At 44.8% G+C, this 72,089-nt stretch overlaps 1 protein-coding gene across 2 annotated transcripts; it reads left to right on the forward strand.

The window, feature by feature from the left end:
- The first annotated feature begins 23,766 nt into the window (after positions 1 to 23,766).
- On the forward strand, positions 23,767 to 45,798 carry LOC123444072 (homeobox-DDT domain protein RLT2-like). Of its 2 annotated transcripts, none has more exons than XM_045120680.1 (18): positions 23,767 to 24,715; positions 24,824 to 25,339; positions 26,958 to 27,034; positions 28,028 to 28,534; positions 28,629 to 28,721; positions 28,805 to 28,969; positions 29,076 to 29,298; positions 32,215 to 32,315; positions 32,974 to 33,060; positions 34,343 to 34,477; positions 34,573 to 34,728; positions 34,814 to 35,020; positions 35,106 to 35,816; positions 35,891 to 36,433; positions 37,295 to 37,918; positions 38,005 to 38,109; positions 44,178 to 44,429; positions 44,627 to 45,798. In XM_045120680.1, the coding sequence occupies exons 1-18, from the start codon at positions 24,523 to 24,525 to the stop codon at positions 45,461 to 45,463; spliced, it is 5,532 nt and encodes a 1,843-aa protein (XP_044976615.1). In that variant the 5' UTR covers positions 23,767 to 24,522; the 3' UTR covers positions 45,464 to 45,798. The 2 variants fall into 2 exon arrangements, with proteins under 2 accessions (XP_044976615.1, XP_044976614.1); XM_045120679.1 differs by having other exon boundaries at positions 23,769 to 24,715; positions 44,624 to 45,798.
- Positions 45,799 to 72,089: the final 26,291 nt, after the last annotated feature.

Raw genomic sequence — 72,089 nt, forward strand, 5'->3', positions numbered from 1 at the left:
CCCTTTGAGCCTGGGTGAAGCTTTCCGCACGATGACATGGCCTCTCCAGCATCCCGGGCATCCACTGGGTTTTCCAGGGAGCCGATCAACCGTCCTTCACCCAGTGTTGCATTGCGTCCGAGGTCTTGAAAATCTTGTCTTAGTCCGGTCTTGATTAATATATCAACCTCGCATTCACTCGGGGCATACACTCAACCGATAACCCGTCTACTTAAGCATAGCAAATATAACATTGTCGTCCCGGGGCCAAGTGTCGGGGTTGTTGTGTTCCTACCACATGATACTACAACTAGAATTAAAGTTTCCAAGTACCTAGGCAGCATGCAAATTGGGCAAAGAAGGTGATCTACTATGCATTGAAAACATAGGTAAAAATAACATGATCAAAGATGACTTGCCTTGATGATAATTGTCCTGCTCGAGCGTCTCTAAGTAACACGCTTCACACTCCGGATGATCTACCGATACAAACACAAAGCACACCATAAGCAATTCAATCATGCCACAAGTAAAAATAACATCACATGCAAAGATTTGCAAAAGACTACGCAAAAGAATTTATCACGCGCCGGTAAGGCAGAAACTTGTTTCTGTTGAAAACACCAGTAAAAATACTTTAAAAATTCTGAAAATTCTACCATAGTAAGATTTCATCACTAGAAAACAGTATCAAAAAGAATCAACTCAATATCATTTTTCAAACTCCTGGAATAGGCAAAACAGTGTTTAAACTAAATCTGCTCTAACTTATATTTAGAACTTTCAAACACAGACAAATTATATGTTTTTAAAAACTACAGGAAATTTGTGAGCTACTGGAGAAAGAATCAATGTCATTGGACGTAGGGATAAAAAGTTGTGATCAAAACAACATTGAAAGTTTCTGTTTTCGAAATCTGGACAGAAAATTACTAAACTGCTAGTGCTAATGAGGTTACACGTGGCAAGATGCTACTGGTTGTGGTGGCTGTTTGTTATGTGGCTTCGAGCAAACGGCCTAAGGCTAGCAAGGTCGCCAGTTAATTCATAAGTGGCTAAAAGAACCTAATGGTTTTCTGGAATAAACCGAAGGGGTACTAGTGTTCTAATCCTAGCCATTGCATGGGATTGCATGGGACCTAATGGCTAGGAGGGGTTGCATGCAAATAGAGAGAGAGAGGGAGTTAGCTACCTGTTGCTGGAGGGTGTTGCACCGTGGAAGGAGAGTTGGCCGGAAGGAGGGAGTAGCTCCGGCGGTGGAGACGTCGGGCGGCGGGGAAGTGGTTCCTCCTCCGCGGGGAAGAGGCGGCGGTGGAGAGAGAGCTCGGGGAGGGCTCCTCCTCCTGGCGAGGCCGAGGTGCAGCAGCTTTTCGGGCTGCTGCCGCTGCTCGCGGCGGCGGCTAGGGCGACGGCGGGGTGAGGTAGCGGCGGCGGGGTGAAGTGGCGGCGGCTAGGGTTGGGGAGGGGTGGCGGTGGGGAGGGGTTTATATAGGCCTAGGGGAGGTGGCAGCTATGGAAGGGGAGGGAGAATAAAAGAAAGAAATCACGGTTCCTGTAGGGAAGGAAAGAGAGGGAGGAGAAAGAAGGAAGGAGGAGAGTGCACGGGAGGGAAAGAAATCAAGGGAGAAGAGAGGAAGCTGGGAGGAAGCTGCGGTCTTGAAGAAAAAGGAAAGAGAGGGAGAGCTCGCGTGGGGAGAGAAGGGAGAGAGAATTAAGGAAGGAGAGGGAGAAGAAAGAAATACTTGGGGGAGAGAGAGGAGATTAGGACGTGGGGGAGAGAAGGTTGCATGCCTTGGGTGGATGCATGTACGTGCATGCATGCATGCAGGGTATTGCATGCCTCGGTGCAAGGCTCGGTTAGAGCCTCTTTGGCTCGGCCTGGCAGTTTCTTTTTTTTCTTTTTTTTTGAAAAAAACAAACAAACAGCAGCAACAAAAAAAACAGAAAAAATATATTTTCCTAGCTAACAAATACTAGAAAAAAAAAGTAGGTACTATTATACATATATGCACTAGAATACTTAGGAAAAACAAAATAACATATACAACTAATATATATATAATATATATAGGAAACCCTAGTTCCACCTAATGCAACTTTTAAAAATAGTTTTATGCACTAGGTCACACAACACGATTGAAAAAACAACTCAACTAAAATAATTCGGAGTTTAGAAAAATTTGCAAAAACCAAAATGGTGACTTTAACTCACAGGGGAGAAGTCATATTATCTCCACTCCGATAAATTGCCCGCAGCCACATAACGATAAAAATTTTCAGAAGAACGCAATGATGCATAAAATATGAGATGCAAATGAATGATCTATTAACATCCGAATTTAAGAAAATTGGGATGTTACACCGGGTGACTTGTTCATCCCTTGCATGTTATAGTTCAACACAAAGCTCTTATAGCTTGGTGGCAGTGATTGAAGAATTTTGTCAGTGATAGCTTCTTGCGGGAGTTCAATCCCTAGCTCAGCTAGACGGTTTGAGTATCGATACATTTTGAGCACATGTTCACTGACACACGAATTCTCCTCCATCTTGCAAGCATAGAATTTAGCGGAGGTCTCATACCTCTCGGTCCAGGCGTTCTTCTGAAATATAAACTTCAACTCCTGGAACATCTCACATGCTCCATGACGCTCAAAGCGACATTGAAGTCCCGACTCTAAGCCATACAAGATTGCACATTGAACTACTGAGTAGTCCTCCTTACGTGTTAACCACGCGTTCTTAACATCTTGGTCAGCCGTAGCGGGTGGTTCATCTCCTAGCGCAGCATTAAGGACGTAATCCTTCTTCCCAGCTTGCAGGAGCATCTTAAGATTATGAGCCCAGTCTACAAAGTTGCTTCCATCATCTTTCAACTTAGCTTTCTCTAGGAACGTATTAAAATTCAGGGTTGCTACTGCATGAGCCATTGATCTACAACACAAATATTGCAAAGTGGACTTAGACTATGTTCAAGATAATTAGAGTTTAACTAATCAAATTACTTGATAAACTCCCACTCAAAAAGTAAATCTCTATAGTCATTTGAGTCGTACATGATCCAAATTCACTAACTCAAGTCCGATCATCACATGAGTTGAGAATAGTTTTAGATGTAAGCATCCCTATGCTAATCATATCAACTATATGATTCATGCTCGACCTTTCGGTCTCATGTGTTCCGAGGCCATGTCTGCACATGCTAGGCTCGCCAAGTTTAACCCGAGTGTTCCGCGTGTGCAACTGTTTTGCACCCATTATATGTGAACGTTGAGTCTATCACACCCGATCATCATGTGGTGTATCGAAACGACGAACTGTCTCAACGGTGCACAGTCGAGGAGAACACAATTTCGTCTTCAAATTTCAGTGAGAGATCACCTTATAATTCTACCGTCGTTCTAAGAAAAATAAGGTGCATAAAAGGATTAGCATCACATGCAATTCATAAGTGACATGATATGGCCATCATCTTGTGCTTCTTGATCTCCATCACATAAGCACCGACATGATCTTCTTGTCACCGGCGCCACACCATGATCTCCATCAATGTGTCGCCGTCGAGGTTGTCGTGCTATCTATGATATTACTGCCAAAGCTACGACCTAGCAATATAGTAAACGCATTTGCAAACACAAATGTTAGTTTAAAGACAACCCTATGGCTCCTGCCGGTTGTCGTAGCATCGACGTGCAAGTCAATATTAACTATTACAACATGATCATCTCATACATCCAATATATCACATCACGTCATTGGCCATATCATATCACAAGCATACCCTGCAAAAACAAGTTAGACATCCTCTAATAAGTTGTTGCATGTTTTACGTGGCTGCTATAGGTATCTAGTATGATCGCATCTTAATTACGCAAAAACCACAACGGAGATGTGCAAATTGCTATTTAACCTCTCTCCAAGGACCGCCTCGGTCAAAACCAATTCCACTAAAGTTGAAGAAAACGACACCCGCCAGTCATCTTTATGCAACGAGGTTGCATGTCAGTCGATGAAACCAGTCTCTCGTAAGCGTACGAGTTATGTCGGTCCGGGCCGCTTCAATCCAACAATACCGCCGAATCGAGAAAAGACTAAGGAGGGCAGAAAATCAAACATTAACATCCACAAAACCTTTTGTGTTCTACTCGAGATAACATCTAGGCATGAACCTAGCTCATGATGCCACTGTTGGGGAACGTTGCATGGGAAACAAAAAATTTCCTACGCACACAAAGACCTATCATGGTGATGTCCATCTACGAGAGGAGATTAGATCTATGTACCCTTGTAGATCGCTAAGCGGGAAGCGTTAAGAAACGCGGTTGATGTAGTGGTACAGCTTCGTGATTCAAATCACAGTCGTCCCACGATCCGTTCCGATCTAGCGCCGAACGGACGGCACCTCCGCGTTCAACACACGTACAACTCGATGACGATCTCGGCCTTCTTGGTCTAGCAAGCAAGATGGAGAAGTAGATGAGTTCTCCGGCAGCGTGATGGCGCTCCGGTGGTGGTGATGATCTACTCCTGCAGGGCTCCGCCCGAGCTCCGCAGAAATCCGATCTAGAGGTAAAACTATGTGGAATAGGCTTGAGTTGCACGTGGCAAAGTTGTTTCTCAAAAAGCCCTAAACCACCAATATATATAAGAGGAGGGGAGGGGCTAGCCTTGTGGCACAAGAGCCCCAAGGGTGTGCCGGCCGAAGGGTGGAGGAGGACTCCTCCTCCAATTCGGTTTGGGAAGGAGGAGTCCTCCACTTCCTTCCCACCTTCCTCTTTCCTTTTTTTCTTTCCTTTGGTATTTTTGCTTGCGGCACCATAGCCCTCTTGGGCTGACTCCACCAGCCCACTAAGGACTTTGTGCGCCACCCTAAGGCCATGGGCTCACTCCCGGGTGGGTGGGCCCCTCCCGGTAAACACACTGAACCCATTCGTCACTCCCGATACACTGCCGGAATTACCCGAAACTTTACGTGACCAAATGAAACCATCCTATATACCAATATTAGTTTTTGGACCATTCTGGAAACCCTCGTGACGTCCGTGATATCATCCGGGACTTCGAACAACATTCGTTAACCACACATATAACTCAACTATACTAAAACATCATCGAACCTTAAGTGTGCATACCATGTGGGTTCGAGAACTATGTAGACATGACCCGAGACACTCCTCTATCAATATCCAATAGCGGGATCTGGATGCCCATATTGGATCCCACATATTCTCCGAATATCTTATCGGTTGAACCTCAGTGCCAAGGATTCATATAATCCCGTATGTCATTCCCTTTGTCATTCGGTATGTTACTTGCCCGAGATTCGATCGTCATTATCTGCATACCTATTTCAATCTCGTTACCGGCAAGTCTCTTTACTCGTTCTGTAATACAAGATCTTGTGACTTACACTTAGTCACGTTGCTTGCAAGGCTTGTTTGTGATGCTGTATTACCGAGTGGCCCCCGAGATACCTATCCGTCACACGAAGTGACAAATCCTAGTCTTGATCCATACTAACTCAACGAACACCTTCGGAGATACCCGTAGAGCACCTTTATAGTCACCCAGTTACGTTGCGACGTTTGATACACACAAGGTATTCCTCTGGTGCGAGTGAGTTATATGATCTCATGGTCATAGGAATAAATACTTGACACGCAGAAAACAATAGCAACAAAATGACACGATCAATATGATACTTTCATAGTTTGGGTCTAGTCCATCACATGATTCTCCTAATGATGTGACCCAGTTATCAAGTGACAACACTTGCACATAGTCAGAAAACCTTGACTATCCTTGATCAACTTGCTAGACAACTAGAGGCTTGCTAGGGACATCGTTTTGTCTATGTATCCACACATGTATCTATGTTTTCATTCAATACAATTGTAGCATGGATAATAAACGATTATCTTTGAAATAGGAAATATAATAATAACTTTTTTATCATTGCCTCTGGGGCATATTTGCAACAATGACGGCGGTGAAGTTGTTGGTGTAGATCGCCTTCACGATGATGGGCCCGATGGCGTTCCGGTGCCATCGGGAGAGAGGGGGAGAGATCCCCCCTCCTTCTTCTTCCTTGGCCTTCCCCTAGATCTGAGGAGGGTTTCCCCTCTGGTCCTTGGCCTCCATGGCGGCGGAGGGGCGAGAGCCCCTCTGAGATTGGATCTCTCTCTCTGTTTCTTTATGTTTCTATGTTTTTCTGCCTTCCAGATTATGGCGTTTCACTGTTTCTTATATTCCCGGAGATTCGTAACTCCGATTGGGCTGAAATTTTAACATGATTCTATCCGGATACTAGCTTTCTTGCGGCGAAAGAAGGGTACCAATTGCCGTACGGGGTGGCCACAAGACAACCTAGCGTGCCCTACCCCCCAGACCGCGCCGCTCTGGCTTGTGGGCCCCTCGGGGCACCGCCTTGTGTTGATTCCACTTCCCAAAATTCACATATATTCCAAAATTAATAATCCTCGTAAGTTTTTATCCTGTTTGGACTTTGTTTGATATGGATTTTTTGCGAAACAAAAAACATGCAACAAATAGGAACTGACACTGGGCACTGGATCAATATGTTAATCCAAAAAATAGTATAAAAAGTTGCCAAAAGTATATGAAAGTTGTCGAATATTGGCATGAAACAATAAAAAATTATAGATACGACGGAGACGTATCACAAGGCTATATTAACCCATTAGATGGGGTTATGACTTGAGTAGCCTTCCTTGGTGTTCAAGCTCATAAAATCCTCCTTTTCTCCTTCGTAGAGGTGGGATAATATGTGAGCCAATGGTGTTGGGATGGCATGACCCTCCCGCTTATACCAAGTGGCATCACTTGAACCATTGTATTCACACATGGGATCAGACCTTTGTTGAAGGGAATGAACACATCGGTTTATGGCCGCGACCATTACATCAATTATGGTAAGTTTAAAATGTGCCATCAGTTTTACCTTGGCGACCAACTGCTTCACCTACGAGCTGTCCTCTTGATCAGGGCTCCTCGAGCACTAGTTGAACCACTTCTTAGTAGGAGTAGTTGAAAATTCGGATAGACCCCTCCGGACAGGATCAAATAAGGGAACATCTTCAATATAGAACCATTCTGAGGTCCACTCTTCGGAGGCTGTCCTCGGGGTTACCCAGTCCCCGCTATACGCCATACTTCGGCTCCGCCTACTTTGCAAATAGTCCCTCCGTGAGTTCCTGGGACAAGGAAAAAAATATTCCTTCACAGATCACAATGGGCCTCGCAACCGAGAAACATCTCGGAGAGAGCGACAAAGTCCGAAATATGGAGGTTGGATCCAGGGGTAAGGTGGTGGAGTTGAATCCCATAAAATTCCAATAAACCGCGCAAAAAGGGATGGATGGGGAAGCCTAGACCTCGTAAGAAGAATGGGACGAATCATACCCTCTCCTCCGTATGGGGTGTTGGGAATTTCTCTACGAAAGCCCCGCCATTAGCGGAGGTTAACCCGGAACAGGAGGGCGTTGATACGTCTCCAACGTATCTATAACTTTTGATGGTTCCATGCTATTATCTTGTCAACTTTGGATATTTTATATGCATGAATATGCTATTTTATATCTTTTTTGGGACTAACCTATTAACTCAGTGCAAAGTGCCAGTTCCTGTTTTTTTCCGTGTTTTTGACCTTTTCAAAAAAGAATATTAAAAGGAGTCCAAACGGAATAAAACTTGCGGGATAATTTTTTCCATAACAGAAGATACGCACGGGACTTGAGAACCAAGGCAGGAGACCTCGGGGGAGGTCACAAGCCCCCTAGCCGCGACCTCGGGGGCGCCTGGCAAGCTTGTGGGCCCCACGTGCCTCCTTTGCCCTACCTCTTTCGCCTATAAATTCTCTAAAATCCTGAAACCAAAGAAGAGAGCCACGAAAATACTTTTTCGCTGCCGCAAGCTTCTGTCTCCGCAAGATCCCATCTGGGGACCGTTCTGGTGCCCTGTCGGAGGGGGATTCGGACACGGAGGGCTTCTTCATCAACACCATTGCCTCTCCAATGATGCGTGAGTAGTTCACCACAGACCTTCCGGTCCATAGCTAGTAGCTAGATGGCTTCTTCTCTCTCTTGGATCTTCAATACAAAGTTCTCCATGATCTTCATGGAGATCTATCCGATGTAACTTTGTTTTGTGGTGTGTTTGTCGAGATCCGATGAATTGTGGATTTATGATCAGATTATCTATGAATATTATTTGAATCTCCTCTGATCTCTTATATGCATGATTTCATATCCTTGTAATTCTCTTCGAGTTATGGGTTTCGTTTGGCCAACTTGATCTATAATTCTTGCAATAGGAGAAGTGCTTGGTTTTGGGTTCATACCGTGCGGTGTCCTCACCCAGTGACAGAAAGGGTAGCGAGGCACGCATCGTGTTGTTGCCATCAATGGTAAAAAGATGGGTTTTATATCATATTGCATGAATTTATCCCTCTACATCATGTCATCTTGCTTAAGGCGTTACTCCGTTTGTTATGAACTCAATACACTAGATGCATGCTAGATAGCGGTCGGTGTGTGGAGTAATAGTAGTAGATGCAGACAGTATCGGTCTACTTATCTCAGACGTGATGCGTATATGTATGATCATTGCCTTAGATATCGTCATGACTTTGCGCGGTTCTATCAATTGCTCGACAGTAATTCGTTCACCCACTGTAATACTTGCTATCATGAGAGAAGCCTCTAGTGAACACTATGGCCCCCGGGGTCTACTTCACATCATATATTCAGATCTACAAAAATACCAAAAATACTTTGTTACACTTTTCACCTTCAGATCTCACCTTGCAAATAATCGTGAAGGGATTGACAACCCCTTTATAGCGTTGGGTGCAAGTTTGTTTGTTTTTGCACAGGTACATTGGTGCCTCATCTTGATACTCCTACTGGATTGATACTTTGGTTCTCAAACTGAGGAAAATACTTATCGCTGCTTTGCTGCATCACCCTTTCCTCTTCAAGGGAAAAACCAACGCAAGCTCACGAGGTAGCAGGCGCTAGATCTAAGCAGGGCAAATACCCCCGCACTTCAAGTTTGCGCAGACGAAGGCGCGAGACAGAACAACTGGCCCAATCGCGTGGAAGAGGGCCATGAGGACACGAGGAGGAGCCTGGAGAACTCGCATGTCTTTTTCTCTGTGGTGTTCTTCTCGATGTTTGAAGGGATGGGAAGCGTTGCTGGGAGCACAAATGATTTATATGATAAACAAATTATCTTGTTCAACATAAGGGAGTTTATTTTGGGAAAGTTATTGTAACCACCTATCTCTTATTGACGTGCGGGGATTGAGGGGGTGGTTAGCCGTGTCGAAGAAATATTCATTTTTGTGGACCCAAAGATGTTTCGTCAAATAACGAATGCGGAACAAGCCGGACTAGAGTCAACCGATCATAAGGAGGAGAAGAACTCACCTCGCAAGCTAAAAATTGTGGATGCGGGAGAATGATGAGCCAAGACTGCGACATTGGAGGCCAGTTCGGGGGCTACTGAGGGAGTCCGGGACTAAGGGGTCCTCGGGTCCCTTACCTTTTTCCATGGGCCGGACTCGTGGGTCGTTCTGTCATCATAGGTTATATCGAATTCAAGATGGACTCTTCCGAAGACTTGGCGTGAAATCCAAGGCCACGTAGTGATCGTCATATACCTTCCTTGATGTAACCGGCGTTGTGTAACCCTAACACCCCCGATATCTATATAAATCAGGGTGTCATAGTTCATAGGCTAGATTAAGCTCATTACTATTAGGGTTTTAGACCTCAACATCCGATCTCGAGGTAGATCAACTATGTACTCTGTGCAACCCCATCAATATAACAAGAGCATGACTTAGGGTTTTACCTCCATCAAGAGGGCCCGAACCTGGGTAAAACATCGTCTCCCTTGTCCGTTGTTACCCATTGATCCAAGATCCACAATTCGGATCCCCTACTCAAGATCTGCCGGTTTTGACACCGACACCTCCTACTTCGTGTTGTGGAGTTGAACCAAGAAGTTTGTAAGGGCAAGGAGATCACCTGTTTCGTGAAGATCTACCCCGAGTGAGGCTAGTCCTTCGTGGATGTAAGCCATTATGGAATAGACAGTGTTGCTTCTCTGTGGACCCTTCATGGGTTGAGCCTTCCATGGACTCGCGCGGCCGTTACCCTCCATGGGTTGAAATCTCCATCAACGTGGGCGTACGATAGCACCACCTATCAGAACCACGCCAAAAATTGCCATGTCAACCTTTGCGTTTGATCTTCCTATCCCTACCCTTTATTTACATGTGCATGCCATTACTTTCCGATGATATACTCTTAGACTTGCATGTCTATGGTGTGCTTGACTTACAATAATTGCTAAAACTCACCCACAACTAAAATTGGGAAAAAGCTAAGTTTTTTATTTGGTCAAGTAGTTTAATCCCCCCTTTAGACATACTTCAGATCCTATAGATGGGTACGAGGCACATAAATGTTACACCATAGCAGTAACCCAACCTTTGTGATGGGAGATCCGTGAATTAGGACCTGGAAACAACAAGCTATTGTTTAACCAAGGAGAGTAACAAATGGCCGCCTCTAGGTGAATATGCAAAACTCTCAAAGTTGTAAGGCAGGTTGGCAACATGGCTTAATGTGGTTATATTGACTATTATAGCAAAGATGTTGTCCTATAGAGCAGTCTTGAAAGAATGCACCTATACGAACTCCAATTGTAAATGTTATAGTCTATGAGACTTGGACGATCTCTAGTAAGCTCACGAAGAAACCAGTGATTACTACATATATGCTCCAACGAGAGGGTAGCCTACTCGCAACCACCTACTAATTAAAACTCTAAATGAAATCCGTTCACACAAAACTACCAATTCAAGGCATAGTCCTTTGCTAAGTTGTATGGATGTAGTTTGAAGTTCTATGCAGTAGTTCAACTTATCAGTCTCTGTTGAAACACCGGGATATTAAACAAGTGGTGAGAAAAGAAAATCTCTAAATGAGCATTAGAGACCCCGTGGGGATTGTTAGAATAAATGGGCTTGGCCGAGTAACAAATTCTGAAATCTTAAACGAGCGTGTGAATAAAATGGCAAGCGTTGGTGCTAAAGTTTAGTCATACCGCTAGTTGAGGAAGCGTTGGATCTTTTTATACAGTGGGTTCTCTCCACCACTCTAAGTGATGTGTTAAGAAGAGAAAGAAAACACCACACACGCGTGCTCGCTCGTCTCGCCTAGCCGGGGCTAGGGCGACGCTTACGTGCAACATGCGCGTGAATGGTCCGCCGAAATCCAGTTTGTTGCCTTGTAGGGGCGAAACTTCCTTTTGTCGTTTTTTAATGTCTTGACAGAGAAGTTAATTTGTTTCCTTGTCCGGTAAGTTTGACTTGGAAACGGAGTCGTTTTGAGATCGTGATCGCGACACGTACCGCACATGGTCCTTCTATATATACCGCTTATGGTTTTGCCTCATCTCGCAACTTATGTCGTCATCATAGTCTACTCCATCCCAAACGTAGGCGCATCGGCATGCGGGAAAAGCAGGTCACTAGAACCGTTCGTCCTTGCAATCCTTCATCGGGAGAGGACAAATTAGGTTTTTGGGAAGCGCTTTGCGTGACTATTCAAGGTCTTCCTTTCAAAAAAGGTGGTGCGACTTATCGCCGTCAACAACAAATTATTGACGATATCATTATTAACACCGTCGCTCCTACAACAATTAGCTAAAGATGTTCTTAACATGACAATTTTTTGGTTCTAACCTAAAAGCGTGACAAAATATAGATCTGACCTCAGATTCAAAAAAATTCAAATCTAACCTCTTTGGCTGACGCCAACATCCGTGGCGTTTGGGTTGCATGGGAGATGCCAGGAACCCTGACATTTGGGTTGGGCCTGCTCAATCCTCCACCGTTGTTGCCCCGCTGACGTGGTAAAGGGCCAGACGTCAGGCACCCTGACGCCTCGTATCCATGCCCAAACGCCACACACCGTGGCGGCTGGCCGAGTTAAGTCAGCCAGCCGCGCGGGCCTGCCCCACCCGGTGCATCTTTGTTCCTCTCAGCCCTCGGACCTCACCTCCCCTGGTCTACTCCCTCCTCCACCAAAGTGTGTGGATCCAAGCCCCCAATCATCCTTGAGGTAATCTCCCCCAATCCCTCTAATTTTTTTTGCTTTAACATCTTATTTTCGGAGTATTTGTGAAGAACGGGTGATGTTAGATAAGTAGATTATTTCTTAGTTTTAGGGATTTATTTGTAGTTGTTGGATTATATAGGTTTGTTCAATATGTTGGTGTACTATTTTGGCCTTTGGGGCATTTTGTTGAATATGTCAGTATATGATGTGTTGTGGATTTTGTTTAATAATTTAGTGTTGATATGATGTGGGCATAATGGATTGATTTTAGGCAACCAAAATTTGTCGTTGATGTGCTTAATTCATTATTGTTGTTTTTAGATGGGGAGACTTGCTAATGTTCATTATATGGATAAGGAGGCATTTTTTGAATAACAATGCCGATGGGGATGAGGAAGCCATTGTTTTTGATACAAGCCCTAGCTATGATGAGCTTGTTGCAAAAGTGAGACATGTCTTAAAGTGGATGGACCTCAATGATGGTGTTAAGTTAATAGGAAGGTATGATGCTGGAGTTGGAGTCAAATCTCGCTTGAAAAGTACGCCTATCACCTCTGACTTGCATTGGGACGTGTACAAGGAACAAGTTGACAAATCAGATGACAAGTCAATTGAATTGTTTGCCACGAAGGTTGAACCACCTCGGGCTGAAGTTGACTTGAACTGGCTTGTCTCTTCCCCAATGACCGAGAGGACAAGTGTGTCTTTTGTTGAGCAAAGGATTATGATTGATGCCTCCAATGCTTATATCCAACCACCAACTAGAAAATAAAGTGATGTTGAATTGCATGCCCCTAATGCTTGTAGCCCGCCACCAACCAGCCAAGCAAATGAAGTTGATGTGATTGCTAGTGAGGAGTAATTCAAAAGGATGGTGATGTTGATGTTGATGGTGATTTCGATGATGTAGAGGATGCGTACATAGCACAAAAGGAGATGGACCGTGAGTTACCTTTTAGGCGTCTATATGGGTATGACTCAAATGACGAAGGTCCTTGGGAAGAATTGGACGAGGGTGGATTCATGAAGGAGGAAAACCAAATTCACTTTGAGTTGACCGGCTTGGAAAAAAGAACTCATTTATTTCGAGATCCCAGCCTTGCCCATTAAGCCGTAGTTGATGGTTACATGAGGAAGACGAAGATTGAGCCAACACCTTGCCATGATCCAAGGGAACCAATGGATGAGGATGAGGACGAGAATGCTTATTTGAAGAAAGGAGTGAAGTTCCCAACTTTGGCTGCCATGAAGGTTTGGTTGTCTGACTATGCCGTTCGGAACCAGAGGCCATTTTATGTTGAGCACTCCGACATAAATTTGCGGTTCACCGTGAAGTGTGAGAAAGCAGATGAAGGATGCCCATGGAAGGTTCGTGCAAGAGAGTTAGAAGAAACTATAGAATGGGTGTTAATAAGTTGTGTTCCCACTCATTTTTGCAGACGACCAAAGAAACGTGATCGTAAGACACACCGTCAGCTCACGTCTGAGTACCTGGGATACAAATTTATGAGAGACATAGCTGTTGATCCCACTATCAAAGTGAGGTTTCTCATGAGGACGGCGAAAAAACTATATGGTTATGCACCGAAGTATGGGAAGGCATGGAGGGCCAAGGCAAATGCTATTAAGACGATGTATGGTGGTTACGAAGAAGCATACAACCGTCTCCCCAAATTGTTGGAAGCGGTTGCACATAGGAACCCGGTCATGTATCATGTCGTCGATGATGACCACGTAGTGTTCCATCGTGCTTTCTAGTGTTTTTTTAGTGTAAGACAGTAGGATAAAATCCTATTGCATGTATATATAAAGCCAATAGTTACACATGTACATGATGGGAGGGGGGTGTGAGGTGGGCAGGGTGGAGTTACATATTATGTGGTATCAGCCAGGGTTGCCACAATGTTGTCTATGGTTTGCACCTTGCTAGTAGGCACACGGTGTCTAAGATTGGAGAAGTCTAATACAAATCTACGTCGCCAGGACCCCAGAGATGGAGTTATTTGCTCAAAGCACTTGTTATTTCTTTCCTTCCATAGACTCCAGGCCGCTACTAGAAAAATATCCATGAACATGCCCCTGGGGTGTTCTGTCCTCTGATGTTGCAACTTCTCTAGCCTATGTCGTTGTTCTGACCATTTGATGTTTAGCATATCCCAACAGCGTTGGCTAAAGTTGCATTCGAAGAAGAGATGTTCATGTTGGAAATATGCCCTAGAGGCAATAATAAATTAGTTATTATTATATTTCTTAGTTCATGATAATCGTTTATTATCCATGCTATAATTGTATTGATTGGAAACACAATACTTGTGTGGATACATAGACAAAACACTATCCCTAGTAAGCCTCTAGTTGACTAGCTCGTTGATCAAAGGTGGTCAAGGTTTCCTGACCATAGGCAAGTGTTGTCACTTGATAACGGGATCACATCATTAGGAGAATCATGTGATGGACTAGACCCAAACTAATAGACGTAGCATGTTGATCGTGTCATTTTGTTGCTACTGTTTTCTGCGTGTCAAGTATTTGTTCCTATGACCATGAGATCATATAACTCACGGACACCGGAGGAATGCTTTGTGTGTATCAAACGTCGCAACGTAACTGGGTGACTATAAAGTTGCTCTACAGGTATCTCCGAAGGTGTTCGTTGAGTTAGTATAGATCGAGACTGGGATTTGTCACTCCGTGTGACGGAGAGGTATCTCGGGGCCCACTCGGTAATACAACATCACACACAAGCCTTGCAAGCAATGTAACTTAATGTAAGTTGCGGGATCTTATATTACGGAACGAGTAAAGAGACTTGCCGATAAACGAGATTGAAATAGGTATGCGGATACTAACGATCGAATCTCGGGCAAGTAACATACCGAAGGACAAAGGGAATGACATACGGGGTTATATGAATCCTTGGCACTGAGGTTCAAACGATAAGATCTTCGTAGAATATGTAGGATCCAATATGGGCATCCAGGTCCCGCTATTGGATATTGACCGAGGAGTCTCTCGGGTCATGTCTACATAGTTCTCGAACCCGCAGGGTCTGCACACTTAAGGTTCGACGTTGTTTTATGCGTATTTGAGTTATATGGTTGGTTACCGAATGTTGTTCGGAGTCCCGGATGAGATCACGGACGTCACGAGGGTTTCCGGAATGGTCCGGAAACGAAGATTGATATATAGGATGACCTCATTTGGTTACCGGAAGGTTTTCGTGCATTACCGGAAAAGTTTCGGGCTCATCGGTAGTGTACCGGGAGTGCCGGGAGGGGTGCCGGGGACCATCGGGAGGGGTGTCACGCCCCAAGGGGTCTCATGGGCTATGGGAAGAGATAAACCAGCCCCTAGTGGGCTGGAATAAGTTCCCACTAAGGCCCATAAGGTTTGAGAAGGAAAAAACACAAGGTGGAAAGAGTTTTCCAAGTGGGAAGGTGGAATCCTACTCCAAGTAGGATTGGAGTAGGACTCCTCCACCTCCAATTTCGGCCAACCCTTGAGGGTTTGAGGCTGCCTCTTCCCTCCCCTCCCTCCTATATATACTGAGGTATTAGGGCTGATTTGAGACAACTTTTGCCACGGCAGTCCGACCACATACCTCCACGGTTTTTCCTCTAGATCGCGTTTCTGCGGAGCTCGGGCGAAGCCCTGCTGAGACAAGGTCATCACCAACCTCCGGAGCGCCGTCACGCTGCCGGAGAACTTTTCTACCTCTCCGTCTCTCTTGCTGGATCAAGAAGGCCGAGATCATCGTCGAGCTGTACGTGTGCTGAATGCGGAGGTGCCGTCCGTTTGGCACTAGATCGTGGGACGGATCGCGGGACGGTTCGCGGGATTGTTCGCGGGGCGGATCGAGGGACGTGAGGACGTTCCACTACATCAACCACATTCACTAACGCTTCTGCTGTACGATCTACAAGGGTACGTAGATCACTCATCCCCTCTCGTAGATGGACATCACCATGATAGGTCTTCGTGCGCGTAGGAAAATTTTTGTTTCCCATGCGACGTTCCCCAACAGTGGCATCATGAGCTAGGTTCATGCGTAGATGTCTTCTCGAGTAGAACACAAAAGTTTTTGTGGGCGGTGATGTGCGCTTTGCTGCCCTCCTTAGTCTTTTCTTGATTCCGCGGTATTGTTGGATTGAAGCGGCTTGGACCGACATTACTCGTACGCTTACGAGAGACTGGTTTCATCGTTACGAGTACCCCCCTTTGCTCAAAGATGACTGGCAAGTGTCGGTTTCTCCAACTTTAGTTGAATCGGATTTGACCGAGGAGGTCCTTGGATGAGGTTAAATAGCAACTCATATATCTCCGTTGTGGTGTTTGCGTAAGTAAGATGCGATCCTACTAGATACCCTTGGTCACCACGTAAAACATGCAACAACAAAATTAGAGGACGTCTAACTTGTTTTTGCAGGGTATGCTTGTGATGTGATATGACCAACGATGTGATGTGATATATTGGATGTATGAGATGATCATGTTGTAATAGAAATATCGACTTGCACGTCAATGGTACGGCAACCGGCAGACCATAGGGTTGTCTTTATACTAACATTTGTGCTTGCAGATGCGTTTACTATTTTGCTAGGATGTAGCTTTAGTAGTAATAGCATGAGTAGCACGACAACCCCGATGGCAACACATTGATGGATGATCATGGTGTGGCGCCGGTGAAAAGAAGATCGTGCCAGGTGCTTTGGTGATGGAGATCAAGAAGCACGTGATGATGGCCATATCATGTCACTTATGAATTGCATGTGATGTTAATCCTTTTATGCACCTTATTTTGCTTAGAACGACGATAGCATTATGAGGTGATCTCTCACTAAAATTTCAAGACGAAATTGTGTTCTCCCCGACTGTGCACCGTTGCTACAGTTCGTCGTTTCGAGACACCACGTGATGATCGGGTGTGATAGACTCAACGTTCACATACAACGGGTGCAAAACAGTTGTGCACGCGGAACACTCGGGTTAAGCTTGACGAGCCTAGCATGTGCAGACATGGCCTCGGAACACATGAGACCGAAAGGTCGAGCATGAATCGTATAGTTGATATGATTAGCATAGAGATGGTTACCACTGAAACTATTCTCGACTCACGTGATGATCGGACTTGAGATAGTGGATTTGGATCATGTACCACTCAAATGACTAGAGAGATGTACTTTTTGAGTGGGAGTTCTTAAGTAATATGATTAATTGAACTAAATTGTCATGAACATAGTCTAATGGTCTTTACGAATTACGATGTAGCTTGCGCTATAGCTCTACTGTTTTTATATGTTCCTAGAGAAAATTTAGTTGAAAGTTGATAGTAGCAAACTTTGCAGACTAAGTCTGTAAAACCGAGGATTGTCCTCGTTGCTGCACAGAAGGCTTATGTCCTTAATGCACCACTCGGTGTGCTGCACCTCGAGCGTCGTCTGTGGATGCTGTGAACATCCGACATACACGTTTCTGATGACTACACGATAGTTCAGTACAAAAATACTTAATGGCTTAGATGCAAGGCACCGAAAACGTTGTAAAACGTCACGGAACATAAGTGATGTTCTGAAGAGATGAAATTGTGATTTCATGCTTGTGCCCTTGTTAAAGAGGTACGAGACCTCCGACAAGATTCTTTGTCCACAAAGTAAAGGAGAAAGGCTCAATCGTTGAGCATGTGCTCAGATTGTCTGAGTACGACAATCGCTTGAATCAAGTGGGAGTTAATCTTCCAGATGAGATAGTGATAGTTCTCCAAAGTCACTGCCACCAAGTTGTGAGAGCTTCGTGATGAACTATAACATATCAAGGATACACACAATGATCCTTGAGCGATTCGCGATGTTTGACACTGCGAAAGTAGAAATCAAGAAGGAGCATCAATAGTTGATGGTTTGTAAAACCACTAAGTTTCAAGAAAGGCAAGGGCTAGAAGGGATACTTCGTGAAACGGCAAAACAGTTGCTGCACTAATGAAGAGACCCAAGATTAAACCCAAACCCGAGACTAAGTGCTTCTGTAATGAGGGGAACAATCACTGAGGCGGAGCAACTCAAGATACTTGGTAGATAAGAAGGCTGGCAAAAGTCGAAAGAAGTGTATTTGATATACATGATGTTGATGTGTACTTTACTAGTACTCCTAGTAGCACGAGGGTATTGGATACCGGTTCGGTTGCTAAGTGATTAGTGACGCGAAATGAAAGCTACGGCATAAACGGAGACTAGCTAAAGGCGAGGTGACGATACGTGTTGGAAGTGTTTCCAAGATTGATATGATCAAACGTCGCACGCTCCCTCTACCATCGGGATTGGTGTTAAACCTAAATAATTGTTATTTGGTGCTTGCGTTAAGCATGAACATGATTGGATCGTGTTTATTGCAATACGATTATTCATTTAAAGAGAATAATGGTTACTCTATTTTCTTGAATAATCACCTTCAATGGTTTATTGAATCTCAATCGTAGTGTTACACATGTTCATGATATTGGTGCCAAAAGATACGAGTTGATGATGATAGTACCACTTACTTGTGGCATTGCCGCTTGAGTCATGTTAGTATAAATTGCATGAAGAGGCTCCATGCTGATGTATCTTTGTACTCACCTGATTTCGAATCACTAGTGACATGCGAATCATACCACATGAGCAAGGCCTTGTTTTCATTGAGATGAAATAAGATAGTAACTTGTTGGAAGTGATACATTTTGATGTATGCAGTCCAATGGGTGCTGAGGCACGCAGTGGATATCATTATGTTCTTACTTCACTGACGATTTGAGTAGATACAGGAGTATTTACTTAATGAATCACAAGTCTAAAATTTTGAAAAGTTCAATTCCGTTTCAGAGTGAAGTTCGTCGTAACAAGAGGATAAACTGTCTACGATATGATCATGGAAATGAATATCTGAGTTACGAGTTTTGGTACACAGTTAAGACAACGTGGAAATTGTTTCGCAGTTCATGCCACCTGGAACATCATAGTGTGATGATGTGTCTGAACGTCATAGCCACGCACTATTTGGTATGGTGCATACTATGATGTCTCTTATCGAATTACCACTATCGTTTATGGGTTATGCATTAGAGACAACCGCACTCACTTTAAATAGGGCACCGCGTATTTCCGTTGAGATGACACAGTATAGACTGAGGTTTAGAGAAATTTAAACTGTCGTTTCTTGAAAGTTTGGGGTTTCGACACTTATGTGAAAAAGTTTCAGTCTGATAAACTCGAACCCAAAGCGGATAAATGCATCTTCATAGGATATCCAAAACAGTTGGGTACATCTCCTATCTCAGATCCGAAAGCAAAGTGTTTGTTTCTAGAAACGGATCCTTTCTCGAGGAAAGGTTTCTCTCGAAAGAATTGAGTGGGAGGGTAGTAGAACTTTATGAGGTTATTGAACCATCACTTCAACCAGTGTGTAGCAGGGCGCAGGAAGTTGTTCATGTGGCGCCTACACCAATTGAAGTGGAAGCTGATGATGATGATCATTGAGCTTCAAATCAAGTTACTACAAACCTCGTAGGTCGACAAGGTCGCGTACTGCTGCAGAGTAGTACGATAACCCTGTCTTGGAGGTCATGTTGTTGAGCAACAGTGAACCTACGAGTTATGGAGAAAGCGATGGTGGGCCCAGATTCTGACAAATGGCTGGAAGCCATGAAATCCGAGAGAGGATCCATGTGTGAAAACAAAGTGTAGACTTTGGTAGAACTACTTGATGGTCATAGGACTATTGAGTAAAAATGGATCTTTAAAAGAAGACAGACGATGATGGTGATAAGTCACTATTAAGAAAAGCTCGACTTGTCGCAAAGATGTTTTCGATAAGATCAAACAGTTGACTATGATGAGACTTTCTCACTCGTAGCGATGCTAAAAGTCTGTTAGAATTATGTTAGTTGTTGATGCATTATTTATGAAATATTGCACGTAGGTTCACTGTTGCTCTCGCCGTGCCCATCCTTGTTCTATAGGTGTTAAACATGAGGGTCTCCTTGCTGGCATGTGTCTCAACCACGAACCCTTCATCAGTTTTGAGCGTGGCCACATAGTTCCGCAGATATCGTTTAGTTGCCACCGTTTGAAAAAACTTGGTATTTTCATCTCCAAACTTGATCCATCTGATCGAGCATCTCTTGCGCCAGTAGTCTTTTTTGGTATTGTAGCAACCTGAGAAGGTGATTTTTGAGGATGCGCCGGAAGTTTCGTTCTGGTGTGGTGAGAGTACGTCGGTCTTCGAGGGCATCTAACTCCAGTAATGCCTTGTTGGTGTTGATGGTTGCTACCTTTAGGCAGGAGATACTGCTGCTCCATCTTTTTAGCGCAAAGCGTACTGCTTTAAGTTTCTGACAGATCATCGCCGCTGCATTGCTATTCCTACCATGTTTGATGGGTTTATTCCATGCTTGTGAAACCGTGTCCATAAACCCTGGGTGGGCAATCCAGTATGTTTCAAAGCGGAAGATTTTGTTGCGTGGAATGTTGGATTGGATTTCTACCGAACAGGGAATATGATATGATACAGGCCGTGCCAAGGGACGAACCAAAGTGTTGGGAAAGGAGGTGGTCCAATTCAGAGAGGTAAAAGAACCAGTCGAGCTGTTCAAGAAGGGGGTTTTGCTGCATATTCGACCATGTATATGCTCGGCCTTTGATTGGGATCTCCGTTAACATCTGCTCACTGATGAGTTCGTTAAACGTAAACATGTCTTGAATGTCCCCTCCGGGTAGATTGCGGTTTGTTGGGGCCCTAATGTAGTTGAAATCCCCTAAAATCAACCAGTCCTCGGTCGCCACAATATCAAGATCAAAGAGCCAAGTGGTGAAACGAACCCGTTGTTCTCCTTGGCAGGGGCCATATATGTTCAAGAGCTTCCAGGTATGCATTGTTTGCGTTGATGAGAACTGGACCCCTAGCGCGAAATCCTCTTCTACAAACGTAGCTCCTACGAACATAGAGTTGTTCCAAATCGTGACTAGCCCACCATAGGCCCCTCGGGAAGGAATATATGCAAATTTGTCAAATTGTTTGGGACACAATGTATGTAAGGCATTTTCATCAAACGAGGGCATTTTCATTTCTTGTAAATAAATGATAGAGCAGTTGCTGTCACGAATAGCATTCGATAGGGCTAGATGTTTTTTGGGCGAATTAAGACCACGAATGTTCCAACATAAGACATTCCAACTATGCAAAAGCACCATAAAGATTAAAGAGGTGGTAGATCAGGCACAAGTTCAAGCTTGGCCATCTGCAGGGCCTGGATCTTCTCGAAGGAGCTCCTTAGCTACAAGCTCTGCTTCAGGTATGGCACATAGCTGTGTCCCAATGGCTTGCATGGTGTTGATGCCAGTAGGAGGGGGAACCGCAAGTGTCAGGGCAAGGTCATCTTCCTGCAGTGCAATATTAGGAATGTGTGGAAGCATTTAAGCATTGTCGTCCGGTCTTGTCTGTAGATGGCACCTTCTTGACCGACAAATACAATGGCACACTAATGGTAGCAATGGCCCACTCGTCGAACGACAATGTGCTGCCAGTTGCATTTGCTTTGGTGCCTTTGAGCACCAAGACAACCGGGAGTGGTTCATGGGTCATGTGAGGCACAAGGTGATTGTTGATAGGGAGGTATGCATCATATCGGATCGGCACCATGGCATACTCAAGGTAGTGGACATTGTTATTCCAGGCTTTCCAAAGCTTCACCACAAATGGTGCATGAGGCATTTCGTGGCCAACTTTTACCGAGCATGTAAGAGCAAGGAGTTCAGTAAAGACCTTACCCATGTATGTGTGGCCTTCACTACCCTAGATTTTGATGCTCGGTACAACAAACCGTTTGCATCGGTGGATGTCGGGGGAAAGAATTCTTAACCAGGAATTTCAGCGAGAAGCACAAGTGGGCACGTGCTCATGATGATGGAGGAAGGCGGTATGGCGACATGAAGAGAAACTTGGTTGAATGTTTCAACAACGTGCTCAAGGGTGCCCGTTCATTACCGGTGACAACAATAGTGGAGTATACCTTCTTCAAGCTTATTGAGTACTTTCAGAGTCATTCGGAAGAGACTGCTGACGAGCAACTTGGTTGAATGTTTCAACAACGTGCTCAAGGGTGCCCGTTCATTACCGGTGACAACAATGTGTGGAGCATGACAAATGAAAGATAAATGTACATATAGCTCTTAACTGACGATACAAGTATGCTAGTACTATTGAACCCCAGCTATACTGAGTATCCGAGTCCTGAGTACGACAAACACACATGAAAAACACGAATAATTGATAAATCAAACTTCTTACCTTCCGATTCTCAATGACACGAGCACGGTGCTCTCTGTCGACCTCTTCGATTAAACCGTCATACCAAGGGCCATCATCATCCACCATCCTACCAAATAATAAGAAGCATCCAATTTCATCATCTCTTTTGCAAAAAAATAAAATACCAACAATATGTCCATCTATATCATCATCTAACATATTAAAAAAATGCCAACATTACGTCCATATAAGTCATCATCCAACATTTTAAACAACATATTGAAAAAATGACAACAATACGTCCATCTATATCTGTCAAAATCTACAACTACACAACAATATCATCTAACATACTGAAATACACAATAAAATAAAATGACCCAAAGGCCAAAATAAAATCTGCCTAACATATTGAACTACACAATTTTTTTATGTAACATCTAATCCGATCCCTAAAACTAAGACAAAATCATCTCATCCGATCCCACATAAAATCTACCTAACATATTAAACTATATCATCTAACAACTACAAAACAATCCCTAAAACTAAGACAAAATCAACTAATCTAACATAACCTAATATACAAAAATGCTATAAAAATAAGATGTTAAAATTAAAAAGAATTGGATGGTTTGGGAAAGATTACCTCAATGAAGCTTGGGGGATCCGATCTATTAGTTTTGATGAAGGAAGGAGTAGATCAAGGAGGGAGGGTGAGGAGGAAGAGGGGGGGGGGAGCGGAACGAGAGAGCAGGACGAGAGGAGGAAGAATGGCCGGGTGGGGCGGGCCCGCAGGCAACTCAGTTAACAGGGTCAGGCGCCAAGGTCCGTGGCGTCTGGTCGCGAGACCCAAACGCCGTAGTCCATGGCGTGTGGCCTTCGCCACGTCAGCCGATCAACGAAGAGGGGGGGGGATGGAGCGGGCCCGTGCCAGACGTCAGGGTGCATGTCGTTTCCCGTGCAACCCAAACGTCACGGGTATTGACGTCACGTAAAAGGTTAGTTTTGAATTTTTTTCAAACTTAGGTCAGATCTGCATTTTGTACTGCTTTAGGGTTAGAATTTTTTTTTATCCTTCTTACCACATCCACCAGGGGACTTTTGTTTTTAGTCGATCGACTTCACGAGGAGACAGGAGGCCCTACCATCATCATCCGTCATCACGTGGACGACCGATGTCCCAAACCAACCAAAGTCGCCTGGCTGCCGCAGGCCACGCAAAGCCGCGCCCCGCATAAGATCCCGGCCAGTTCTTGTATCCGCCCGCGCTTCGTCCAACGATCCCCCCGTTCGTACAGGGGGAGCAATCCTATGAACACAACACACGCACCAGCCAGGAGCAACTCGCCCCGCGAACCCCAGCCACCACTACTAGTCAAAAGCACAAAAGGAACCCCCCAAGATCAAACCCCAAGAAATCCAAGCACCCACTAATTATTCCACATCCCTCCCGCTCCCTCCCTCTCTCCCCCATCGATCCACAAATATTCCCCGCACACAACAACAAACAAACAAAGCAGCAGCAGCAGCAGCAGCAGCCAGAAAAGAAAAGAGAGCAATAAAAGGTGCCCCGAACCCCCGACGAAAAAGAAAGAGGGGGGAGAAAAAAGGGTTTGGTTTTTATTAAGCGAGGGGAGGCGAGCAGTAGGAGTAGTAGTACCCTCACCCTAGCTTAGCATACGATGGAAGCGATCCAAATCGGAACCCAATCCCAAAGGCGCATGAATGATCCACCAGCTCCAGCAGTGGCCCTCCCTGTTGCTGCCGCCTCCGCCTTCCTCCCGCTGCTGCTGTTCCTGTTTGTTTTCCTTTCCCCCAACAATCTCCCCACATCCCTATCTCCACTCCACTCCATCCACTACTCTCGTGCGCCTCGTCCCCCGTTGTTCGTAGTGTTCAAGCCATCGCTGGTGGTATTAACTACTCCCGCTTCGCGGCGAAGAAGATCCGGCCGCACATCGATTCGACTTTTCCTCGCCTGGCCTGGGGGGGGCATATAGTGGGAAACAAAGTGCCGCATTCGCTCCTGTTTCTTGGTGAGGGGAAAACCCTACGGGAGGGGAAAGCTTGTTCCTCTGCTGGAGTTCGGATCTAGGTTTCGGTCCTCGCCGCCATGGACGCCGGCGGCGGCGGAGACGGCCCGCCGCGGGAGGCGCCGGAGGAGAGGACGCCCCAGACCCCCGCACCGCCAGCCCCGGCGTCGGCCTCCGGGGGCGCAGCGGGCCCCTCTGGCTCCGGGGAGAAGCCGGTGAAGCGCATGATGAAGACCCCCTACCAGCTCGACGTTCTCGAGCAGACGTATTTAGGTGCGCGTGTTTCCATGTTTTGAGTTCTATAGATTTTTTTTTGGGGGTTTGTGTTTGATTCAGCTTTTCTCACGAAGGATTCGGTCTCATCGTTTTCGTTTCCTGCAGCCGAGCAGTACCCCTCGGAGGCCATGCGCGCCGAGCTGTCTGTGAAGATAGGTCTGTCAGACAGGCAGCTGCAAATGTGGTTCTGCCACAGGCGGCTCAAGGACCGCAAGCCGCCGGCGAAGAGGCAACGGCGGGACGAAGAGGGCCCAGCAACACCTGTGCCCGTACCGCCGCCGGTGTTGCCGCTACAGGCAATGCCGCTGGCGAGCACTGACCTTATGATGAGTGCCGTCAGTCCTTACGACGAGCCGCTGCTGCCCCCTACTCACTCCCGTAGGGGAGCCGGACGGTCTTCGGCAGTGCCCAGGATTTCTGCACCTGACATTGGGAGGAGGTATTATGAGCCACTGCCTGTTATGCTGCCACCACCCGTGGCGCCCATGCACTTCAGGCAAGCTGAGCTCAGGGTGATTACTTCTGTGGAGTCTCAGCTCGGGGAACCGTTGAGGGAGGACGGACCGCTCCTTGGTGTCGATTTTGATCCACTTCCTCCAGGCGCCTTTGGTGCACCAATTGGTACCTCTCCTAGAATCTCAACTTGTGTTCAACGCGAGGATTTTGAGCTAAAGAATGCCCAAGCTAATTTGTATTTGAACGGGGTGGAAACCTTCATATATCTTTTATCTGGGCTTAGTGTGATTTTGCATTCAAGTCTTTTATGTAGACTACTCTTAAACCCATTAATCTTATGCATAGTTTTCTCTATAATGGATTAATGGTGAAGACTTAAATATAGTTTACTCAATTATTTGTTTTTCCTGTAACTAACCGTTACTGGGAAGTGGAGAGTAACAGTATGGGATTGGAGTGACCGGATAAGTCATGTGCTAATAATGAAAATGAACTGTAGATCATATGTTGGAGAAGAATGATTGATCAACTTAGAGGAAGTGAAAAGTAAGACAAAACATCCCTTCAAACTTGGATTAAGAGGGCCATGTAGTATAGACTAAATTACTAATTTCCTTCTGGTGAGGAGTGCTTTAGATAATAACTACATATCATAGGATCTTATCAAACAAAGATGAGTAACCTTTTTATGAATAGTTTTTTTTTTACTGTCAACCTTGAGCTTAAGCAAAAGTTCACTTTTCGACCCTGAAGTCTAAAGCCATTTGATTCGTAGCCTTGAAATATTGAAACCGTCCAGTTTTAGCCTTGCCCTCGGATAGTTTCACAAGTGCTGATGTGGCTGCCTTGTGTCCATCACATCATTACCATGTTGTAACAATGTCATCAAGTTCTGTTTATTGATATGTTTTGACCGATTTTTCTTCTTATTTTAGTATCTGGTGATTTTTTTATTATCTTAAATGGTGGATCTTGTTTTGGATTTTCAGAACTTGTTCACGTCACTTAAAACCAGTGAAAATGAAACCATAAGGGTGAAAATGGATGGTTTAAATAGTTTGAGGTGGCAAGTCATACAGTTTAGAGTTGTACGGTAGAAAAGTGAGCTTTTGACAAGTAGACCTTTTCCCTCATTTCAATGAAATACACAATAAAAAATAAGGAACATTAGTCGGTAATAACATTCCACCATCACCCTATGGGAGAGTGGTTTACATTGGATCAGTCTGTAACACGAAATCCTAAAGTGCCTTGATCAGTGATCAGTTGACTTGCTCAATGCCTCTTTCCTATGACATCTGTGTGTGTGTGTGTGTGTGTGTGTGTGCATGCGCTCCACTGCCTTCAGACTGAGCAGACACAGCTGATGCCTACTGATGAGTAGGCGTGCAGGAGTGAACTACGGGCGTGTGTGGGGCAAGCTGCCCACCACCCGAAGTCTGTAAATCTGATCCAGTGGCCAAAATGCGAGTTTGCATGACAGCAGCTTGTGTGGGGGTGTTTCATTAGACCCTTCCAGATTACTGTTATACAAGTAAAAATATAGATACACAGTTAAGCAATCGCCTAATGACATATAAATAAGGTCTACCATTGTTATACAAGTAAAAATAGATACACAGTTAAGCAATCGCCTAATGACATATAACTAAGGTCTACCATTGAACTTCTCCATTTGGTGAACGAAGATTCATGTGTGGTATCTATTGATGGCATGGACAGAGTCACCATTTATTCATAATTTCATATCCTTCCGATTGCTGACATACTTTTTCTCATGCAGTTCCGGAGCAGCAAAAGCAGCCTGCCCGATCTTATGACACAAAGATATTTTCTAGGCATGATCCAAATCTCTTAAAGGTAAACATTTAGGAAACTTGCTAAAGTAAGTTCATGTATCTTATTATCTTGTATAAGCGTGTAGTGGATTTTCGTCACTCGAAAAATTGTTTCTGTAATCTTGTGTTTGCTTATGTTATAGAGTACCATTACTGCATCATTCAGATAATTGTATATGGCAGTTGTGAGTTGACACTGTAGTCCATTGTTACATTGTTGGTTTGTACTCCCTCCTTCCTAAATATAAGTCTTTTTAGAGATTTCACTAGGGGGCTACATACGGAGCAAAATGAATGAATCTATACTCTAAAATATGTCTATATACATCCGAATGTAGGCTCCTAGTGAAATCTAAAAAAAAGACTTATATTTAGAAACGGAGGGAGTATAACTTTTGAGCATATGGATATCATGTTAACTATGCTAATCTTTTAGCCCGATCCAGGAAGTGTATTGGTGTCCCAATGAAATGAGTCCAGTGTATTGTGCTTAACACCAACAACGGAGATTTCATGATCTGGAGTAGGCCACTTGTATGGATCTACCAAATGGTAAAAAACGTTGGTGCCCACACGTATTGATATGGCATCATTGCTGTGTAGTGTCGGGTGTCTTGTCAACGTCATGCACAACCCTTACTAAAAGGGAAATAAAACCAAGTTTCGGTGCATGCATTGGTTGTGCTCAACTGCGGTTCCAGGTTTTATATGGGCCTATTTAGTGGGAACACTTGCTCTCTTTAGGCGTGTTACTTCATTGGTGTACGTGTCACCCATTGGTACCCTTTCCATTGAAGTTTTGTCTTATCCAATGTTCGTTCTTATTTATAACTGTTTTCTCAGCGAGTCTACCACTATCTTGTTCTAATCATCTGTGCCATGATCTTTATTTTGAGCACTGAAAGTGAGAGCACCGTTGGTGCGATATTTTTATTCCTAAGGCTTGAGCCCCCCTCCCCCCTTAATTTCTTCTCAAACCCACCTCTAATTGTTTAGGCATCTTTTCCCCCACCAGGTGTCATCATTTTTGCCCAGCATGGAGCACCCTTTTGTTCCAAATTCGTTTGCTGGGAAGAGAAAATCAACTGTTGGTAATCCACCTCTAGTTCATCCGCATGGGGGATTGAGGGCAGTCCATGAGTATCAATTTCTTCCTGAGCAGCCAAGTGATGCATACGAGAGAGCAAGTAGATCTCATTACTATGACACTCTGGTTGAAGGTTCAAATTCGAGGATACCATCTCTCACTCCAGTACCGCACCTTCTCCATGGATCTGAGGAGATGGCGCCTAGTTATGCTTTTGAAGGCCAAGGTCTTCTGCCTCAATCTGGCAGACCTCAGGTGTTTCCTGCAGTATCGTCAGATTACGAGATGAATCAATCTAATAGCAACATTAATTCTGTGCCAGTCGATGGTCAATTTGGTAGTTCTCATGTTGCTGGCTTTGAAGACCCACTTATATCATCGGAAACAAGGGCTTATCATGATGAAGATGCTTCTCGAGTGGATAGGAAGCGAAAAGTATGCTTCTCTCTAACCCCTCGTATATGCATCTTTTTCTTCAGCCTTGGACATTTGTGAGCATATTGAATTTTTTGTCTGGCATGTTCTTCAGCATAACGAGGAAGCAAAAATTGCAAAGGAAGTCGAAGCTCATGAAAAACGGATCAGGAAGGAGCTTGAAAAACAAGACATATTGAGGAGAAAGGTATCTGCTTGTTTTCAATTGATGGATATCATCAGCATATACTATTTGGCTTGAAAGTCATTTATGGTTTCATGTCCTTGCAGAGAGAGGAACAAATGCGCAAGGAAATGGAGAGACATGATCGTGAAAGGAGAAAAGAAGAGGAGCGATTGCTTCGTGAGAGGCAAAGAGAGGAAGAGAGATTCCAAAGGGAGCAAAGGCGGGAACACGAGCGCATGGAGAAGTTTTTGCAGAAGCAATCTAGACGAGTTAGTTTTGTAGTTCCTTTGAAATAAACTATAACCCAGATATAATACTGTAGTATATGTAGCACTAACTCTGTTCAGCATTAAAGATCTGTCGACATATTTGCAGGCAGAGAAACAAAGACAAAAGGAGGAACTCAGAAAAGAGAAAGAGATGGCGAGGCAGAAGGCTGCTAATGAAAGGGCCACAGCACGAAGAATTGCACGGGAGTATATGGAGCTTGTGGAAGATGAGCGCTTGGAGCTAATGGAATTGGCTGCACAAAGCAAAGGGTTACCCTCAATGCTTTGTCTTGATAGTGACACGTTGCTGCAGCTGGATTCATTCCGAGGTATGCGTATTAAATTTAATTCTGAACTTCTTAATACTAAACGCCACCAAAGGTCACTTCTAATGTATTTGTAGGAAATAAATCCATAGTCTCATGTATCCATAGTAGAATATAACTAGCACATTAGGATGGAATGAGAAATGTTAATATATAACACTGTAACACATCTATTGAATTTCTGGGTGAAGCTTGGCCACTGAAAAATGTAATATACTTGTTTTTGTAGGGTTAATAAATGCAGATTCACAATAGAGTATAAATCTGCCGAGGCTTGTTTCGACTTCAACTTTCAGTAAAATCAGATTTATCAAACTAGCCTTAGATCCTAACCGCCTAAAGCTTTTTTGGTTAGGTCAGGATAAATCAAATATACCTTTTTACTAAAAGTCAGTGCAAGTGATCTGAAAAATAATTCTTACATGTTTCGTTTCGGTAAACTCAGATGTAGATATGCAGAACACTCTTCTTACCAAGGTGTTCATTCTGTACTATTATAAGTGAAATACAGCAAAATAAAACCACCCCTGAATCTTGCACAAAAACCCATAGTTCAAATCCACCTCTTAAGATTTATCGCCCAAAGATCTGCTTAAAGGTGAATTGTGTCTAGTGATCTGAAGACCGAGTGATTCATTCATTTAGTAAGTACTTGTTTGATTGTGTATATATCCTATTACATATGAGTTATGGCAGTATTAAAGAAGGGAAAATCTAAATGGTTGCTACTGGAGGAAGAGAGCTATGCATGCATGCAGAATATTACACCTCATATTGACATCATCGACATATAGTACTAAATCCGAGTTTTTGAAATGCTTAATATCAAACCGTTAATCCAATTAGCAATCCGTCTTTACTGGTGAGTTCATCTTGACGAGGGCTTCAAAACAAGATCCTTTGTTGTTTTATTTGATGAACGTTTTTTGGTGGCGCCAGTTCCCAGATTATAGTACCATCGTTGTCATGTTAGCAGTTGCCACGTAATAGTGTATGGTTCCGGGCAAAAAGCAAAAGTTTATATGTTCTTAGCAAATACAATGTTTATGTAGAAACTAGAGTGAGTATTCAAGTGTTAGGCCATCTCCAATGTCGACCATCAAACTGTCTGGACTGCTGCCATGCCTGCTTCCTCCCTCGCCTGCGCCCTTTCCCGCTCGAAGCTAGCTGCCTGCATTCATGCTGCTCTAGAGCGGCCGCTCCGCATTGACGCTGACCCAGGGCGGACGTGACCTCTTGCTGGCGCCAACATTGACGCGGCTTGCAGGCCGAGGGCGCTGCACGCCCGATGCGCATGCCTTCTCTTCACATTGAAACGACATTCGTTTGTCTGCTTCCTCTCCGCATTGAAACAAGCACAGTATGCCGAGGAACCTACTCCGGCGCCCTGAGCGCCACATGTACGTTCCAATGCTGATCTGCATTAAACACCTTTCCACCGGCTCCTCGCATTCGCCCGCTATATAAATGTGGCCATGTGCCGTGCAAGAAGCACACCTCACCTTCACTCTCCATCTCCTTGTACCATATCCGCAATGGCCTCCGGCTCCAAAGTCTTGTGGGACGGCCTCTCCAGCGAGCAGAAGAAGGAGCTCTCTGGCGTTGCAGCGGCCTGGGTTGCCCGGTGAGCCCAGCCGAATACAGCTGGCTTGCCAGCAAGCCCTCCGAAGCAGTGCCACTGCCATGGCTAGGCCGTTCTCGCCTGTCCAGGCTGGCCAACGCCGTCTCTCGTCAAATCCGCTGCGAGCGATGGCGGCAACGCGTTTGTCAGGCGGAGAAAGAAGCCATATCCGCGAACGTTGATACGGCGGCGGAGGGATTTGACTGGGGGCATTGACGACGTCGTCGCCAACAACACATCGTCCGCGTCCCTGCGCCATCACGACGAGGAAAAGTAGAACATGGGAGGCCGCCGCTGCTTGGGTCCCACAAAGGTCAGCGCCACCGCCTCGCCAGGTTGCATAGCCGGTGACTTGCTCGGTGAGTGGGGGCGTATACCACGGCGACCGTCTTCCCCCCGCCCGAAAACCAATCCTCACGGCGGCAGAGGGAGGCTACTCTTCAACGGGATCTTCCCCTCCTGCCGAAGCATATCCCTCCTCCCACTGAAGCATATCCCTCCGGGCTCACAACAATCCGATGAGCGGGCTGTTGGACATGGGGAAGACATGTCGTGTGGATGGAGATCCGCCGCGTCCGGCATTAGTCTGGGTTTAAGTCTAGTCCGGTATAGTTTAGTACTTTAGTTAAAATATGTCCGAAATTTAAATGCTTTCGTCCGGTTTGTATGAAAATCATCTGGTTAGTTGAAACCAGGTTCGAAATGTATGCCAGCTTTGGATGGCCGGCTGTGGACAGGCCTCCCTCGGTCCGCGGATGGATGCATTGTCCGGTTTGCGGGTCAGCGTTAGAGATGCCTTTAGCAACATTTAAGAGATGTTAAAGAACCTACAAGTGCTATCATGCAAATCTTACAATAGTGGTAACCTGGTAGCCAGATTACTATAATCTGGCAATCGTTGACGAAAAAGAAGTCGTCGAAACATGTGAACATTGGATCTAGCTTCAAAGATCTTGCCGCAACGAAGCCAACGGTGGAACTGATCGTCTATTGGATTAGCGGTTCGAGAGATATAAATTTTTAATTTTATGAGTTGAGAGAATGTGGCTGATGTCATGCTTACATACTACATGCACACCTCCTCTCTGTTTGTTGCATACATGCATTAGGGAAAAGAATGGGGCGCCACTTGTAAGACTAGGATGTGCACGCCTGCCATGTAGTACTGTCCAGTAAAGAAATAGATGTGCAACTCGTGGCCATATGCTTTTGTTTAATGCATCATTATTCCAACACGTGAAGTCTAACTGTACATTGCATTTTTCACTCTCCCTCCCTGCCCCACATTCTTCTCCCAGACATGTTGAGCCAATTCCCCCCTGAAATGGTGAGATTGAAGGTGCCATTGTCGATAAGGCCTTGGACAGGATCCGAGGAAAGTGTTGGAAAGCTTTTGATGGTAATGGTCTGATTGTTATATATGGTTGTTGCAATATTTGCAGTTGTCCCCGCTCCAATAATATGCAGACATGCAATCCATTTCCAAAGAGATGTTATACACATGCTGCAAAGTGTTGCTTTTATTTTATCAAGAAATCACACATATGTTGCGTTCTTGGTTGTATATGTATCCTTCTCTTTGACTTTTTGTCAAGCGCATGTGGTAAATACTCTTTTTAATACATTCGAATCAGGTCAATGTGGATATAAACGTCACACCATGATCACTTCTTTTCCAGAGTATGCATACCATATTCTAGCATTGCGTTGCTCCAAGAGATATTAAACCCAGAAGCATTGGAATAGCTTGTTGTTTGATTGAAAAGACATGTTCTGATCTTGTTTTAGATATTTCCATTAGGTGTTGTAGTGTCAAACTGCCAACAGATAGTTAGAACACTTCATTTAATTACTGGACTATGTAGTACGTTCACATTCATCTGTTAGTTATGTGCTTAGCTCAGCACACATTTTGCAATTAACATTCTATTGGATAGAACTGCTGGTAATTTTAAGCTAATGCACATGCTATTCTAAATTCCGAGTTAGATAGTTCAGTTATATCTTATATGTACTTGATAATATTTGCAGTGAAACTGTTGCTACATGAATTGCAGGTGTGGAAATTCTTGATTACTTTTGCTGATGTTCTCGAGCTTTCTTCAGTTACACTTGATGAGTTTATTCAGTCTCTTCATGATTATGTAAGTGTTTTCTTTGAAGAGGCTAATTATCTGCCCTGGACTGTTCTGGTAAAAGGGACAAGGAGGTAGAATATATTTGTATTGTTTACTTACTAATGATGATAAGATCTATGTACAAAGATAAACGTGTGAGTGATTCATTTAGTGTCATGTCTGGCAGGCAATAAGTGTTCGATTAGTTTGTGCAAACTTTATATATTATTGAATATTTATTGTGTCAAATCCATTATTCCTGGCTTTTTTTTAGAAGAACAGGGAGGCAATATTCCTGGCTTGACTGCTTGTTTATGGGCATATTTATCTATATTAGGCACAAGAACTCGTATCAACATGTTTGCTGCAAAAATTTATCACAGTAATAATATTTATAAATTTACCAGCTCATTTTTGATAAACATTGATGATCTAACTTGGACCTGATGGACCTTGCGAACCAAACATTGATAGGTTTATTGGATCTAATGTTTGCCATGAATTTGGTTTGTTATTGGCTACTCTGCTGTTTCCATCAATTTCATTGGTGCTATGCATTGTTTTTAAGGCATCGCCTAGGTGATGCTTAGGTGTCAGGGCGCCCTGCAAGCTTAAAGCGTCCACCTTACCTTAGGTACCTACGTAAGGCGTCCGCCTTAAGATTTAAGGCGTCTGATTACGCGTCCAGGTTGGCGCCCTAGTCCATATTGGACGCCTTGAGCTTGACAGGCAGGCAGGGGAACAGTTTTAGGCGGGAAACAGAGATGCTGTTGGCGCCAACAGGTAAGGAGGGGGGGGGGGGGGGACAGCTTCAAATCAACACGCACCTCCTCCTTCTCTCCAGCAGAGATCCTTTCTGGTAGCGCCCCCCTCCCCCCTCCAGTACAGCAGCAACAGGCAACAAGGAGCATACCAAATTATACTATATTCTGCTGCTTAGATTGGCAAGTCAGATCTCTCTAAGGCGCCCGACCCCCCCTCCCCCCTCCAGTACAGCAGCAACAGGCAACAAGGACCCTACCAAATTATACTATGTTCTGCTGCTTAGATTGCCTACCATATTCTGCTGCTTAGATTGCCTAGTCAGATCTCTCTAAGGCGTCCGAGCCCCCCCTCCTCCAGCGCCTTACCGCCTTAAAAACATTGGTGTTATGTAATTTCACTCTTTTTAAACCCTTAAGTTGTTTGATGTCATCTCTCCTGGCTTCTTGACTATTCCCATTAACTACCTTTTCTTGTAGCTGTTAGTGAAGGCAGTAATAGCCTAATAAGTAACACCATGGGTTAGCTTACTGGGTCTGTTTTGTAGGATTCAAGGTTGTTGGGGGAGTTGCATGTTGCTCTTCTGAAATCTATCATAAAGGATATCGAGGATGTCGCCCGAACTCCCTCGGTTGCATTGGGGGTAAATCCAGGAGGTGGCCATCCACAAATTGTTGAAGGGGTGTGTGTGTGCAGATATCCTGAAAGCTCTGATTGTTCCTTAAGATTATTTGTTGTTTGCATTCTATTTATATATTTTATTAAACCTTTTTACAGGCATATTCTTGGGGATTCAATATACGTAACTGGCAGCGCCACCTCAATCTTCTTACTTGGCCTGAAATTTTACGGCAGTTTGCTTTATCTGCTGGTTTTGGACCTCAACTGAAGAAAAGGAATGCTGAAGATGTTTTTTACCGTGATGAAAATGAGGTTTGTATGCTATCTCATAATTGTGCATGACAAGAAACACTTCTGGAAGAGTTTTAACAAGATTCATATAAAATTTGATATATAGGGCCAGGATGGTCAGAATGTCATATCCACTCTCCGAAATGGTTCAGCAGCCGTGCGTGCTGCCGCTCTGATGAAAGAAAGAGGCTACACCCATCGTCGATCTCGGCACCGCCTCACTCCCGGGACGGTAAAATTTGCTGCTTTCCATGTGCTTTCTCTTGAAGATAGCAGTGGTCTCACAATATTGGAAGTTGCAGAGAAAATCCAGGTATGCAGCATAAGGATATGCTAGCTTTATCATTGCCTTCTATTCTTCTATCTCTATTTTAATAGATTTATTTGCTCTTTCTCAGAAATCTGGACTCAGAGATCTTACCACAAGCAAGACACCTGAGGCATCTATAGCTGCTGCCTTGTCAAGGGATACAAAACTTTTTGAGCGAACTGCTCCCTCAACATATTGTGTAAAGTCCCCTTACAGAAAAGATCCAGCTGAGTCTGAGGCTGTGTTGTCATCAGCACGTGAAAAAATTAGGGCTTTTCAGAATGTGCTGTCTGACTCTGAAGCTGAAAAAGAGGTGGATGTGGATGATGTTGATAGAGACGAGGAATCTGATTGTGATGATGATCCTGACGGTGATGATGTGAATATTGAGGTAGGAGATGAGAAGGACCCCCTTCTTGCTGTTAAAGCACAAGGTGTAGTACCAACTGTGACTAAAGTTGGTGACGTAAAAGGGGATCCAGATGGTTTGGATACTGCATTAACTCGACCAATTAGTTCTACTACATCGAGAAAAGATGTCGCCATGCTTTCTTTAGGAGACTCCAGTGCAGTAGGTACTTCAAGTGTTTCACCTCTCAGAGCTTCATCAGATCACCGTGAGGTAATCACTGGTGATGCTGAAGGTACACAGATTGATGAAAGCAACCAAGGTGAGTCTTGGGTACAGGGACTAGCAGAAGGTGACTATTGCGATCTTAGTGTCGAAGAACGTCTAAATGCATTGGTTGCGCTTGTTGGTGTTGCCACTGAAGGGAACTCTATTCGAGCTGTTCTCGAGGTAAAGATCCTTCCAACTATCCTTTCAGTTGTCACTTTCTTATTAGACAGCACTTGATTATACGAGTCTTGCAGGAACGTTTGGAAGCAGCGAATGCCGTAAAAAAACAAATGTGGGCGGAGGCACAACTTGATAAAAGACGTTCCAAAGAAGAGTTTGCTAGCAAAGTGCAGTACAATTCTTACACGAGTTTAAAGGCTGATGTTATTCCAGAAAACAATGCTACAGAGACTACTCCAACTCCAGTCCGTAATCTTGATATAGACAATGATGAAAATGCAGGGACTTCAAATAATAATGAGATACTTAATCAACAGAGTAATGCTGCCAATGTGTCTTATGAAAGGAATGGCACAGGGCAAGATGCCAGTGCAACACCAGATAATTTATCTGCTCAGCAGTATGCACATGCTGATAAAACACGGTCTCAGTTGAAATCATACATTGGTCATAGAGCAGAGCAGCTGTATGTTTACAGATCGCTTCCCCTGGGGCAGGATCGGAGAAGAAACCGATATTGGCAGTTTTCAACTTCCACATCACCAAATGATCCTGGTTCAGGAAGAATCTTTTTTGAATCGAGAGAGGGATATTGGAGGATTATTGACTCAGAGGAGGTATTTATTTTGTTTGTATATATTTGAGCTAACCTGGTTATCATACATATAACTCAAAACTGCAGTTTACTTGTCAGAACAGAATTCTGGAGAGTATGTATTTACGCTAATGAATATTCTGCTATCTTTTTTCTGTGTTATAGTTTTTCAAGTACGATTTTACCTAGTTGTTATACACCACACTTAGAACTTTGTAGTTATCAGAACACATGTCTGGAGAGTATGCAAGTACTATTGTTTTATTTTTTGTCTACGTGTTATATTTTTTCAAATATGATGCACTAGTCTACATTTGAAGATTGATGTTAGCTTTCAGATTGTATGATTTTTCTTGAACCACTTATGCCTTGTTTGGAGTGCTGAAATAATGTAGGGATTATTATATACAGTATGAAACAGTAAATTCCCACAGGAATCATGGAAACTCCCTTATAGATGTTAACTTTTAACTTCCACCTAACTAGTTTAAAGTTCGTTCTGTACTACATCCCTCTTTTTTAGATGAACATTTAGAATTTCAGTATTTACTCTATCTACAGCGTTCTGGAAACAGCCTCTTGCAGAAATGTAGGGAAAGATTGCGTACAGAAGACCCAAAGTGGTCGGACCCTTCCCCGGATCCTGCGCAAGCGGGAGCTATGTGCACCGGGCTGCCCTTACTCTATCTGCAGTCTTTACTGCATGCAGTCTATAATTAATGCTGTTTTGTGTCCACAGATGCATGCACCGTGTAGAAATCTGAAATCTGTTTGCCTCTGTTTCCAATGTTCCTTACTTTTACAGTCAGACATAGCAGGATATATATAGTGCATCCATCACAACGTCTCTAATCTTTAGATATTCTGTGTAATAAAACTGCAGGTGTTTGATGCTCTGGTAGCTTCCCTTGATACACGTGGCAGCCGGGAGGCACAGCTGCACTCGATGCTGCAAAGGGTTGAATCAACCTTTAAGGAAGGTATTAAGAGGAAACGGACCGCAGCCATTGAACAATCAGCTGGAAGGTATCTAAAGAATGGAGCTACTGATACGATGCGTGCAAGTTATCGTAGTGAGTTTGGAAGCCCAAGCAGTACTCTTTCCAGTGTCTCTGCTGATAGCGCCACCACATATTCTGATTCGTTCAAAATAGAGCTTGGGCGTAATGATGTGGAGAAGATATCTATCTCAAAAAGGGCGGATGGTTTTCTAAAATGGATGTGGAGAGAATGTTGTGATCGCCAGCTGACATGTGCCATGAAGTATGGGAAGAAAAGATGCTCTGCATTGTTGCATTCTTGTAATTACTGCTATCAGATTTACTTAGCAGAAGAAAGGCACTGCTCGTTTTGCCATAAGACCTTCAAATCCATTTATAATTATTCTGAGCACACGTCACAATGTGAAGAGAAGAGAAGAATTGACCCTAACTGGAAGATGCAAATTGCAGACTATTCTGTTCCAATTGGAATGAGATTGCTCAAGTTGCAGTTAGCTACCATTGAGGTGAAGTTTCTGTTGGTTGCTCCCTTCTCAGTTTAGCTTATTTGTCCATTGTAGCTCTTTGATGATATATTAGTGTTTCTTTACAGGCTTCAATACCATCAGAAGCACTTCAGCCATTTTGGAGTGATGGATATCGGAAATCTTGGGGTGTGAAGTTGCACTCTACCACATCTGTTGAGGAAATATTCCAGGTTCTGCATTTATTTCTCCCTTACTCTGAAAATGTGTTACTCCCTCCGTTCCTAAATATAAAACCTTTTAGAGATTCCAATACGGACTACATACAGATTTATATAGACGTATTTTAGTGTATACATTCACTCATTTAGCTCCGTATGTAGTCCATATTGGAATCTCTAAAAGATCTTGTATTTAGGAACGGAGGAAGTAGATTATTTTGTTTGGCAAATATCTATTGCCTTATGTTAATTGATCTCTGAATATGTTGGCTAGAAGCAGTTGTGGTAGATGGTCAAGGCCTTATTAGAAAACAGTCTGAAGCAGTCATGATAATAAAACCGCATTATTCTGTATCAATGAATGTGGGTAATTATTAAAATGCTGAAATAGCTTTGGTTATAACCAGGATTAAGCATCAAGCTGACATGTGGTTTTGAGTTTTGACCACTTCACCAGCAATGCCATCTCTTACTAGCTCCAGCTTTAGCATACATGAATGGAAGCACCAAGGGTGATGCTAATGCAACAGGCATAAACACTTTTCTTGAAGAATTTAGATTGTTTTGATAGCTCATGGCTTCCTATCTTATTACTTCTGTTACTCTCTTTTGGAAACTGGACTATGTTTTAATCGCTCATGGCTTCCTATATACTCTTGGAAACTGGCATAACTTGTTTTTGTTAGGAATAAGCAACTTGTATTACCATGAGGCCATAGGCCGATATATATACATGTACAGGTGATGGACTATATGCAGGAAAACCCCTTATATATTGGGATAAATACAAAAGGGTACATGACTTGTATTATAACTCTAACACCCCCCCTCAAACTCATGGTGGATGAACAACACTGAGTTTGGAGAGATAAAAACCATGTTGTGCTCTAGTCTGGGCCTTCGTCAGGAAATCCGCCAACTGTAACTCAGAAGGCACATACTGAAGAGCAACAACCTGATCCTGCACAGCAGCGCGCACATAGAAAGCATCAGCACCGATATGCTTGGTGAGCTCATGCTTCACAGGATCTCGCGCAATGCTAATAGCACCTGTACTATCAGATAAGAGCAGAGTCGGTGTAGTGACAGAAACACCAAAATCCTGAAGTAACCACCGTAACCAAGTCACCTCTGCCGTCAAAAGAGCCATCGCTGGCAACTCAGCCTCTGCACTCGAACGGGAAACTGCAATCTGTTTCTTCGTCTTCCAGGCAATGAGAGAACCACCAAGAAAAACACAGTAAGCAGAAAGTGAACGGCGATCTGAAGGATCACTAGCCCACGTAGCATCCGAATAGGCCTGTAGCTGTAAAGAACTGGAGCGAGGAAAGAATAAACGGTGAGAGATTGTGCCCCGAAGATATCGGAGAACACGGAGGAGATGACTATAGTGAACCGATGTGGGAGTAGAGACAAACTGACTCAGAATATGAACCGGATAAGAAATATCTGGACGAGTGACAGCTAGATAAACAAGACTGCCAACAAGATGACGATAGCGCGTCGGGTCAGGCAGGGGATCACCATCAGTAGCAGAGAGATGAACATTGAGCTCCATAGGAGTCTCAACAATGCGCTCATCAGTAAGAGCAGCACGAGTAAGAAGATCCTGGATATACTTTTCCTGGGATATAAAAAAGCCATCAGAGGTAGATGAGACTTCAATCCCAAGAAAGTAGCGAAGAGGTCCAAGATCAGACATAAGGAACTGCTCACTAAGACGAGCCTTGACAAAGGCAATATACTCAGGGTCATCCCCAGTGATGACCATGTCATCAACATAAAGAAGAAGAAGAGTCCGACCACGAGGAGAAAGGTGAATAAACAATGCTGGATCATGAACACTGGGTGAAAAACCAGCGACAGTCACCACAGATGCAAAACGCTCAAACCAGGCTCGGGGGGCTTGCTTAAGGCCATAGAGAGAGCGACGAAGACGGCATACCATGCCATCAGGAACAGAATACCCAGGTGGAGGCTGCATGTACACCTCCTCACGCAGCTCACCATTAAGAAAAGCATTCTTATCATCAAGCTGAGAGATAGACCAGTGGCGTGTAGAGGCCACGGCAAGAAGTGTACGAACAGTGGTCATATGAGCCACAGGAGCAAAAGTCTCGTCATAATCACGACCGTGCTCCTGCTGAAAACCACGAGCCACAAGACGAGCTTTGTGACGCTCAAGAGAACCATCGGAGCGAGTCTTTACCTTGTAGACCCACTTACAAGTGATGGGACGGACTCCAGGAGGAAGGGAAACAAGATCCCACGTACCTGTGCGTTCAAGAGCAGCAATCTCCTCAGCCATCGCAAACTGCCATTCAGGATGAACAACAGCCTGATGATAAGTAGTCGGCTCAAGAACAGCAGCTCCAGCGGTGGAAAATCCTAAGCGATCAACAGGCGGACGAGGACGAGAACGCAAACCATAAGTAGGCTGAGACGAGGATGACGGCACATCCAGAGAGGCATCCACAGAACGTGAACGACGAGTGTAACACTGAGGAAAAGATGGAACAATGGAAGGAGGAATCGCTAAAGTAGAATCGGAGAGTGGCGACGAAGAAGTCACCGGAGATGAAGGTGTAGAATCCGGTGACATGCTAGACGAGGAGACCGTGGAAGATGGTGGCGACAAATCGACTGGAGGTGGAGAAGCAGAGGGAGCGGAATGAGTAGGCAAAGGCTCGACGAGTGTGATAGGGGTGTCAGGAAAAGTGAGAAAAGAGATATCCTCCACTGAAAAAGTCGAGGAAGAGGGGCGTGGGTAGAAGGGACGAGACTCATCAAAAGTCACATCCCGAGAGATACGTATCCGACGACCGATAGGATCCCAACAACGATAGCCCTTATGCTCATCACTATAGCCTAAGAAGACACACTCAGTCTGTTTGGTGCGTTCGCGGGGGGCAAGAAGAACATAGCAAACACAACCAAACAAGCGAAGCGTCGAATAATCGGGAGACCGATCAAAAAGACGCTCGAAGGGAACACCACCCTGTAGAGCAGCGGAAGGCTGGAAATTGATGAGATAGGTGAGGTGGAGACGGCCTCAGCCCAAAAATGAGGCGGGAGAGAGGCAGCAATCATCAATGCACGAGCCGTCTCAAGAAGATGACGATGCTTGCGCTCAGCCACGCCATTCTGAGCATGAGCACCAGGACAAGAGAATTGAGAGAGAGTCCCTTGCTCAGCAAGAACACCACGCAACATCTTAGAGATATACTCGCCAGCGGAGTCAGCACGAAACACACGAATGGGAGAAGAGAACTGAGTATGAACCATGGCAGCAAAATGCTTATAAATGGACAACACCTCACTACGAGAAGTCATGAAATAAAGCCATGTGTAATGAGAGAAGTCATCGATGAAAATAATATAGTATTTATGACCCCCTTTCGAAGCGAAGGGAGCCGGACCCCATACATCAGAATGGACTAAATCAAAAGGACGCTTAGACACTGACTCACTATGTGGATATGGTAACTGAATCTGCTTGCCAAGACGACAACCCTGACACTCTAAGGAGGCATCTTCGGAGACAGACCCTAGAAGACCTCGACGAACTAACGACGACAAACGAGAACCACACAGATGACCAAGTCGATGATGCCACTGCTGAAAAGAACCAGTAGCCGAGGCGACCAAAGCGGAAGAACTGGCGATAGAATGGGCAGCGGAAGGAACATGAAGCCAGTCCAACTCCCAAAGACCCTCAGAATCACGGCGGCGAGGACCAGCCCCAACCAGAGTGTGCGTGCGACGGTCCTGGACAGAACAAGAGTCAAGATCAAGGATGACACGACAACCAGAATCAGCAAGTTGACCAGCGGAAAACAAATTCATGGTAAGTCGAGGAACATGAGCAACATTGGGAACAGAAGAAGAAGGAGTGGTAAGAGTGCCTCTACTAACGACAGGAAGGGGAGTACCATCAGCAGTGAGGACATGAACAGGAGAATCAAGCGAACGAAGAGAGGACAGAGTGGAAGAATTAGAAGTCATATGAAAGGAAGCTCCAGAGTCCAGAACCCATGGGGATGTACCTGACTGTGTAGAAGGTGGTTGCTCAGTGCGGGAAGCCTCAGTCACAGAACCAACAGTACCCGTTGAGGAAGAACCTGAAGCAGCGAGCAGACGCTTAAGTCTCAGAATATCCTGCTCAGTCAAAGCGATGGCTGAAGCTGTCGAGGTAGATGACGAAGTCGCTGTAGATGGTGACCGCGCCTTGCGCAAGTGTTTCTTCTTCGTGTAGCAGTTCGGCTCAATATGACCATCATTGTTGCAGTAGTTACAATGTGGACGGGGGCGACCTGAGCCGCCAGAAGGAGTGGGCAAGAGCGGCGGAGCACTCGAGCGAGAAGGGGTCGGTGCAGCAGGTGGCGTAGAAAAAGTCCGAGCAGCGAGCACCGAGGGAACCTCCAGCAAACCAGCACCACGTAAGCGAGTCTCCTCAGCACGAATCTCAGAAAGCGCCTCCATGAGAGAAATACGGCCACGAGCAAACAACTGAGCACGCCGGGGCTCAAACTCCTTACGGAGCCGAGACAGGAACTCGTAGACGCGATGAAACTCCAAGTCGGCCTAAGTCGGCCTGGACAGCCTGGCAACAGGGGCAAGTACGACAACCAGCACTGCGGAGAGAATCAAGCTGGCGCCAGATAGCAGAACTCTGTGCATAGAAGTCATCAACAGTAGAGTCACCCTGCTGAAGAGCATGCTCCTGACGGACCACAGAGAGGTATAAGGCATCACCAGAGGGCTCATAGCGCTGACGAAGGCGGGTCCACATCTCAAATACAGTAGGAAGGCCCAGAAACTCAGAAGCAAACTGAGGCAGGACACTAGCAGTGAGAACAGCGGCAGCACGAGCATCATCAAGCCACTGGGTATAAACGGACAGAGCACCATGATACAGCTGAAGAGCCTCCTCATAAGCCAAGACCTTCTCATCATAAGCACGCACAGCGGCCTCATCAGCAAGCGTAGTCGCATCCGTTGCGGCCTGAGAAGCATCCGCAGGAAGAGCCGGTGGGGTCGGCGGAGTGGGAGCCACGGGAGGAACCGGACATGGCGGACAAGAGACCTCGCCGGAAAGAAAACCCCATAGGCGGATGCCACGCATGTGAATGCGCATGAAGCCAATTTACTCGGTGTAGTTAGTGCCATCAAAGATCACTGGACAACGAGGAACAGCAACGTAGCCGGATGCAGCAGACATTTTTTTTTTTTAGTCAACGAAACGCGTCAGACAGCAGGACTCGATCTGGGAGAGCCTGAGATGCGATCTGGTGCAGATGGGGTCGAGGGCCAGGGGCGGCGCGATCTGAGGAGCCGCGTCCACTGGTGGAACCGCCTGGGCTGCTGGGACGCGGGCGCCTCTGCTGATGGAGATGGGACGCGGGCGCCTCTGCTGATGGAAAACAGCGTCCGCGGGCTCAAGGGAACCGCCTCTGCTGGTGGAAACCGCCTCTGCCGTTGCCGATGGGAACGCGGCGCGGGAGGGCCTCGATCTGACGAGGAACTGGCGACTGGTGTCGCGGCGGCTGGTGGGAATCGCGTCCGCTGGAGAGGAAGCCGCGTCCGCGGGCTGGTGGGAACCGCGTCTGGTGGAGAGGCCTCGATCTGGAGCCGCCTCGACGCGGGAACGAGGCGAGCAGGACGAGGGCCGGTGCGACGAGGTGCGGGACGAGACGAACGGGACGAGTTGGGAAAAGATTAGATCGGGAAGAGCACGAGTTGCGCGTGCAAAAAGAACCTAGGCTCTAATACCATGTTAGGAATAAGCAACTTGTATTACCATGAGGCCATAGGCCGATATATATACATGTACAGGTGATGGACTATATGCAGGAAAACCCCTTATATATTGGGATAAATACAAAAGGGTACATGACTTGTATTATAACTCTAACAGTTTTGATGACCCATGGCTTCTTGCTGTTACCCTCTTCCTGGGTATATTTACACGATTCAAGTACAGATGCTGAAAATTGCATGCATGCTGATGGGTTCATTCTTATTTCATTTCTCTACCTTTTCACATAATATCTGTGCTGATGTTCTTCTCTCCCTTGCAGATGTTGACTCTGCTGGAAGGTGCAATAAGACGAGACTGCCTGTCTTCTGATTTTGAAACATCAAATGAATTGCTTAATAACTTAAAGACAGAAGATATTCCTTCCCAGAATCTTTCCTCACTACCTGGAACTTCTGTACTTCCATGGGTTCCTGACACTACTGCTGCCATCACATTAAGAATGTTAGACCTTGATTATGCCGTTTCATATGTACAGAATCAAAAGAAGGAGAGAGATAGTGGAGATTCCATGGTAAGATAAAGTTTGAGAATACTGCCTTTTGTTGTTTCAACTTTTTAGTAATTGTAAAATAGCGTACTATCGTTGCAAAAGTATTCAGGTGTACCAGACTTTCTACTTCGTCTTTTGCTTGCTCTGTACCTTCTACGTTGTTTTTCATGTTTATTGCTACCATTTGTTGTGTAATTATATTTCCTTTCCTGCAGAAGCTTGCATCAAGGTATACTGTTAAGAAGGCACAAGATATAGAGCCGTTGGAACCAACTGGTTTTGACCTATATGATGCAAGGGGGCCTCCCAGTAGTGGCCGCAGGGGTCGTGGAAGAGGAAGTAGAGGAGGTAGCAGGGGAGGAAGAGGTCGAAGTCGAGGTGGAAGGATCCCAAGAGGTATTAGCAGCTCATCTAGGATTGAATATATATATGAGGACGCTGCATATGAGAAAGCCCCAAGAAAGAATGCACGTCGAGGACGTGGCCGTGGCCGTGGCCGTAGGCGCGGACGTCGAACAGTTAGGCCTCGGCAGCCATCATCTGAGGGCAGAGGCAGATCGATTCCAAAGGCTAATCTGTTGGGAAGCTTCAGCATGCTTAGCAATGTGAAGCCTTCTGCTGTTGAGGAGTCTCCACGAAGCTCAGGTGCAGAAGAGTGGGGCTTGGAGAGCAGAAGACCGTACATCCAAGGTGAAGGTGACGAGAACAGCTCTGGATCCGAATCAGATCAATCAGAAGACAATGAGGAAAATGGCCAGCCCATGGACGAAGAGTATGAGGAAGAGCAGGTTCCAGATTATTCGAGAGCCTATTCTGGTGGGCCAAGACCCCATGCACATGGCATGATGGATGATGAGACCGAGGATGATGATGAAGATGCTGAAGGGGACGGAGAGGGCGACGAGGAAGAATATGACGTGAACCAGGCTTCCGCTGATGTTGATGATGAGATGGACGAGGATGATGATATAGGTGACGATGGGGACGATGGAGTTGAGGTGAATGCAGATGAAGATGAAGGCGCAACCTCATACTCGTCAGACTACAGTGAATAAGAGCTCCTGTCTCCGGTGAACATTTTATGCAGGTAGTGAGTGATACTGGCGGACAATAATAAGACTCTGCCCCTTTTGGGGGCAAAGTGTGCTAGATGTGGAACGGAGAAGCTGTTGCTCGGTGGGTTGGTATATGTAGTAGTACAGCAGGCAGGTTTGTATTGTTTGTCCGGTGGCACACATGATGGCTGCCTCGACAATCGGCCAGTGTAAAAAGCGTGTGCCTTGTTAGTTTACTAATTCGTTGGAGCAATGCGATTCCCTATGTGTAAGTACAATGTGCCCAAGGCAGAGTATAATTTTATGGGCAGAGTCGCCTCTGTTCTGTTGCATAATACTATTTCTTCTGTTGGGTGCTGAACCTGGATTTTGTTGTCCATTTTCGTAGTGTGTTAATTAGCGCGGCTGGTCTCCGATCCGGATAACTTGGCACAAGTGGCTTTCGGAACTTCGATATTAAAAAATGTTTGTATTTTTTGCTCTCCCCAGGCAGGTGTAGCGGGTAGAGTGTGGTCCAGTGTTTGACATTTGGAGCATCTCTATCATTGACGCGGTTGGGCAATAAACTTATGGTACCGGGAAAGCCATAATCGATTGCTAACGACTATGTAGTCTCTCGCAGGTCAGGATTGACATGCCTGGCTCCTCCCATGATTGAGCATGTGTTAGCGTTAACAATGTCTAGTGTAGGCCTGGTTCATGATTAGTTTTGCACGATCGATACCGACCTCATCGTTTCTCTTGTCAGTTGTCACACTTAACACCTCTCCGTTTCTCTTGTCGCACCTAACACCTCCAGGCAAAACAAGAAAGATACACGTCAATAGAAAAAAAAGATACACGTCACGCAATCAAGCCTCCTGCCCCCCCCCCCCCCCCCCCCCCCCCCCCCCCCCCCCCCAAACTCACCCCACACACACACACAAATGAAACGCTGGAATTAAAAGCGCCAGAAACAAAGATGGCACTTAGAACCGGACAACGCATCCGTGTCTGACGGATGCAGGAAGTGGCAATGCGAAAGTATCTATATACATTTTAAATCAGGTTTCATCTAACCCGACGAATTTAATCTAACACGATGAAATTCATCAAAGTTTGGATAAAGATAGCATAAATCATCTATAAATAGCATGCAAATATGTCAAGTACAATAATGGTTCAAATTCGACTGGTTGTTCAACAAGTTTTTCATGGATAGATCAAATTCAACGAAACTAATTCCAGTTCGAGGATTCTGGCATATGTTGTCCCACATACTATTCCTTGAGCTTCATCTAACAATGCATTTGTGTGACTGGTCCAATGACCTGTAGTACATCACAGCAGCACGTGCATGCTACACAACATGTAGACCAACGATGAGCGAGTGAATGAATTAATCAATATGTAGAACAAGAAGAAGCAAAACTTACGATCTTCATGGTTGTCGTGCGCAGTGATCACATTGCCTCCACGCAATCAACCGGGCCACAATACTTTGTGATGAAGTTTTGAATGATGTACCATCGATACGCTAATGACTTCATATTGCGTTCATGGATGATGTGCATGGGGCGCAATGTGCTTCCGGCACATGAAACGAACCACACACGCCTTGCCAAAAGAGCCCCTTTCTGCTCCTGCCTATGAAGTCTGTAGATACGATCTGTAGATACGACCAACCACGTATCGCACAACAAATCATCCTTCATGGTCAAGTACTCGACCATCCTTCTTACTTTAAAAATAGACATGAAGTTCGAAAATAAGCTTAATGACATTTGAACGAACACCTGCCGGGCCCGACATGGACACCGTCGACAGGGGGCGGAGGGTACCTGGTTGTGGACGGATCCTGGGTGGACAACAGTGTAGTACAAGGCGAGTGGGTGCATGGGTGTTGGATGCGGGCATCCGACAATGCATGGATGGCGGCCGGGAAGGTAGAATGGCGGCGACGGAGGAAGAGGGAGCAGATGCAAAGCAAGGGTGAGCATGGGCGGAGTGGAAGAGAATGGGACCAAGATGAGGATTTGAGTGGACCGGGGGTGTCGTAGTGTAACGACTAGGATGCGACACTTTCCTTATTTGGGGGCGAGGCCTCAAAAGGGGAAAGGGTCACATCTAAGCATATCGCAAGCAGGATAACATTGCCATTACATAACTAGAGAGATGAGTATAAGATTCGGCTTACACTCGCCACATGCTAGATTACAATTCACACAAGCATTCATTGTTCATACACAAGACAGGGTCCGTCTACGGACAAGATAAACGACAAAATAATGCTATCTCGCCTTGCTAGTCCCACGATCACGACCAAGCGCCTCTAAACCTCGGGATACGTCACGTATAGCCTGCCACTGGCCTCATCAAACTCCCACCTCAGCTGAGTATCCTCGGGAACGTCTGCATCTGGAGTACCTGTACCCGTGGGTGGTTGTAGTAAACTGTGAGCCACGAGGACTCAACAATCTCATGACCTTGGTATCGAGTCTAACTAAGTTAATAGGTGAGGAAGGGTTAAGTGTTTGAGTCTACAACAACCTAAGCATATATGGTGGCTACCTTACGAAGATGAGAAAATATGATATGGTGTACTACGTAAGATGGTCGAATTCTAAGAATGATCACTAAGTGATCCTGAACACCTACTTACGTCATTCATAACCCCACCGTGTTCTCGATCAGAGAAGGAGCTCTCAAAGAAACAATCACGGTTATGCACACGGTTGACATGTTTTATTTAAGTTACTTCAAGTTATCTAGAACCGGATGTTAACAAAATATCCATGTTTGCCACATAACCGCGGGCACGGCTTTCCGAAAGATTAAACCCTGCACGGGTGCTCCAACTAGTCCATCACAAATTACCACATGCCGCATAGTAATCCTCAACCGCGAAACTCGCGATCTCGTCGGATTCCTTAGAGGAAAACCTCAACTCTGAGAAGACCCAAAGTCTCACCGGGATCCCAATGCGCAAGATATATCACTAAGGTAAGACAAGTCAAGCAAGACCTCCTGACGTGTCGACGAACCCGATAGGAGCCGCATATCTCGTTCGCAGGACACGCCGGATGAGCGATGGTTACCACGCTAAAGCACCGAGTTGCCCTAGGGAGCGTTAGTAAGCTGCTCTGGGTTGGACCAACACACATGAGGAGCACGGGCCCAGGGGGTTGATTAAGTTCCTCGGGGTAGCTATTCCCTATGCTTTTTATTAAGTTATCAGCAAATTTAACATCAAAGTTGGGTCTTGCCAGATAAGCCTTAACACTAAAAGATTTACCAAGGGGGTACCCATAATAACCCCGAACGTGTTAGGAGCACCCAGTTATGGAATAAAACACCGGTAGCCAAAACTAAGGTGGCAACAACGGAACAAATCACCCGGCAAAAGGCTAGGCCTTCCGCTATTTACCAAGTATATAGGTGCATTAATTAAATAAAATTTAAATAAGATGATATCAAATGCCCATGTTATCACATGGACCAACTAGCACCTGCATCTAGCAACACTAATAAATAGTGGTTGAGCAAGCCTAACTTAGGAAAACAATATTTGCTAGGAGGGGAGGTGTATGAGGTTTCATGGCAATGTTTGATGGTCTATGTATCATGTGGTAGGCAGCGAAGATATAACGATGGAAACATATCAACTAAGCATAACAAAGCTAGAAACGGTGTCAAGGTTATGAACATCTTGCGTGTGATTTCCTTAGAGTGGAACTGATTCCTCATCTTCCTGCACGGACTCACCGGACTCATCGAACTCGTTTCTGGCCCCAGTAGCCCCCCAAAAGAAATAAAGAACTAATAAACACCAGCAAATAATGATGCAACAGACAAAATGATGCATGCATGCACAACCTCTAATCATGCACATAACACAACCCTACACAGATAAACAAGTACCACCTCACCACAAAGTGACTTTTTACAGAACTGCTCAAAACTGAATTCCAGTACAACCATTGGATTCCTTGGGGTTTTCTACCCCAAATCCATATATCATGTGCCATATTTGCATGCAAAAAAACACCACAAACAGCAAAAGAAAAACTACCCAGAATCAAACTATACTAATGTCAAGAATAGGAAGTGTTCTTGATATGCCAGATTTGGTAAATACCAGATTCGTCAGATTCCATATTAGTAATTATTCCAAAGATGGAATTTATCACATCAACAGAAATAGATAAAGGAAAATAAAATATCAACTAAACCTAAACAGACAGGGGCCCACTGGTCATAGGTACCAGGGTCCCTAGTGCATGACATGTGGGTCGTGGGCCCACTTGTCAGTAGCACACACATCACAACACAACACACATGAAAATAAAAGGGGCACGGTGGGGGATCAAACCTACCACCTCTCACACCCACACAACACACCCAACACCACTACCACTCGGCTACCGCACGGTAGCTATCCAACAGAGGGAGGGTATTGCAGTTATGCAGACCCTGCAATCATCCGAGAGTTAAAAAATTCCAAGAAAAAGGGGGCGCCAGGGGGGACTCGGACCCACGTCTTCGGCTGCGGTGTGTGGCTCGGTTGCCACTGGGATAGGACATGGTTGCTAGCCAGAGGGTGATGCAGTGAGGTTAACATCTCCTCGACCCCCTACGCCTCTCTGCGTCAGAGAGGCTCGCCGGCGGCAACGATGCCACGGCGAGGCGCTGTTGCGGGGCTGCTGCCGGATCTGCAACGCATCTACGCAGGGGATCTACCTGCCACATCTGCTACTGCCGCTGCAATGCGAGGCGCTGCTGCTGAAACTGCGCAACGTTACTACTGTTGCGAAGGCTTCACTGCGGCTTCTCTGCTCTAGACAGGACAACAGCGACGCGCTACGCGGGACGCGAGGCTACAGGGAGAGAGGGCGAGGAGAGTGAGGCGTTGCTCACCCAGAGGTGGAGAAGAGGTTGGACTGTGACGGAGGGAACGACGCGTCGACGATCTGCCGCCGAAGGTGTTCGCCGAAGGGGAAGAAGATGCTCGTCGTCGAGGGCGTCGTGGCGTCGTCCTTGGCATACGACTGTTGCGGGAACGGAACTCCCGTGGCCTCCACGTGCTTCTGGCGCTGACGAAGAGGAAGAAGGGCGACGCTCTGCTGCCGGCGTCGAGCTTACCAGAGGGTGTCCATGGTGACGGCGGCGTCGGGTGGCTCGCCCCGACGGCGCTAGGAGGGAGAGGAGGAGGATAGAGGCGAGGGTTAGGGTTAGGGAAGCACCGGGGCGGCTCTTATCAGCTCGCGGGACGCTGGGTGGCCACTGGATGCGAGCGGGGATCGATCTGGTGGCTGCCATGGCGTCATACAGGGTATGACGTCGGGAGGAGGAAGAGGGACTCGTAGGTGGGCTCTTGGCCGAGAGCAACAACACTTGGGCCTGACTAAACTACTCACTTGGGTTCCTCTCTCTCTGCACTCTTTGCAAAATAAAATAAAAACACAGGTTTGAAATAAATACAGAGGCTAAAACAAAAGGAGAAAAACAAAAATAAAAATATTTGTGGCCTTTTAAAACCATGCCACAATTTATAAAATAAATTGGGCAATTTTTGGAAGAGTTCAAATAAAACCCTTTTATTTAAAAGAGGCTCCGTTTTGAAGTAAAACAAAAGGAAAACAAAAACTAAAACGGGAGGGCTTCCTCCAAAATTATGAAAAGGGTTTATAGGAAAAGATGAACATTTTTATAGGGGAAAACAGAAGCTTCTAAATCTGCCTCAAAAGAAAATAGAGAGGAGAGAAGGGGTTTTGATCCTATGGTGCAACTAGTGGGTTTTTGAAATGCACTTGTTGCACCCACACCTCAACTACACAAAGGCACAACCACCTAACACTTGCACATCACATCAAGGTCCACCCACATCAATACAAACAAAAACAAAAAGGAAAAGATGCAATGCATGAAGGCATTATGCACATAAAATGATGACACAATGATGTGCTCACACCTCATATAATACCATATCAAGGTTGCCATACCAGGAAAGATTACAAGAGGGGAAAATAATTGCATTGGGGCTGTCACAACTCTCCCACACTAGAATAGGATCTCGACCCGAGATCTAGGACTGGAAGAACTCTGGGAATTCGGAACGGAGGTGGTCCCCGCACTCCCAAGTGGCTTATTTGTCTGAATGATGAGACCATTGCACCTTGAGGAACTTGATTGATTTATTGCGGGTCTTGGGCTCGGTCTCTTCAAGAATTGCTATAGGATGCTCATGGTAGGATAGGTCGGGCTGGAGATCGATATCCTGGAGATCAATTGTGCGCTTAGGATTCTTGAAGCATCTTCGGAGCTGAGAGACGTGAAACACATCATGCACATTGGAGAAGTTGGATGGAAGCTCTAACTGATATGCAAGATCACCTCTCTTGCCAACAACTTTGAAAGGACCAACAAAGTGAGGAGCGAGCTTTCCTTTGATGCTGAAGCGCTGAGTGCCCTTCATGGGAGACACTTTGAGATACACAAAATCATCGAGCTGAAAAGTCATGTCATGATGCTTGCTATCATAGTATCTCTTCTGATGGGACTGAGCTGCTTTGAGATTATCCCGAATGACATGGCACATTTCTTTTGCTTCGGCAATCATGTCATTCCCAAGAATCTGACGCTCACGAGTATGTGACCAATTGAGCGGGGTACGACACTTCCTGCCGTATAGAATCTCGAATGGAGCCTTGCCTAAGCTTGCTTGAAAGCTGTTGTTGTATGAGAACTCGGAAAACGGTAGGCAATCTTCCCACTTCATGCCAAAAGAAATCACACAAGCTCTGAGCATATCTTCAAGGATCTGATTGATTCTCTCAACTTGCCCACTTGTGTGAGGATGGAAAGATGTACTCAAACGGATCTTAGTACACATCGCAGTGTGAAAGGAATCCCAAAACTTGGAAGTAAAGATGCTTCCACGATACGAAGAAATGAGCATAAGAACACCGTGCAACGAGACTATCCTTGACGTATACAACTCTGCCAGCTGAGCTGCCGAGATAGACTCTTTGACCGGTAGGAAATGAGCAACTTTGGTCAACTTGTCGATGACGACGAAGATGGCATCGTTGCCTCTCTTGGACTTCGGAAACCCAATGACAAAATCCATTTCCACATGATCGAATTTCCACTCGGGTATAGGCAAGGGATGAAGGAGGCATGCTGGACGTTGATGCTCCGCCTTCACTCTGCGACACACATCACACTTGTTCACAAACTCAACAATCTCACGTTTCATGCGAGTCCACCAGAAGGTCTGCTTTAGATCCTGATACATTTTGGAGTTTCCTGGATGTATCGAGAGGAGGGAATTATGGGCTTCATCCATGATAACTTTCCTAAGCTCTCGTTTCGGGACGAAAAGGCGGTCCTCGAAGATCAAGGTATCTCTGACATCAACACGGAAGCACTTATATTTTGGAATGCTCTTTTCCAAGCCAATCTTAACTTTCTTCACCATCACATCAAGAAGTTGAGCTTGTCGGACTTGGTAGTCCAAGGTAGGAGAAATCTGGAGATTAGCAAGAAATCCTTGAGGTACTATCTGAAGGTTGAGCTTCCTGAAAGATTCACAAAGATCAGGCTTGAGAGGCTTGAGAATGAGACTATTGCAGTAAGCCTTCCTGCTCAAAGCATCTACAATGACATTTACTTTTCTTGGAGTGAAGTCAATGCTCGGATTATAATCTTAGATAATTTCCACCCAACGAGTTTGCCAAAGATTGAGACTAGGTTGAGTGAAGATGTATTTGAGACTCTTGTGATCGGTGTAGACTTCAACCTGTCTGCCCAACAAGAGATGTCTCCAAGTCATCAAAGCATGGACCACTGCCGCCAACTCAAGATCATGAGTGGGATAGTTCTTCTCACTTGGCTTCAATTGCCTCGAGGTATAAGCTACCACTTTCTTCTCTTGCATCAGAACTGCACCAAGACCTTGGAGAGAGGCATCACAGAACACTTGATAAGGCTTGGAATCATCAGGAGTGGTCAAGACTAGAGTTGAAGTGAGCTTCTCTTTGAGTGTGTCGAAGGCTAACTCACACTCTGGAGACCAAACAAACTTCACACTCTTCTGAAGAAGGTTGGACAGAGGCTTATCAATCTTGGAGAAGTTCTCAACGAACCTTCTGCAATAGCTTGCAAGCCCGAGAAAGCTTCGAAGTTGCTTCACATTCTGAGGAGGTTCCCACTGAACAATGGCCTGCATCTTTGTAGGATCAACTTTGATGCCCTCGGCAGAGATGATGTGCCCAAGGTACACAACTTCCTTCAACCAGAACTCACATTTGGAAAACTTAGCATAGAACTTATGCTCTCTTAGCTTATCAAGCACAAGCCGGAGATGTTCTTCATGCTCTTCCTCAGTTTCAGGAAAGACCAGAATGTCATCAAGATACACCAAGACAAATTCATTCTTGAATGGGGAGAAGATATAGTTCATCATCCCAGAGAAGGTCGGAGGAGCATTGGCGAGACCAAAAGACATCACTGTGTACTCATAAGAGCCAAAGCTAGTCCTGAAAGCAGCCTTGGGAATGTCTTCTTCGCGAATCCGGATCTCATGATAGCCCATCCGGAGATCAAGCTTAGAGAAAATCTTGGCCCCTTTCAATTGCTCGAACAATTCATTGATGTTGGGAAGTGGATAATTGTTTCTGATTGTCTTCTTATTCAATGGACGGTAATTGACACAGAGTCGGTGTGACGCCCTCGGCTTAATCGTACGCTAACCATACACGCAAATGCGTACGACCAAACCCAAGGACTCACGGGAAGATATCACAACACAACTCTAGACACAAATAAAAATAACATCAGCTTCATATTACAAGTCAGGGGCCTCGAGGGCTAGAATACGAAAGCTCGATAAACACACGAGTCAGCGGAAGCAACAAATATCTGAGTACAGACATAAAACATGGGGTGCCTTAGAAAAGGCTAGCACAAAAGATACAACGATCGAACGAGGCGAGGCCTCCTGCCTGGGAACCTCCTAACTACTCCTGATCATCAGCGGCCTCCACGTAGTAGTAGGCACCGTCGGGGTAGCAGTCGTCGGCGGCGGGGACCTCCATCTCCTGGGCTCCATCATCTGGTCGCAACAACGGATCAAGGGGACAAGGGGGGAGCAAAGCAGCGGTGAGTACTCATCCAAAGTACTCGCAAGTCTTACATCAGAACTATTCTATTATGCATCAGCATCAAAGAAGGGGGTTATATGTGGACTGACTGCAGCAATGCGAGAATAGAGAGAGAAGGCCTAGTCCTATCGAAGACTAGCATCTTCAGGGTCTTGCAGCAATAGACGAGAGTAGAACAGGGGGTAAAACAATTAATAGTCATATTGTTGCAGCAATATTAAAGTGAGGTCACGCCTAAAGATCCTCCCTCGACTCCCTGCGAGGAAGCAATCCCGAGGCAAACTAATTCCAGTTAAGTAACAATTGTAGTTGTAAAAGATCGGGGCACAACTCCAAGTCGTCCTGTAACCGTGGACACGGCTATCCGAATAGTTAATTTTCATCCCTGCAGGGGTGCACCACATGTCCCGTCACGCTCGATAACACTCTGGCCGGACATACTTTTCTGGGTCCTGCCCGGCCTCGGAATATCGACACGTCGCAGCTCCACCTAAGACTAATCAGAGAGGCCAGCCCGCCGGTCTAAATCCTAAGCACAAAGGGTTCGTGGGCCCAGTTCCCCTTCACGCTCCTGCACGTGGCGTGGGCGGCCGACGTCAGTCCTAGCATCCCTTAATCACAAGCGCGATGCATCTCGGGACCACTCGGGCGCGCGCCGCTACATTGCTGGCATCTGAAAAGCTTCGGCTGATACCGCGACGCCGAGTACCCATAATTCTTCCCGCGTAGCCGGTTAGTGCGAAAAGGTCTCCGACCAACCCAGATCAAATACCCAAATCCATTAACATTTTAATTAGGCCATCAACACAGTCTCACGGGAAATCCACCCGTCTTGCAACTAATCACCGAAGATCCCAGTAACATGGTCGAGTAACTGTGTGGTTGTAACATCGGGGGGAATCCGAGGTATCACCCTCGTTGGATTCCGAACGATGTACCCGTCAAGGTGGGCTTAGAGGAATCACCCTCGAGGGTCCCACACTTGAGGGGTTGCACGACACAGGCATCGTCTGGAATGGTGAAAGAGGAATCACCCTCGACAACCACGACCGACTAGCTATACTACAGAGATATCATCAGGAGTACTTAACGAGGTGTCACCCTCGGTACCCGATAGTATCCCTATAGCGTCGTACAACGAAGGGGGGGTGTATGTGCTGTGTCGGGTCTGGCTCGTCGATCAGAGATTGAGATTTGAAAACAAGCGGGGCAACTGGACTACGGGTCAGAGGGGATGACTGCTCCACCTATACTAAGCAGATTTAAAGTACATGACTGAAAGTAGCAGTTCATAAAAAAAAACAGGCTATGCATCAGATATAGGAGCTAGCTACAACAGTAGCAAAATACTAATGCAAGCAGTAGGAAGAAATACATAGGCGATATAGGAATGATCAAGGGGGGGTTTGCTTTCCTTGCTGCTCTGCGGCAAAGGACTGATCGGCAGGGTCGTAGATGTACCCGGCAGCAGCGTTAGTCTCGGGGTCTACCGGTAAGAGGAGGGGGAAGAAACAATAAATAATAGCACCGATGCAACACAAAGTATGACATGGCAAGATGCAGGCTAGACATGAGCTAACGCAGCAACATCCGTCATAGACGGGTCGGAAGAATATCTGACGATATTTTCCGGGTCTCCGGCTACTACCGGTTAGACTGGAAACGAAGGAAAAGTTCCAAGTTTGCTATGCTAGGGACGCGTGACAGACGAACGGGCTGTGTATCCGGGTTCGTCTCGTTTTGCTGATCAACTTTCATGTTGAAAATATTTTGATCTGACTTACGGATTATTTAATATTAATTTTTAAAGTTTTATTTAACAATTAGGAATTAAAAACAGATTTAATTATTTTAATAAAATCCTATTATGACATCATCGCGATGTCATGCTGACATCAACATTTGACTGGTCAACTGACCTGCGGGTCCCGAACGTCATAGGCACAAGTTTTATTTAAGATTAAATTTAATTAATCAGATTAATTTAGTGGGGGACCCCCGTGTCATACTCTAATTATTCTAATTAATTAATTTAACTAATATATCTATTTAACTAATTCATTAACTCATTAATTAATTATTATATCTATTTATTTATTTAATAAAAACATATATTTTTATTACCGATATTAACTATCGCGTGGGGCCTCCCTGTCATAGACATCGGGTGCGTTGGCCCCACCGGTAAGTGGCCTAAGGCTATTTACTCATTTTTTATAGATACCTAACCGTGCAAATATCGTATTCCTCCAAATATCCATATACGCAAATACATACATCGCATCTGATACATACATACATACAAACGCATCTAATACATCATTTATTTTATTTCTTTTAACTCAACAACACTCTCATCTCTCTCTGTGTTAACAGAGAGACAGAGAACTCAAGAGAGGGTTCTCTGTGCTAACTCAACATAGGAGAGAGCCAACTTCAAATCCTCCTACCGGTCGCTACCGTCGACGGATCGGGGTCCCGTTTGCCGGAACGGAACCGGGACGGTGAGGGGAACGCGACGGTGGGAGGAGCCCGAGGAGGGGCTCACCAACGTTGACGAGACGACCCGATGAAGCCGGAGTTCGCGGGAAGCGGAGGTGACGGTGAGGAGGAGGACGAGGCGGTGACGGTGACGGTGACGGCGCGGTTTCGGTGGTGATGCCGGTGAGGACGGTCGCCGGAGAAGCCTCCCGGAGGTGGCCAACCGGCATGACGAGGAGAGGGAGTCTCCCTGCCCGGTCCCTCTTGGACCGAGCGGGAGGGGCTCGCCGGCGGGGTGGAGGGCCGAGGTGACCGGGGCTCCTGCCGGTGAGGTGGAGGGCCGAGGGGGCCAGGGCTCCTGCCGGCGGGGTTGAGGGCCGAGGGGGGGGGGGGAACACCGGAGGGAGGAGGTCGGGGTGGGGAGGTGCTGATGGGGGGCTCGCCGGCGGGAGGGCTCACCGGCCAGGGTGGGAGTGGATCTGAGGGGGGGGGGGGGCGACGGGAGGAGAGGAGGGTCGTGGGGAGGCTCGGTGGGATGGGCCCCCCCACGAGGGGTGAGGCTGGCGGCGCTAAGGGGAGGGAGGGAGCGAGGCAGAGGGAGCTCCCTCGCCAGGGGGGGGGGGGGGCGCTAGGGTTCGGGTGGGCTGGCCAGTTGGGCCTCTTGGCCCAGCTTGGCCAGGGGGGTGGGGGTTGCTTTTTTTTTTTTTAATTTCTTTCATTATTTATTTTACTATTCGATTTTTCTTTTTAATTATTTTTTTATACTTTATTTTCTCATTATTATTTTTAATACTTTCCTTTATATATATATTCTTTTAATATTTGTAATGAACTTATAAAGTAGTTTTCTTTTGTTTTCAAATTTTGAATCCGGATAGACTTGAATCAACGCGGGTCTGAGATGGGAATTCTCGATGATGTGGCATCATTAGCGGGTGATCATTGTAGCTTAATTACAATAATTACTGTAGCAAAAGTCGAGGATGTCACAGTCGGTCGGTGCCATCCTTCTTCTTGACAAACAAAATACCACAACCCGAAGGAGATTAACTTGGTCTGATCAAACCCAGACGCTCTTGCTCATCAAGCTGCTTCTTCAACTCTTTCAGCTCCTCGAGACCAAGTTTATACGACCGCTTGCAGACTGGTTCGGTTCCATGTTCAAGCTCAATTATGAACTCAACTGGCCTATGCGGAGGCATTCCTGGAAACTCTTCAGGAAAGACATCTTCATACTCACAGACCACTGGGACTTGAGAAATTGGAGAGATTTCACCCTTCTCATTGAGGGAAAACAGACAGATCGTGTCATCGCGAGCAGCGAAGGTAATCACGTCCTCCGAAGTATGAGTCAATTTGACTTATTTTGCTTCACAGTCAATATACTCCTTGTTCATCGCCATCCAATCCATCCCAAGGATCAAATCAATATCATACTGGCCAAGGACAATTGGAGAACCAGAAAGGAATAGCTGCCCATCTTGACAGAGACATCAGGAACCACCATATGAGAACTCATTCGCATCCCCGGAGACACCACACGGAAAGGATTGTCCAACTGAATTGCGGGTATGTCATGCTTAGCAACAAAAGGTTTTGACATGAAACAATGCGATGCACCAGAATCAAATAAAACCTTTGCAGGAATATCATTAACCAAGAGATTACCCATGATCACATCTGAGGAGTTCTCTGCTTCGGCTAGATTGACCATATTCACCCTTGCAAACTTGGGATTGAACTTCACCATTGCATTGCCTGGAGGCTTGACTGGAGGAGGAGGCGGATAAAAAAAACAGGTTTGAAATAAATACAGAGGCTAAAAGAAAAGGATAAAAAAAAAGTATCCGTGGTCTTTTAAAACCATGCCACAATTTATAAAATATATTGGGCAATTTTTGGAAGAGTTCAAATAAAACCCTTTTATTTAAAATAGGCTCCGTTTTTAAGTAAACCAAAAGGAAAAAAAACTAAAACCAAAGGGCTTCCTCCAAAATTATGAAAAGGGTTTATAGGAAAAGATGAACATTTTTATAGGGGAAAAATAGAAGCATTTAAATCTGCCTCAAAAGAAAATAGGGAGGAGAGAAGGGGTTTTGATCCTATGGTGCAACTAGTGGGTTTTTGAAATGCACTTGTTGCACCCACACCTCAACAACACAAAGGCACAACCACCTAACACTTGCACATCACATCAAGGTCCACCGACATCAACACAAACAAAAACAAAAGGAAAATATTACAAGAGGGGGAAAGAATTGCATTGGGGCTGTCACACGTAGTCCTACGTGGCAATGGTCCGGACGCCCGCAAAGCCCTTGAGTTTGCTTCCAATTTGCGGGAAAAAACACATCCGGACCGATGGGTGAATCGAGACATGCATGCGTTGGATGGCGAAAACACGTTTGGACCGCACTGTCCGGACGATTGTGGGTGTTTTGAGGGTCGGCGTTGGAGATGCCCATATGACCCAACGTCTTCTGACCAGATGGTCTAATTTCTTGTGGTTAAACTTGCCCATCCATCCAGGTTTAAGCTCTATACTTAAAATGGTGGTCACACTTTTATGAATTTAATAACTTTATTCTTTTAGTGATAAGTGACGTGTCCGTCCATAATGAAGTGACTATGGTGTCTTCGTTATTCTCATGACCCGCGAGTTCAGATTTTCAAGGGTTCTCACAAGGATAGGGTGTGCATATGTGCATCCCTAGGGATCGATGTATATACGCCTCTGAGTGTATTTGTCCTGTACTGTCACAAAAGGAGCACAAGTGCACTCGATTCTTCCAAAGGTGTACCATGACGTATTCCTTTTCTCTTCACAAGGCGATAAGGGAAACACCTTCATCCCTCGACCTCCATCGATGAGCCTATGGATTCGCCCACCCTCCGCCAGTCGTTGGCGGGAGGAGAATCCTAGTGCCTTGGCTCCGACTAATATATAGGTTTGTTACAAATATGCCCTAGAGGCAATAATAATATTATTTATTCCCATGTTTAGAATTAAGAGCTTATATTCTATGCTATAACTGTATGATTGTGGAATATGTGATTCGGAGGAAAACTCATAAGCATGTGTGGAATGATATACGGTAAAACTTGATTCCTAGTCTTGCCTCTAGGACTAGCTCAAGTGTTGTATGTTGATCATGTTTTATAGATATTGGGAAATTTTCAAGTTTAACAATAATACTAAAACAATATTGAGAGTATGATATTAGAAGAACGATCATATTGAACTGACCCAACTTGTTTGTTATACTTTGAGATGTAATCGTTACAAATACTTTGAGATGTAATCATTGCAAGTCCACTGATATAACACAATGAGTTAGCATATGCTTTAGTTCCTTAGAATATGAGAGTATTGTAGTCACTTCATACCAGACGATGTATTTTGGGGTTGCTCGAACGTCATAACACGGTGATCATAACAACTTCCTGGTTCATCAGAAAGTGTGAGAAGGGAGTGGGATTTTCTCCTCAGATGATGGAGAGTTATTCTTAGGGACCTCTCCATGTGACGTCATCCATCATCGTCTGGTTGGACCATGTGACTAGGTCACACGGATGCCGGAACATGTCAAAGAGAAAAGAAGAATACAGCTGGCAACGAGGAGACTTGTACAGTGAGCATGAGAATGACTCTAGAGGATACCGATATATCTCACCTCGGTTTTTGTAAAGTATCAAGAATCAAAGGGAATAGCATATGATAACCAAAGTTCACTCGAATTACATTGGTGTATTCATAGGGATCAGTATGGATGTCCACGATTCCACTATTAATCATTCAATGAAAGGGAGTTCCGTTCATGTTTATGTTTTACCAAACCTACAGGGTACACGCTTAAGGGAGTCATGATTTTTTGAGTATTAATGGTGTGATATTTATGAGAAAATATTCTTGGAATATTTTCAGGAACATAAGAAATACTTTCGAGAGAAACTAGAAGCTTTCGGGGTTATCGAAAGAGCTTCGGGGAATACCGGGTAATACGAGGAAATGATATATAGACGGAAAATGTTTTATGAGACTTTAAATAACTTATATATGTTCTAATATTAATTAGGAGACTTTTAGAATTTATTTGATATTATTGGGTAAAGAAAATACTAAAAGGGCTATTAGGGGAGAGTTAATGGGCCCTAATGCCCATTAGTGGAGGCGCCCCAAGGGGAGGTCGAATTGGAATCCACCACCCCTAGGCCGGCGCAAGGGTAGGGGAAACCATTCCCGAAGTCGGCCATCCCTCCCTCTCCCCATAACCTATATATACTAGAGGACTTTGGCCTTTGTATACACAAGTTTTGGGGCCTCCTCTAGTTCTCTCGTTCTAGTTCTTATTTAGAGTTGACCTAATTAGATCTAATCCTAGTTATATCTAACCATCATAATAAATAAGCCCCGTGTGGTTCTCTTCTTGTCCCTCTAATTCTTCAACGATGATTAGCTATGGACGGTGAAACACTGCCGGATCGTGAAGCATGTACGCCTGCAATCCCTAAAAAGGTCGTGCTTTTTGTCTTCAGTTCAAGCACCAGTGGAAAACACGACATCGGTCCCGGTTTCAGGGGGCATTTAGTCCCGGTTCTGAAACCGGGACAAAACTATCGGGACTAATGCCCAATACTTTTAGTCCCGATTTGCTTACGAATCGAGAGTAAAGGAGCTCCACGTGGCCGCCGTGGGATGCCGGGCAGGAGGACCTTTAGTCCCGTTTTGTAACACCGACCGGGACTGAAAGGCAGCCACGCCTCCCCAGCTGCGAGGCTCTAGGGCTTTTCATATTGTGTTTTCCCCTTTTATTTCTATGTTTACCATTTTATTTTATGCTTTTCATTCAACTCAACGCTAGCTACTATACATATAGCAATGAAAGAACCATTACACAACAGCGTCATGATTAATATATAATATGAACCATCAATATCACTTGAAAGTTGTTCAACTTAAGAAACAAATAACATCAATGTATCACATTCATCTTAACATACTAATTAATTAACTAGCAGTTCTCCAACTAATATTTCTAAACATGGTCAACAACAGGCATCATCCGATAGACCTTGCGGTTGCTCTTCCTTATAGTGATTACCACAAGGGTGTCCACCCTTAATTCTCTCTTTTCCTTGATGAACTCTTGCGAGTCTACCTTGTGTAATGATATGCGCCCGTCGTCGTCTGTCTTTTATTGGACGCTCGTGACAGGCCCTCTTGGTCCATGGATTACTCGAGCAGCGCCTACGGCGGGGATGTCCACTCCGGAAAACATCTTCAAAGGTAACTTCTAAATACCCCATGAGAAAATAGAGAGCACAGAATGTTAGGCATCTCACCCTACTTGGTTATGACCAAAAAGAGATGAAAGAATTTAAATCATCTCACCATAACTTTTTCCACCATGTTTGTTTTTGTTAGACGGTGCACAAAGGGCTTCCCCAAGAACGCCGAAGAGGATGGTAACATTTCTTTCACACTAGCTTTATCATCCTGAGTAAGCTTCTTCATCCTTTGAGAAAAAATTGCAGAAATGATAGGACTATAATCTTCATCTTCGATGTCCTCCTCTTCATCTTGGTTGTCCTCATTTTCATCTTGGATTTCATCATCTTTATCTTGGCCGTCGATGTCATCTTGGTCATCGTCATCATCATCGGTTTGGACATATAATGTCCTTAACCTATTCATATCTCCTATCAAGGAAAAAGCTACGAGTTCTGCTTTGAAATTGTTCACTGCAATGTACTTCTCCCATCCATCACCATATATGATGGTTTTATTCTTTCCTTTGCGCAGATCCAATTCGAATTCACGCTCCTCATCATCCACAAAGTACAACACGTTACCATATGAATTGTTGAAGTCCTCCCTTATGTTGCATGGAACACACTATGCAACAGTTAATAATCAAAAATAAAGTCGGTAAAATAGTTAAATAAATGAACAGAGTTCAATACAAATTCAATTTAAAGACCGTTACCATTGATTTTTGAAATCCCTTTCTCAAAAATACCCTGAACTGCACTGTTGTTTCAAGACTGTCTAGACATGAATTTTGGCAGACTTTGCAGGTCTTACGCCTCATGCTCCCTAATAATAAGCCCAAGCATTTGTCAAACGTAGCTTCACATTTTCATTTCAAAAAAAATACTTGCTTCACATTTTCATTTAAGAAAAATACTACCTTCATATTTTCATTTCAAAAACAGAGCACATTTCCACAAAACATCTCATCTCTCAAAATGGAAGCTTCACATATTCATTTCAAAACACATTATGCAGATGAAAAATTTAACATTTGTTTCTCTATCTAAAAAACAGAGCAGATGTAAAAAGTCATGGCTGGAGCAGTTACAGCAGGGGCGAGCATGGTTGGAGTAGTGGCAGCAAGGGGGCTTGAGAAAAGGGGGAGCTCACTAGGGGCGCTGGGATGGAGTTGTGGAGGCCGGTGACGACGAGGATGGGGCTCAGGGACACGCGACGACGAGGAGGTGGGCGCATGAGGAGGTCCGGCGTTGGTGAGGGTCAATGGGCTCGGGGACGGCAGGGCGTCGACGAGGGGCGACAACGCGGTCGGGCAGCGTGGCGGCATCGAGGTGGTTGTCAGCGCCGTCACGCGAGAGGAGGAGAAGAAACTGGCGATGGGGGATTTGGAAACTTTGCAAAGTCCCGCTTATCAAGGCCCCCCTTTAGTACCTGTTGAGGACACCAACCGGGACTAAAGGCCTGTGCTTCCCGCCCTTTGGGTTGATGAAAATGACCTTTAGTCCCGGTTGCAGCCACCAACCGGAACAATGGTCATTTTCAGCAGCACAAAGGGCGGGAAGCAGAGGCCTTTAGTCCCGGTTGGTGGCCTCAACCGGGACTATAAGTGGGCCTTTAGTCCCGGTTTAGGCCACCAATGTAACAACTAAGATGCGACCCTTTCTATTTTGGGGGCGATGCCACAAAAAGGGAAAGAGGCGCATCTAAGCGTTTCGCAAGCGAGATAATTATAGCGAATACATAAAAAAAGATTGACAAATAGGGCATACATTTGCCATCTCACATAGTATAATATCAGGGTTACATCCACACAATTATTCAGACAAGGTAGTCCCTCTACGGGCTACATAAAACAAGGAAAAGACTATGATATCCCGCATGCTGGCCCACGATCACGACCACGGCCTGAGTCCTCTGGATAGTTCACGTATAGACGGTCGTTCTCCTCATCGTACTACCACGCCAGCTGTGTGCCATCTGGATCTCCTGCGTCGGGCGTACCTGTACCTATTGGGGTGTTGTAGTAAACTGTGAGCCACGGGGACTCAGCAATCGGATGACCTTGGTACCGAAACTAGTCAACTTATTAGGTGAGGAAGGATAGTGTATAGGTTGCAACATCCTAAGCATATATGGTGGCTAACTTACGAAGATCAGAGTTATTGATATGGTGGTCTACGCGAGCGTTCGAAGGCTAGGTGATCACTAAGTGATCCTGAACACCTACTTCCGTCAAACATAACCCCACCGTGTTCGCGACCGAAGAGAGGTCTTCGAATGAGACAATCACGGTTACGCACACAGTTGGCAGTTTTATTAGAGTTAATTCAAGTTATCTATTACCGAATGTTAACAAATTATCCATGTTGCCACATAACCGTGGGCACGACTTTCCGAAAGATTAAACCCTGCAGGGGTGCTCCAACTAGTCCATCACAAACGGACACGGGCCGCAAAGTAATCCTCTATCAAGAATCTCGTGATCTCGTCGGATTCCTTAGAGGAAAACCTCAACTTTGAGGAGACCCAAAGTTTCACCGGAATCCCTACACGCAAGATATATCGCTAAGGTAAGGCAAGACTAGAGGACCTCCCGTCGTGTCGACGACCCCGATAAGAGCCGCGTATCTCAGTCTCAAGACACGACGGATGAGCTAGACGTCGGGATGGCTAAACCACTGGGTGACCAGGGGGCCCCAGACATCGCTCAGGTGGGACCAACACTCATGAGGAGCACTGGCTCGGGTTGTTGATTAAATCCTCGGGGTAGCTATTCCCTATGAAAATTATTATTAGGTGATTAGCAAATTAAAACCAATGTTGGGTCTTGCCGGACAAGTCTTAACACTACACGATTTATCAAGGGGGTCCCCATAACAACCCCGAACGTGTTAGGAGCGATCAGTTATGGAATCAAACACCGGTAGCCGAAACTAAGGCGGCAATAACAGAACAAATCACCCGGCAAAAGGCTAGACCTTCCGTCATTTACCAACTATATAGGTGCATTAAGTAAATACCAGTTTAATCATAATGATATCAAAATACTCATGTTATCACATGAGACAGCTGGCACCTGCAACTAGCAAAGCTAATCGTTAGAAGCTGAGCAAGCCTAGTTAGCCATACAACATTAGCTAGGAGGGGAAGGTGTTTGGGTTTCATGGCATTAACATGAGGCATTTTATCAAGTGGTAGGCAGCGAGCAATATCGAAGGAAACGTGATTCTAATCATAACAAAGCTAGATACGGTATCAAGGTCACGGTCATCTTGCCTATGATGTCTTCAGCTTGGAACTGCTCTTGATCGTCCTGCACGTACTCTCCAGAATCCACGTACTCGCTCTCCGATCCCAGTGCTATCCAAGATAAAAATAACAGCCAATGAACACCAACACAACATGATGCAACATACAACATGATGCATGAGATGAGAATGAAGCATGCATCACTATTCTAGTCACTTGCATATGCATGAGAAGAGAAGATAAACTTCTGGACATAACTTCACACTAAGCTATCTTGACATGCATGAAGATGGCATGAACAGGTGCATCACGAGAAAACGATGCAAAAATATATAAAGAACATAGAGAACGGAGCTACAGATCAACCGAAAACTACGAAACAAAATATGGAGTCCTACGGTTCAAATCCACCACAAGCACACTCTAATGGCACTCTTCTGGTGTTCCCAAATTGCCACATGAACAAACAAACAAATATAGGTGGAGTGGTGCAAAGAAACACACCACACCATCAACAATGCTCACACAAGCTTCAAAACAACTACAACATGCAATCTGTCCTAAACAACATCATAGCAGTTTGTCTACAACATACAAAGTACCTACAACCACCCAAATGAGCCAAACAAGATATGTGGCAAAAGCCATTCAAAAGCTCTACAAGCTTGAGCAATAAGCTACTGCAAAGGCATCACACATAATAAGATCTATGGACACAAACTTGGACAAAAATAACAGATTTCTGGGACTTGGTGAAAATCTCAGATTTTCACCAGCTGCTTATGTTGTGAAGCATTTTGGCTGCCTCCAAAATGATATCTACAGGAAGTGAAAGTGTATAAAACAAAGACTCCATGTTGTAGAGGGGTTCACCCACTACTTCCACATCAAGGATTCATCCTCATAGGCCCAACACACCACATGGCACCAAGCTCTAAACATAACATCAAGACAGAAAAATGACAGTTTATGAAGTTGCTCCAAAGTGAAATCTGATTCCACCAGTGGATTCCTGGGATGATTCTACCCCAAATCCATATATAATACAAGGGTACTTGCATGGAACAAATAGGCACAAAGCTAGCTCAAAAAACTACATAGAGATCAACATAAGCATATAAGAGCATTTTCACATGTGTAGAAATCATATGTAGCATCTCCTACCCCTACACATGCACCTACACAAGCCCATCTATCACTACGTCATACCAAAGTGGCAAGCATGAGGGGTTAGCCCTCATGCACAAGTGCATGGTGCACTCATGCCCACACACACACATACATATCCACACTCACAAGCATACACTCACAAAACTACCACATACATACACTCACACACTCTAGGGGTTCAAAAGAACACCTCATGCTTACTAATGCAACCATGAGCACAATTTATCATGTGTGTGTGACACACACACTCACATACACTACCACCACACACACATACATATGTTGGTGCACACTTGCACAACTATGTGGGGGTAACCCACACACTTACTCACATACACACACTAGTGCATATACCCTCATGCACACATACACACAACACTACTCACTACACATGCATCACTACACCACATACACTAAAGATGTTCACCTCCACCTACAATAACTCACACAAGCACACATACTCCAAATGCATGCACACACAAGCAAAACCTAGGCAGTAACTAATATATCCAAGGCTCTAGCTAAAGGTAAAACCCCAAACTTGCTGCCCAAGCAAGGGATAGGCAAAACAAAATAACAAAACAAGAAAAGAAATAGAGGGGGTGCATGGGATCGAACCGAGGCCCCTCTGGTATGCAGCTACACTGCACAAACACTGGGCTAGCACTACTACTTCGACAGAGAAGGGATCAAAAGCAGGCTAAGCTGCTCCTGTCCAGCTACTGCCCACAAAACACAAAACAATAAAAAGGGGGCGCCTCTGGGACTCAAACCCACGACCACCTGCGCCAAAACACTGCACCCTACCACTACGCTACCGATCGAATCTTAACAGAGAGGGGGGCGTTGTTCTTTTGAGCATCCCCCTCTGAACCTGCTACAGATCGACGGTGGTCGGAACAGGGGATGGCCACCGGCGACGCTACGACCTAAATTCAGCTGCGGGCATTAGCGAGGAGGAAGAGGGGTTCGAGAGGAACCAATTTCACCCCTAAGAACAACGAGAGGGGCACTGCATCTACGGCTCCACGAACACGGCGACGCCGGCTACACAGAAGAACGACGACATGCAGCTACGACTCGATGAGGGAATCCTACTAACAGGGAACGGGAGGAGATCGGGCTTGCTCACCCTACGCGTCGAGGAGGACGGCTCGTCGGAGAGGATGAAGGTGACAAAGAGGAAGAAGATGCTGCGGTCGATCCTGTCGGAGCAGAGGAGGAATAAGGGCATCGTGGACATCGTGGATGCAGAGGCGATCGACGGCTCCTTGCTGCAGAAATGGATTCCGCTGGGTCACCGCTTGCTCCTGGATCGGTTGGAGAGGAAGAAGGGAGACGGGCTCGACGGCGGTGACCTCACCAGGGGCTGGCCATGGCGGAGGAGGAGCTTGGGGCTTCCTCCTGACGGCGCCAGGGAGAGAGAGGAGGGAGGAGAAGGGTTAGGGCTTCAAGGGGGAGCTCCTGTAGCTTTATAGGGCCTCACAAGGCGAGCTTGAGCCACAGGATATGGAGAAGGGGGAGATCGGCGGAGGGGATTGTCGCCGTACAGTGGTGACGACAGCGGGAGGAAGAAGGAACGCGACTTGGGCTGCTTTCGCGAAGGGAAGGGAGAGCTGGGCCTGCGAGGGGAGGAAGCCCACTCGGGCGGCGCCAGATACAGAGAGAAAACCCTTTGGGTTTTCCTATATAGAACAACACAGAGGCAAATAAAAATCACCTAAGGCAAATCTGTTGAACCAAAATAAAAACAAAAATGTCCCTGGTCATAAGGGAATTATGACCCAATTAAATAAAATACAAACATGATTTTTGGAGCAATAAAAATAATTACAAAACAGAATTAGTTGATCTGTTTTGTAGTTAAAAACCCCATAACAACAAAGTTTGAAAACCCCCTAGACATAGCACCACATCCACAAGAAAATGCTCTAAATGATCTACATTTTAAAATCAGGTTTAGAGCAAGTAAATCTTGAGCTCAAGAAAATAAAGAAGAAGAGGATTTGTTGAAACCTAGTTTTTGGAAGAACAAGCAAAGTTGAAACCCAAGATTTGCACACCACTTCACACACCACATGCACTCATCACACCACACATATGGATCAACACAACAACAACACAAGAATGGCATGAATGCTATGGATGGCATGATGCAAAGGGGAAGACATGAAATAAGCCACATGAAATGATAACTCCATATACATGACATCATGGATCCAAACATGGAAGGTTCCAAATATGGCAAGGTTACACTTGGGGCATTACAACCAACCAAGACTAAAGTCGTGCGGCTGGCACGGCGTCAGGCGGGTGGATGTTTATCCCACCTCGCTAGCTGCGAGGCGACGAGAGCGGTTTATAAGTGCGACTGCGCCAACCCTCTCGAGCTTCTCTCTAATGTAGGCGTACATGCATAAGCACTCTCTCTCTATGTGTGGGCCCACTAGGCCTTTTGTGGGCCTGCATCCTGGCCCAACCAGCATGTAAGATTTCTAGTCGTATGCACGCCATGGTGGCCGAGTAGGCGGTATTTTTTTACATTAATATTTTTTAGTTCATTCTTTTTAACAATTAAATACTTCGATCATTTTAGTTAATAATTTTTTGGTTCTTTTTAGTTCATTCTTTTTAAAAAATCAATACTTTGATAAGTTTAATTAATATTATTTTGATTCGTTTTAGTTCATCTTTTTATATTAGTTTATTATTTCACCTAAATGACCCTGAAATTGGAAAGCACTACAAATGAACTCTGAAAAGGTTGAAAGTTGGCATGGTATCATCATTTCACCCACATAACATGTGTTAAAAAGTTGAGAGGGTTACCACAAAAACTGAATGCACTTCGTGTACAAAATCGACAACCCTTTTTGACTTCATTTGGTATTTTTCATGCATTTACTCATTTTTTGAGCTAAATGACCCTGAAATTGAAAAGCACTACAAATGAACTCTGAAAAGGTTGAAAGTATGCACGATATCGTCATTTCACCCACATAGCATGTGTTAAAAAGTTGAGAGGGTTACGGCAAAAACTGGATGCACTTTGTATACAAAATGGACAATCTCTTTCGAAGTATCAGGGTTTCGCACGAAAACTCATGTGTTACAAAGCGATTTCATTTTTTAAACTTATTTCAACTCCAGACTTTTTGTGCGTTCAACATTCACCATTCAAAGCCATATCATCATTTTCAACCCTTTTTGACTTCATTTGGTATTTTTCGTGCATTTACTCATTTTTTTGAGCTAAATGACCCTGAAATTGAAAAGCACTACAAATGAAATGTGAAAAGGTTGAAAGTTGGCATGGTATCATCATTTCACCCACATAGCATGTGTTAAAAAGTTGAGATGGTTACGACAAAAACTGGATGCATTTCATGTACAAAATGGACAATCTCTTTCGAAGTATGAGGGTTTCGCACGGAAACTCATCTGTTAGAAAAGGGATTTTAATTTTTTAACTTATTTCAACTCCAGACTTTTTGTGCGTTCAACATTCACTATTCAAAGCGACATCATCAATTTTCAACCCTTTTTGACTTCATTAGGTATTTTTCATGCATTTACTCATTTTTTTGAGCTAAATGACCCTGAAATTGAAAAGCGGTACAAATGAACTCTGAAAAGGTTGAAAGTTGGCATGGTAAAGTCATTTCACCCACATAGCATGTGCTAAAAAGTTGAGAGGGTTACGACAAAAACTAGATGCACTTCGTGTACTAATGAAGTCATGTTATGTGGGTGATTTTAGTTAATATTTTATTTGATTTTTGTACTTCATTCTTTTTAACAAATAATTACTTTGATAATTTGAGTTAATATTATTTTGATTCTTTTTAGTTAATATTTTAGTTGATTCTTTTTAGTTCATTATTTTTAACAAATAAATACTTTGATAATTTCAGTTAATATTATTTTGATTCTTTTTAGTTAACATTTTAGTTGATTCTTTTTAGTTAATATTTTAGTTGATTCTTTTTAGTTCATTCTTTTTAACAAATAAATGCTTTGGTAAGTTTAGTTAATATTATATTTAACTGTAGTGATATTGTAGATCAAAGCCATCATCAGAATAGTTGTGGAGAGAAAGTCTTCACCTTTCTTTGCGTGTGTCCCTTGCTTATTGCGCCGTAACCATGGACAATTTTCACCACATACATCAAAATGCTTCAGAAAGCTTGCTCACATCATACTAAATATTCTTACACACAAACTGTACTTAAATAGGGACATAATAGAAATAATAGTTCACATATCCATTACAGGAAGTACTGCATAATTGAAGATACCAATCCTACTCTTCCGGATTGCAAACCTACTCGTCCGAATCAGGAGACCCCCAAGCACTATATAATAGAGAGGAAAGTGTTCGCCATTGCAAACACTACTCGTCATCCGTATCAGCATACCCCTAAGTAGGAGATACTAGCGGTACGAGGTGACGCTGCCCATAATTGCAGATTCGAATCATGCGGTACAACTCGTATGAATGTACCCATCTATTCCTGCATACTCAATGTTGATAAGGTCAAGTGGGGTCTTCTCCCAAAGTATGTGCCCCGACTTGGGGGAATTTTGTCTTCATATCAGCGTATTCCTCGCCGATCAGGGTGGCTGCCATATGAGCCATTGAAGTCTTGTCATGCTCAAGCCGGAACCTGCCCCGAAGATCAATGTGGCATTCACCTAGTATCTCAATACCCCAAGTGCTCCTCATCTTGTTCTTGTCATTTGTTATATCAACACTAGCAAAATATATGTCGCTGCGAAGGAACTCCATGAGTTTTGAAAAGTGCTTATCACTACTGCAACAACAAAATGGAACAAATGTGTTAAATACTATATTTTAGAACAAGTATAATAGAATCATAACAAGTATAATTTGGCACAAGTATAATAAGAATTATAACAAGTATAATAAAAATCATAGCAAGTTTCCTATTCCTATGCATTTCCTACCATATGAATGAAAAGAAGCCCTTAAACTATGACATGTTCGCACGATGGCCAATATGTACAAGGAAAATTCTTATGCAATTTTCCTATCCTATTCCTATCCTCTTAATTCCTATTCCTATGCAATTTTCCTAATCCTCCAATTCTTATGCAATTTTCCTAATCCTCCTATTCCTATGCAATTTTCTATTCCTATGCAATTTTCCTATGAAAATCAAAGAAAATCCCCATTCCTATATGAATCAATGAAAAATCCCTAATTTTCCTATGAATCAAGGAAACTACGACATGTTCTCGAAATTCCCAATCCTCCTATTCCTATGCAATTTTCCTATCCTATGAATCA

This window comes from Hordeum vulgare, chromosome 3H, assembly GCF_904849725.1.
Source record: "Hordeum vulgare subsp. vulgare chromosome 3H, MorexV3_pseudomolecules_assembly, whole genome shotgun sequence".
Lineage (NCBI taxonomy): Eukaryota > Viridiplantae > Streptophyta > Magnoliopsida > Poales > Poaceae > Hordeum > Hordeum vulgare.

Coding starts and splice junctions, on each gene's coding strand:
- LOC123444072 (XM_045120679.1), top strand. CDS start 24,523: ATGGACGCCGGCGGCGGCGGAGACGGCCCGCCGCGGGAGGCGCCGGAG. Junction 25,340..26,957: donor CGCCTTTGGTGCACCAATTG/GTACCTCTCCTA, acceptor TTTCTCATGCAG/TTCCGGAGCAGCAAAAGCAG. Junction 34,729..34,813: donor TTTACCGTGATGAAAATGAG/GTTTGTATGCTA, acceptor TTTGATATATAG/GGCCAGGATGGTCAGAATGT.